The sequence below is a fragment of the Zonotrichia leucophrys genome, chromosome 12 (genome assembly GCF_028769735.1).
Source record: "Zonotrichia leucophrys gambelii isolate GWCS_2022_RI chromosome 12, RI_Zleu_2.0, whole genome shotgun sequence".
Lineage (NCBI taxonomy): Eukaryota > Metazoa > Chordata > Aves > Passeriformes > Passerellidae > Zonotrichia > Zonotrichia leucophrys.
The window spans coordinates 15357141-15425030 of NC_088182.1; the positions used below are offsets into that span (position 1 = coordinate 15357141).

A 67890-nucleotide genomic window follows, 5' to 3' on the forward strand; every position below is an offset into this window, starting at 1 on the left:
CCAATTTAGTTACAAAAGATAAAGCAATAAATTAGTTCATGATGTATAGAGACTGCAGATACATTTGCTGTGTGCACAAGAGCTAGCCTTGTCTGTGACAGAACCAGGTTCCTGTCTGAAGTAGGATAAGGAGATTGTTCCTGGTGCTCAGATCACGGAGCTGGGTCCCTGCACCCTTCTGACCCTGTGACTTTGCAATTGAGCCTTACCAGATTCTCGCAGGTAGGAGAAGGTTTTAGCAATGCAGAGAAGGTCTTCTTCGGGGTCCCGTGTCTGAGGTGGGTTGCTGTCTGGAACTGGAGCTGCCAGGGCAGGCGCAGACTCCTCCTGGAAGGCCATAACTGGGAGAGGCTGCATGATGGGCTCTGACAATTCCTCAATGCCCCTGAGTGACACTCTCCTGATCTTTTCCTCCGCCAGCAAAGGATGAGGTCTGAAATGAAAGGCAAACTGTGCTATTTCTCCTTGCCTTGAGATCAGTTGCAGGGTCTGTTGAGTGCATGCTACATTATACAACGTGTTATGTTTTACAAACAGATCCTCACCATTGTTTCTGAGAGAGGCAAGGGAGGAGGAAGGAACACAGCTTTTAAAGATGAGCCCTTAGAAACAGGAACAGTGAGTTTGCCTCTTTGGTCTTATGGAAGGTGGTCAGTCTTGCAATTTACAATGATTTTGAATCTGAAATTTTTAGATGTTGCCTTTTAATATGTAGTTTCAGGGGCAGTAAGGTTTATGACAGCATTACGGCTTCAGTTACATGATTACAATGTTGGAGCATTTCTGTTTCTGCCAGTGGGATTGTCATTTACTGCAATATAATTAGAAGCAGAATTGGGAATAGCTTAGGTTGTGTCCTACCCACTTGCTGCTCAAGGATGACCTGATCCTAAATGAATGTCAGAAGTCAGAGTGAGCACTGTTCTCACATAGAGAACAGTGAGAATTCTGATTTTAGCCAAGTCTGTGCACTACACCCACCCCAGTATTCAGCAGCTTGATGAGGAGTCAGTGTGGCTGTAATCCCTGCAGGACTGCAGGAGGAGGCTCTGCCATGGCCAGGCTGCTAGAACACGTATTCCCCACGGCCTAAGTGGTGAAGCTATTCAGCATCTAAATGCATTTTCACAGAGCTGGAGCTCTCATGGGTCATGGGTGCTCCTCCTCAGCAGCACAGGGATTCCTAAAGGAGAGCAGAGCTCTAGGGAGGATGGATGTCAGAGGCCAGGAAAGTCTTCATTCCCAGGCAAGCTCCTGAGCAAAAATTCATTTCTGTCCCAGTGTGTGTAAGCTCTTTGCCTGTGTGTCCCCTGTCCTGCTGCATGCCCTGTGTTACATCCCCCCAACATACTTTAAAGAGAAGATGCCTGAGAGAAATACACTCAGTCCTCAGTGTGACACTGCCACAGCACCACTGGAGCTGACAGTGATGGCACAGGGTACAGCCACCTCCCCACATCGCTGAAGAGAAGCAGAAGGAGACTCTGAAGTCCCAAGTGCTTCCCTTCAGATCATCCTCCTTCCCTGTGCTCTGTGTGAACAGGGACACAAGTAAATGTGCTATAAACTGATCTGCACCTGATCATAGCTGCACTCCACCACCTCAAACTGCAGAGACTCAAGTATGGGACAGAGAATGGGAAGAAAGTAGATTAGGGAGGACCTGAAAGAACTTTCACACCTTGTAAGTGAGAGACATGATCAGTTCCACATCTCTGCATTTCTAAGCAAACCATGGAGGTTTGGAGTAAGGTAAATTTAAATCTACAGAGAGATACTCTGGCCCTTGCAATACATAACAAACCCCCTGCTATTCTGTTGGTATTTAGGAAGGAACATTCTTTTTTTTTTTCCATGTGTGAAATCACATTTCACAAGAAGGATACCTGTTTGGCTTTCATGGTATCTATGTTTCTTAATTTCTATTAATGGGTAAGAAGCCAGGCTGAATAAAAGTGATTGCTGGTCCTTGTCTTCACCAGGGACCCTTGGTTGCAAGACCTGCATTTTCAGGGGCTTTTGTACATCTGGATATATTTTTATACCTGGAGACTATTGTTGGAAAAGCTCTGAGTTATCTGTTAAATCCTCCTGGAGATACATTTATAGATGTTGAGTGCTCCATTTTTCAAGATATTTGGATGTCTCCCTCTTACTGTCATAGTCTTTACAAATGCCTAGCTACCTGTCTCTTTGGGGAGAGTCCCAGTTCTGCATTACCTCCCTTTTTGCACAAGGAGGACCATAAACTAGATCAGCTGCTTGGAGCATGGTGCAACTAACACCAAGGTCGTGGACTTGATCCCCATATGGGTCATTCAGAGTTGGACTCGATCATCCTTGTGAGTCCCTTTCAACTCAGAATGTTCTGTGGCACTGATCCTTGCCTGTGCTGATCCTAACTACAACTTGTGCTGTGCAGGGAGGGTGTCCTGGGCCTGCTGGCACAGCAGAGTCTCTCACACCAACTGCTCCCTAAGCTGAAAATGACTGTGACTGATACTAAGGACAATCAGTCCTGCACCATTCACTCGCCAGAATTCGAATACTGCAGTCCACGTGCCAGATCTCTCTGAACTTATTATCTCCTGGAAAATTTTTCTGGCCTACCCTTCCAGGAAGGTTTGGAACATAAAAAGAACTTTTTATAGCATGGAACTTTTTTTCTTTTTATATATCAACTTCAGAGAGGAAATCAGGAATTGGCTGAGAGGCGGGGAAGGAAGGGAGAGATAGCGAAGCTACGCAGGGAAATGTCTGCCATGAATCAGGAGGAAAGTTGTTTCTTTCAAGGGCTGTACCAGTTCACAGTTTGGTTCTCCAGAAACCACATCAACTGTGAATTTGTCAGTCGATTTCTTTTACAGAGCCCATGTGCTTCAGAAGAGTTTTCCCACTGGACTCATGCCCTGCTGCCTTACACTCCGTGCCACCGGAGGCTGGAGGAGCCTGGACCCCGACAAGCACTGTGGGGATCCTTCCACCACAGCCAGAGAAAGGCTGGCCTCACACATTTCCTATTTTCCTTCTATACCCTGGCCTTACTCCCCTACAAACCTCCCAGTGTGGCTGTAGGCTCAAAGGAACATGCTGGAAGAGAGGAGAAGGATTAGAAATTTCAACAGACTGAGTGGTGCTGGTCTCCTAAACAACTTTGTACATAGGCTGAAAAAATGAAAGCTGCTGCTGGGAGCAAACTGAGCAACTCCAAGCACAGGAATGGGAGAGCAGAGGATCAGCAAGTAACAGCTTTTAACACAAGAACATTTGCAAGAGGGTTAAGAAGAGTTTGCTGGGATAAGGGCAGGTTGAAAAAGGTTTGCTGACATGAAAAAGTCAGCCCTTTGGTAGGGCAAAGAAAGGATTTGCAAATAGTGCTTGTGAGAGAGAAAGCAGAGGAAAGACATGGAGAATCAGGACTGAATAGAGCAAAATGTTCATACAACAGCTGTGAGGAGGAAGCAAACAGCCACATGAAATTTGGCATGTCTAGCTCAGAGTCTGGGTGCACTCTCCAGAGAAATAGCAAATGAACTTCCCTGTGCTTTGGCAGTCAGTGTTTCAGAAAGCCTTGGAAGGGCAAGAAAATGCAGGAGAATCAGATATGTCTGATACCATTTAATGTTGGCTTTGTAGTTACTGTGCTGATAAGCTAAACTTGATAACACGGTATAAACAGTACAAGAAAAAATGTGGAGCTGCTCTCCCTTCCATCAGCTGCACCCCAACACTCCATTGGGAGCTTGGTCTGAATAGGATGGAGAGTATGGAGTCCAGGATATACAAAATCCTAGAGGATAATGAAAATGGAGCAATAAATGGCCTTCAAAATAGACATTAAAATGAAAACATCTACACATCTGGCTCCATAAGTTCTTGGCAGGTAAGGGAAGCAGTAGCTCTGCTGACCCTGGAGAAAAGCGTCAGATAAGGGTTTCCCAAAGGCCAAGCTGGAAACTGAATTCCCTTTGCCACGGCTATAGGAACTGCAGCTGCAGACTGAAAATAAGAGTGAAAGCAAACTGCTCACATAGTAGGAAAGTAGTGGTAAACACAAGCTCTGCTTGTCTGTGGGACAGATTTGGCAGGGGAAATGGCAGGAAAATCCCCATGCTTCGGTCATTGCAGGCAGACAAGGAAGATTTTACTCTGAGGAAGATCCACCATACACTGGAGTGATAGGAAAATCTGACATGATGACTCAGACTGAAACAAATGCTCACAATTTCCAAGTAATGCAGCATGTGTAAAAATACCAGGTGATTCCTGCACACCAGGTATTGCTCAGCTGATAAACGAAGCTGCTCAAAGGGACACTGAAGTGGACACATCAGTACTGATACTAGAGAAGGCATCTGGATGTCACCTGTTCTCCTGAAGGCAGATGTGGAACTATCTGTGTGTCCCCTGTGGCTCTCACTCTACAGAAAGCTGGGTTTAGGTACATACACCTAAACTTACACAAAACTGACATTAATTTAGCATAAATACCTCCTTAGAAATAGACCAAAGCACCTAAACTGCAGGGAAGTTTTTCCCTGTAAGCAGTTTGATTCCAAAAGGGCTTTAGAGAGCACCTATGGTGTTGGGTTGGTGTCCGCGCTGCTGCTGCGTCCACCGCACTGAACAACACACCCCAAGTAATTCTTACTCTCCCAAAGACTTTGAATACCCTGTATTCAGTTTTTCAGCAGTAGAAAGCATGGGAATCAGGAATACCTTATGGTTCCATGATTTTGGCCTTGGCATCTAAAACACGGGCACACAGTACAGACACATAAACTCAGCACTCGGCCGGCCAAAGTCATTCCCATTCCATTACAGTCACACATGGCAACACACGGGAGCTGAAAAACTGTCACAGAGAACCTTCCTAATTGCAATTATCAAAGCACAGCTTTTCACAGAAGGCTGCAAAGTATCTTACCCCTGAACGCAGAGGATCATGTCACTCCCGGACCAAGGGAAAAGCATTAAGTCTTCAAGAAGGTGAGAAATTATTTCTTCTCTTCTTGCCTTCTTTGCTTCCCCAAAGCAGCGAGTTCAGCCTCTAGTTGGGGTTCACGGTGAGAGAAGGCTGGCGAGTGTCAGCAAAGCCCTTGTGCAGGTTGTTTCAGACACAGCAGAAGACGAGCTGTCCGACAGACTTCAGCAACTTTGGCCAAGAAAATGCGTGCGCTCTCAGTGCTTTAGAAAAAATAATGTATTCTTGTTCTGCTTTTCAGAAAACAGCAGCAAAAAAAAGTTTAAAAAATAACCAGAGAAAAAGGAAATTACATATATTTAAAGAGGAACTGATCTTCCTTCAGAGCACTCTGAAATAATAATAAATAGGTACTAATAAATAAGATCTCCCCGAGTGCTGCGGGAAGAGCCGGAGCAGCGACCTGTCTCAGCGCTGGCTCCGGAGAAATGAAGCTCCGTGGAAGGAGGGGGGGGAGGAAAAAAAAAAAAAAGGGCAAACCTCCTTAGTAATCTTTTGTGTGTCCCTTTTAATCTGTTCCAGGAAGTGAGGAATTCCTGGAATCGTATTGTGTTCGCATCACTCTTCCTATATCAGCCACGAGGGGAGGAGTAAAAAACAAAAAAGGCGAAGGTATAAATAGCTGTGTCCAGCAGGGCCGCGTCCATGCTGCCATGGCCGGGGGAGGGAGGGGAGGGAGCCCTCCCGGCGGTGGGGTGGGCAGGCAGGGCTGGGGGAGGGAGGGAGGGAGGGGAGCCGTGCGGAGCCGCCGCCGCGCGTGTTCGCGGAAACGCCTTTGATCCATTTCCAAGAACTTTCCAGGAACGCGGGGCCGGCGCTGCCAATGGGCGCCGCCGCCGCATGCGCGGGGCCCGCCCGGGGCGGGGCAGGCAGCGCCCACCGCCTCCTGCCCGGCCTTAGAGCTCGGCTCCCTTTGATTTTCCCGCAGCTGTGTGTCGTTTTCATGCCTCCTCTCCCCGGCGGTTCGGCATCCTCTCCAAGCTGCTGGCGCCTCGCCGGCTCGCTGGAGCACCGGGGCAGGGCAAGGCCGTGGGGCTGGAGGGGTAAACAGGGACTGACGGGGGCAATTTCCAGTGAAACCTGGGGAGTAAGAGGAGGATGTGCTGCAGGGTCTGCTACTCTGGGCAGCCATTGTGTGGTTGTCACGCTGCATAGGTTGTTTTATAAAGGTTGTCTTGGTCACCTGGGAGTCTCGTGTGAATCAGGTATCAGCTCAGCAAAGTCTCCTGGAGAAGGCTACACCACCACGGTTTTGTCCTGCATTTATAGAACATTGTCGAGTTAAAATCTGGCAACCCACAAGGAAATATTTCGGTTTCTTTTAGGGTTATTGAACCTTTTATTTTTGAACACTTTATAACAAAAGCTTGATTGCTTTTGTCTTTTCCTGCCACGAGTTTCCACCTCTTCTCTTATTAGAGATAAGAGAGAATGAGAATGGTCTGCCTGCCTACCGCCTCCATTGGAGTAGGTCGAATACTTAAAAATATTAGTCATCATTGTGCCATTCAGAACATTCAGGAGTGGATGGGGCCGGGAGCAGAGGGGAAGGCAGGATGCTGATAAGGGTAGGATTAGAAGGGTGGTTCCCTTCATGGGAATGAGCCTGAGAGGAGGCAGGCTGTGTTCGGCTCCTGACTCAGGCTTTCACTCCCTACAGTTTCATTTGGCAGCTCCTCAGCTTCCTGCACGCTTCATCCGTTTTCTGTCCTGAATCAGGGGCCGTGCAGTAATGAGTGCTGCTAATAATACCCAGCTATGTGAAGAGAGGTGCTGAGGGCCATCCAAGTATCCCGAGTCAGTCCATCCATCTAAGTACTCTAAGGGCCATCTCAAAGGGGTGGCAATGTCAGCCTGCAGGCACTCCTTGACCAGTTTGCTTCTGAGCCTGACAGACTTCAGCTCACACTTCCTCTGAATGTGTGTAAATTCACAGGGGAGGCGAGGGCCTGGCAGAGGAATTTCAGTCCTCACCTTTCCTGTGCACAGCAAGCACAACATTCAGACAATCGTTCGGAGGGCCCTTTGTAGCCCTGGCTCAGGGTTGCAGAGGACACCTGCGTGCCTGTGCCCCTTCAACATCTAAATCCGAGCTTGTTTATACCTTCTATCAGTGGTGCAGCAGCACGATGGATTTGAACAGATCTAGACTACAGAGGTGGGAGCAGCTCTCGTCTCCGGCAAACCGCAGTGAACCTGCACATTCAGAAGGTATTTAATTCATCGTCAGCCTCGGGGGGGACGCTGAGATCCCAGCTTGGTGTGCCGGCAGGAGCGCTGCAGCCCGGCTCCGGCATTGAGGCTCTGTCTGCATCTTTTTTTCACTTGGAATTGGGCTCCATCTAGCGATCCTCGCCTGGAGGAGGCGTTTAATGCGGGCTCTGTGCTGGGGGCTGAGCAGCCGTGTGGATCTCGGGCGCAGGGAAGGCACGCTCAGCACTGTGCAGGGGAACAGCCCCGCAGAAGCGGGGGCTGCGCTGCCCAGTGCTCCCAGTACCCGTCCCGCTCTCCCGCGCTGGTTTTCCAGCCGCAGTCACTGCCCCGAGCCGCTCTGCTCGCGGTGCTGCCGGACCCGGAGAGACGGGCATTGTCTCCAAGTATCCGATGGGTGTGCGCATCAATGAAAGGAGATTACACTTGTACTGGAAACCTCTTTAGGGGACCACCTCAAAAAAATATTCAGGCCAATGCTTGGGCTGTTTTATCTAAGAAATCTGTGATCGGTTTGAAGTCAGGAGCACTCAGCAGTGCTTCATCACTCGACATGAACGTTGTGCTCATTGGCACTTCTCGGGCACAGGGCAATGCCCCAAGAGGGGAACAGCACAATGTGCCCGATGTGCCAGTGTCCCAGGCCCTGCACAGTCAATATCAAGTGCTGCCGTTCACACAAATTAGTTGTTTAAAGCCAGTTTATATTCATACAAATGGTTTTCCAGAGTACTGCCTTGAATAATAAGGACATTATAGAGAAGGTAGCAAGAAATCTTGTTGAGTGATATCATTGAATGCTAGGCTTTAGTTATGAAAAGCGTCAAAGAAAGCTCAAAGCTCCCAATAAAGGCAGGGTCTTCTGTAAATCCAGAAATAGTGAGGCAGTAAGTCCCTCAGGAAAGTTCACTGACACAACAGCACCATCTGCTGCTAAATGTGTGCTTGGGAAAACCGGTGGCCAGAGCCCCTTCCCACTGTGGGTGTTACACGACTTCTTCTGGGCATTTGGACATTGCTGTGATCTTGTAGAGTTGGTCTAAATGAAAAGTGACATCCAGAATCGTAACTCTTGAGAGGGGTCTGTGTGCCTGGGGACTTGGTTTACCTTCACCAGAGCTTGAAAGACTGAAAGTCATCCCTTTGGTTACTGCCTGGCCCTTACCCTGAGCTCTAGTGTAACAAACCCCAGTGAGTGACCCAACGTTACCAATAACAAGCAGCTGTTCCTTGTTTAGAGGGGCCAGCTCGTTATTCGAGCAGGACACACCAATTCCTGTAATCGACAACAGGTGGTGCATTTAATGGTGTGGTTTTGATTTCCCAACCTGGTGAGTAACAATGGAGGAGTCTCCAGGGTGTGGGTGAGCTGTGCCATGGATACAGGGACATCTGAGCTGGCTCCATGAGAAGTAGGATGTGCAGAAAGGAATGGGTTTTATTTCAAGCGGTGGAAGAATACCCTGGGTTATTAGAAGGAGCTCAGCATATTTGTGGTCCTGAGGCTTGTGGCACATGGTGACCTAGAAGGTGATGGCACTGTGGCATCAGCTAGGAGTTTTGCTGCTTGATTCGAATGCTGCAAAAATTGTATTGCTGAGTGATCTGGAAGGCCACCCCAGGACTACCGGGTAATGCTGTCATACCCATTAGTTGCAGGATGTTTCAGTGAAAGAGATTAATTTCTTCTGCTCCACTGCAGCATAAAATGAAGCACCATCTCCTGTAGACAGATTAGAAGGTTTTTTATACTTTTGATTTATGATTCTTCTGTGAAAAAATGTATCTTTTTTTCATATCTGCTGAAAGGGAAACGTTCGGCTGGTATCTCTCTGACTCCCCCATCAATAAACTGTGGAGGAACATAGATGGAGCCTCCCAAAACCTTCTCAATGACCAAGACAAGGTACCTGTAATAGGGTGTCTGAAGCCAGGCATGAAAAAGCAGCTTTTCTATCCTCGTCTGTGTTTCTATAGGAAAATACCTGCTATGTGCTAACATGGAGGAATTAATCTTGAGGAACAAAGTCAGGTACCAGGACAGGCTCTCCACATGGTGAGAGTGATGTTCTTAAGACTTCTGTTTCCTTAACTAGAAGCTGCTTCATAGCAGAATTTTAATTCCTCCTGGAAACCATGTTATAATCCCATGGACAGAAGGACAGAGGGTGTTGAGAGTAAAAGAGAAGTTGTTCTAGCAACAAAGCATCAGTAAAGATCATTGCCTATGAAAGCTTTATAAACCTGGTTTTGTGTCAGCCAGGAGAGAAAAGAGCCAGGCTGTTTGCTGATGAGCTTTTTGAGTTTGGTTTTTTTTCATGCCTTTTTGATAAGTCTGAGACAGACACCTCCAGAGCAGAGCCAAAAGACAGGCGAAAAAACATGCATATAGTTTGTGTTTCAGACCACTGTGTACATGACAGTCTAAACTGAAGATCCTACAAGAGACTGCTTTTGTTCTCCTTATCAAAATGTTACTCTGTAGAGCTGCCCTTTCTTTCTTTTAATATCACAGCTGCAGTTTCTGAAGAACTTCCTGGGGGATTTAATAAGGTTGTTGCAACCGCCCAACCAGACAAAGCCGTGTCCTCACTTCAACCTGACAGTACAGAGGATTTTCTCTTTGGTGACATCTGTATAATGCATCCCGTGAGTGTGGATTTCTCATAACAGCAGAAAAAAATAGAGAGCTGTTACTCAGACAAAGCAAAGTTTCAGAAAAACAAGTCACTATTTTTCAGCTGATAATTTCTGTATCACAGCTATTTCCATGAAACATTGCTATCAAAGGGCTGACCACCAAGCAAAGCACTTTTGTATATAAGGAAACTGAGATCCCTGTATCATTCAGGTATCACTCCTCAAGATCTGCCACCCCTCAGAGAACGTTTGATGACATCAGCTTTCCTAGCTCTCCAGATGACAGCAAATTCAGTTCCTTTCATTTTTATTGGGAAATGAGACATTTGAAAGTCTGAAATGTCTTTGATCCCAGCTATTGAATCGCTACCGCCCAATAAAAAGGCAGTGAAAATACCCAGTGAAACAGCCAAAATTAACCTTCTCTGTTAAAACAGAGTGGTGCTGTCTGTCTGTAAAGTAAGTATCTGTGATATTGAAGACATGATAAAATCAGGGAGAACATATCCAAACTGTGTGCTGGCTAAAATAAAAAGCTTCACCAGGTTAAGACACTGGTTAGAGGAAAGGGGTTGCTGCCTCTAAGCTCATTGAAAGAAGAGGACCTCGATATTTTCTCCTATAAGCTGTGTTTTATTTTGAGACAAAGCAGGCATAACTGAGCTACACCAAATTCTCTTTTGAAATTTAAGTTGTTCTATGTTGTTGCAGTTGGGGACTTCTGGTAAAAGTAGGATTAATGTTTAATTTACAGTGTTGAGGATTTTTGTGAAGATGAAAGAACTTTTGCTGTAGTGGGCTCTTAGCCTGTAATAGTACTGTTATAGGGTTTTTTTAACTTCAAAAGGCAAACATCAATAAATAAATAAAAACATCTGTTTGAGTGAAAAACATCCCCTGGCTCCAGGAGCTGCAGTGGGCCTGTCAGTGTATTCTCCATCAGCATCTCCAGAGGATGCTCATGGAGCTCCACCTGCCACGAGCACCAAGAGAGGCTTCAGGAGCTGCTTTTTATTTTGGGATCATCCTTGTGTAGAGTGAGGCTGTCTGATACTTGGGCTGATGCTAGAAAGGCTTTTTAGGAGTTTGTGGTGGTTGAAATGAGCAGAGGGTTGAAGTAAGGCCTTATTAACCATGATTCACATGGGGTTTTAGGTATTTTTCCCTGTTTAAACTTACTACTGGTTGCTGGTAAAATGATGAGCTTTGCCAAGAGCATATCCAGGCAACATCAGGTGGTGAACCCAAACAAGCTTTTCATCCAGTGAGATACTCCTCTGACTTCAAAAAAGTGGTTTTTATTGTCCCTGTTTCTATTGTCCCCATAACTCTTCTCATCAGGAGACGGCTCATAACTGAAACATGCAGAACCAACTAATTTCACACATCCTGTTTCATTCCCTCATCTTTCTTCCTTGCTTTCCATGCACAGCTTATTTTTTTAGAAAACTCATTCTTGTAATAGTTAGAGTCATAGTTTCTTAATGAAATTCCTTACTTCTGACACACTATAGAAAATAGCAACCCCTTCAGTAGACATCTGCTTGGAATTTTTACAACATTTAATATTTCTTAGAATAGAGCCATAAATCGCCTTCTACCAGCTTCAATGTGCTAGTCAGTGTAACTCCTGCCTGCTTTGGGCAGCCGTGGGCTTTTGGGTGAGAGTTACATGGAAAGATCCAAAGATTCCAAAGGAATGGGAGCTACAGATAGGTGTGAGCAAGTATGGTTTTCAAAATAAAAAATGCAGAAGAGAGTGGAGAGATTTAGGAGTTTTCTGAAGGGTCTGGCCCCAGTGACTGAGTGCAGAGAAGAGAACTAATAGTTACTTGTTGCAAAGAGAAGGAAGTTACCATCCAGGACAAACAGAAAAGCAGTGACAGGGAGAAGGCATGGGAAGGAAAATCAGAGCAAGCTGGTGGCCACAGAACGATATTATTGAAGGTTTGCAACCTGGGAGCTCACAGTTACAGATACATTTCTCTGAGACTACCACAGTGGGAGGTGATGCAGACTAAGACAGCTGACAGCTAAACCTGAAAAGATTGGAAATAGCTGTTTTCCTCAGGGATTTGATTAGCCCAGAATAAGTGAACTGAATCAGAGGGCCAGGCCCTCCAGCAGCTGAAGTGCTGAAAGCCTGGAAGGGAAACCTGAGGCAGAATAGCTGTAGCATCACATCACATGGTGATGTACTGCAGATCTGCATCCTGCTAAGTTGAACTACTTTTTATTCCTTGGGGAAAGGGCTCATTAGTCCTTTTAATTATTTTCCTATCTGCTAGAACTCCAGATGCTATTATGTTACGTAAAATGACAAATGTATTTTTAACTTGTAAAGCATGTGAACTTTAAGCTCCTTCCAGTGATACGAATACAGCTCCATTTCGATGCATGACTCATCTTCACATGTAGGGAAAAAAGCTCAGCATTTCACATCCCTGGAACCACACTCTGTGCACCACTGATGAGCGACAGTTGCTGTGGGAACCATCTCTTTTAGTGCATCCTGACTGTGCATCCGAAAGTGCCGAGAAACACTGACCGCATCTTTGGTCGCGTTCAGTGACTGCATTAAGTGAGAGCAGCCTTCCGGTAGCCAAGCGCCTGAAGGATCACTGCCCGCTATCTCATCTCCCTGTAACAGCCCGTTTAACACAGGGTTCGGAGCGAGCGTGGCGATTCTCCCTTCCCCGAGGAGCCTTCGGGGGAAGGGCCGGCGGTGCCACCGCGCGGGCGCGCTGCGGTACCAGCCCGGAGCCGCCGCCGCTGCAGCCTCATTTCCCCCCTCTAGCAGGGCCGTTTACCCCAATAAATTAATATCGTGCCTTAAATCGCCGCCCTAGATCACCTTAAAACCACCGCGGGGGTTGTTCCCCACCAGGGTTGTCCAGGGGAGCCCGAGCAGTGGAAGCTGAACACGAGGCAGCTCCCGCTCCCGTCTCGGGCCCGGCCCAGTCCGGGCCGCTTGTCGGGGCTCGGGCCGGTCCCGCCGCCGGCAGCCCGGCGCGGCTCGGGGCGGGAAGGCGGCGCGCACCTGCCCGGGGCGGCGGGGCGGACCCAGGCAGAGCCCGCCTTCCCCGAGCCGCTCCGGGAAGCCTCGGCTGGGGCCGCGCCGCCACAGGCAGGTAATGGAGCTCCGGCGTGGAGCTGCCCCCGCCCGGCTCCCGCCGCCGCCGCCCCCCCGCTCTCCCGGCTTCGCCTCAGGGCTTTCCCGCCCTCCGCCGCCGCCTCAGCGCGGGGGCCTGAGCGAGCGGCCCCTCCACTCCTGGTAACGGCGCTGCTGGCACCGGCACCCGGCCCGGGGATCCCCCTCAGGTCCCCAGCGGGACCCTCCCGGCTTTGGGAGCCACGCCATGGCATCTCCACGGACTGCAGTTTCTGGGAGGTTTGGAGGTCCCTGCCCCTAGCATGGGGACCCGGGCAATTAAAGCACAGTCCCAGGGTTCGGTGCCTCCTCAGGCAGTGCCGCTCTGGGGTTCAGTCCAGGTATTCGTGGTTCTCTTGCGCAATTTGGGAGTGTCGGGATGAGGCAGGGGACCCTTGTGAGGATTTCTATATGAAACGTTGATGCAACAAGTGGTTGATGAGGGTTGTTGAGCTCGAAGCCTTGTTCTCTTGTACAGACCTTAGCTGTGGTGTTAGTCCAAGACCCAGCAGTTACTCAGTAACTTTTTGTTGCAGTAGAAACGTGATTTATTCCTGCAGCCTGTGAGCTGTGTGTACTGAACTGGGGTGACAGGTCTGTAAGGCTCAAGTGTGCTTTCCTGAGGTGACCCTTCACTTGTGTTCTCTCTGGCACCTGGTCATCTTGTTAAGAGAAAAGCGGTCAGGTGGGACAACAGTTAGTTGATATCAATTACTAACATGTGTTTACATTTTTACTCAGGACTAAATGGCGAGCAAATGGACTGCCTGAAGCACTGGGTTTGATTGCTTTAGAGAACGGGCTCTGCTGAAGGTACCCGACAGATTCCTGTGGGGTATCTCTGTCCTCCCAGACTCTTCCCTGATATGGAACAAAGTGAAGGTGAACAGGAATCCCAGGCAGAGAGTCTCGTGGAGAGCAAGAGCAGTGTGGAGAGCAAGAGCAGCGTGAAATCCTTGCCTGGGGGAACAGCCCATGTCAAACTAGAGATAAAAAAACATGCAGTTACAGACGACTACAAACTCTCCAAACGTGTGCTAGGGTTAGGAATCAATGGCAAGGTACTGGAGTGTTTCAACAAGCAGACAGGCCAGAAATGTGCTTTGAAGGTATGTGTGTTTTGTCTTTTTTTCCTTATTTATGGTTTGGAGGCCAAAGTTCATTCCCTGTAAAAACTACTTGTTCTGTGCTTACCTTTCCCAAAGAGTGATGCGTGAAGAATCTGAATATGTGGAAACATTTGCTATCACAACACTGGAGTCCCAGCTTGAGTCTTTTCCAGAATATTCTGTGTAGTTTCCAGAATAATATTATCAGCTGTGAAATTCTCATGTTCATATTTAAAAGACAAGAAAGTAGGGGAGAGAACCGTGTCTTGGTGTGTTCTGGGAGAAAACTTGTTAGATTTTGAATGAACATATTATGCAATACTCACAAAGGAAACTATTTTGGATCTTGTGCAGTGAATAGGCCTAAGCTGTGAAATACTTAAATGTTCATTGATCTTCAGTCTTTCCTCTGTATGAAGATTTTTCTTAAGGAGCATTTCTAGTTGTTAATTTATATTCCTCCTTTATTTTTGTGATCAATTTACCAAAGGCTATTTCCTGGGAAAGCACTGATTACACCAGTATGGCAAGTGAGTTTAGTAGATATTTATGGTGGTAAGTACCACTTAAATAAATGGAGCAATAACCATTCATTAGAGAGCATAAAGCTTACTTGCCTTTTGTTCTGCAGCTTTTAAACTTGAAAATTTCCTTGGTGCTCTTAAACCACATTATTGGGAAAAAAGCAGCCTGGATGAGAACCAGGATGGTTCAGTACCAGAAGACTAAAAGCAGCTGAAGCATAATTGTCATGAGAATTACTTATGGGTGTTACAGATTCCTTGCTGGTGTTAATCTGGTGGGTCCAGGAGGCTCTCAGGTATCCTTCCTGTCCCTATTCATACTCCATGTGTGCTGGGAGCAGAGTGGATCTGCCAGGGCTCAGCTGGAGGCTCTGCCAAGGCCTCAGGATGGTCTCTGGCAAACAGAACTTTGCATTGTGGTAGAGAAGCCTGGAAATACCTGGCAGCTTTGGGTACTGGAAAAAATTTAATAGAGGAACTAGAAAAGCTTATGATACAATAATTTGCTGATTAATTCACGTGTTTCCAACACTCTGATGTAGTTTATCACACTCTTTTGTATTAGCTTCAGATAGCTGACTGACAGAAGTTTATCATAGGGAAACTGGAGGTTTTGACAACAGACTGCAGGTGCTGGGGTTTGCACCTGCCATGGGGAGTGTCACATCTTTGCAGCTCTGAGATGAGCCATTATTCAGGTCCTTCTGCAGTGCTAGCAACATTAATTTCTAAAGTTAGCATACTGTGATGAAGGATCATAGTTAATGCTGAAGCTGATCTGCTGTTTCTGAAGAGTTCAGTGGCTTTGTTGCTGGTTAGAGATCATTCACACTTCAAAGGGTTTGCAGTCATAAGGGCTGGAAGCATTTTAAAACAGAAGTTGCCTTTCCAGAAGGCAATCCAGTAGCAACAATTATGTTCCAGAGCAAATTTTGTACCTCTGGAATGAAGTAGAAAACATATTCCAATGTATATTAGCATCTGGAAACTATTTTTTTATTTTAGCCCTCAGAGTTGGGGAGGGGGAGAAGAGAATGGAAATTGCTGTGCCCTGATAGAATGTCTTCTGCTTGATGGGTTGGAGGAACCTATTGGTGGAGTCTCTAATACCTGTTTGTGTTTAGCACTGATTGAGTGGGCTGATTTTTCAGAACTTTTAATATACATTAAGGAGCAAAGTTCCACTTCTCCAGTCATTTCAGGTCAGCAATAGCTGATGGATCACTGACCTTACCCTGTAAATGTGTTTGTCATCGTGTTTCCCATCCAGCTGTGCAATGTGTGCACTTTTCTTCTGAACAGGACAGAAGCATGGCAGCAATATTAAGATGTTTATAAGTTCTCTATGGAGTTTGAATGGCAGATAATAGTTTGCTGCTTGCATGTGTGCATTTCTCATCATTATGGGTTTAAGTGCTGAATAAAAAGTTAAACATGCAATTAAGTAAAACTGCCAGCAGCCCAGAGAGAATCCTCTGCTCTCTGCAAAGATGGTCTAGTGAGGAGATTATCCAGCAAGGAGGGATAAAAACTCTGCTTGGTTAATTTGCAAGAATAGAAACATCTTTTCCCAGCCCTGAAGATATTTGCAAGGATGAAAATATTCATAGGAAGTTTTTCCTTTGTTTCTTGTGAAACCTGAACTGGGCCACACAAGTCCCAAACCTGCTCCAGATGACAGTTCAGAGCAAATCATCCAGTCAAAGCAGTTATGTAAAAGGGACAAGAAGCTTAGGAAAAAAATATTCAGAAACAGCTTCACAGCAGAATTCTCTGTGTAGGGACAACAGGGCCTTGCCACTGCTCGTTCTTCTCAGGTGTGATGGCAGGGTTATCATTCACTTACAGGAATAGAAAGTGAGACTGATGAAGCTGTTACAGAGCAAACCCAACTGGTATGACAGGTAAGGAGAAATGGAGAGACTGAGCTGCAAGTTGAACATGAAAAAAAGGGATGCTGGATGGATTTTTTTCTGGAGGTTGCTTGCACATACCCATTGAGATTTATGTATATTTGTGGACAAATACTTCAGGCATGATAGTGCTTGCTGTAACCTGCTCCTGGGAAAGGAAGAACATCACTCCTGCTGCTGAAGATAAAGTGTAATAGGCTGTTCCCCTTCTCATCAAACTTGCCCATTAAAGCAGCTCCTGACTGGGCAGATCACACTGCTTTCTGCCTGCAGGTTTTCTTTTAAATGGGAACAGAGCCAGCACAGCCAGGGTCTGGATAGAAATTACTCAATGGAAGGAATTTTAGCAGGGGTACTCAAGAGGAAAGGGCTTGAACAGGCAAAAATATTCATTCCCAGAGCCATACATCAGTCAAGCACTCCATGCTGTAATTGGGAGGTCCCTGTTGTTGTTGTTAGTCCATATCTATAATTGGAACAGGTTAGAATTTCATTAATCATTTTGGAGTGGGAGAACACAAGACATCCTTTTGGAGATACTGCAGGGTTTTGGTTATTTTCCTAAAATACTGTGTGGCTTAGTTTACTCTGCTTGGCATTGTGATTTGCTGCCCAGTTTACAATGTGCTGTCAGCTTTGTTTCTGTTAAATTGAAATGCCACAGGCATTGCTGTCCTGCTCCAGAAAATCTCATCTGGTTTCTCACTTAGACACATAATGACATTTTGGCTGAGGAGCACTGTTTCCAAATAGTGAGAACACGAGGATTTAGAAAAGCAGAAGCATAAACAAAACTGCTGTGCAGGACTGTGGCCTTCTAGAAGGCAGCTATGCTTTGGTCTCTGCCTCCCTTACAAATAGAAAAGCTTCTCAGATCTCTTTCCATAGTTGATCCAGAAATAGCTGTCAAGTGAAGTCTAGTCACTCTTCTATTTTTATCTCCTCTCTGCCAGCCTGCCCCCTTCTGTTCACTTTACCTTTTGGGGCTTTAGGGCAAGTTTAACCTCCACTCCTTTAACACTGACATCTGCCCCAGTGTTCTCTGCTGGTGTTTGCACTCCTCACTGTTTTTAGGCAGAGGAGGAAACCAAAATAGCTGCTTACCTGTGAGGATAAATGTGAACGCCTGGGACTTGCCTTCCATGAAAAAAAACCCCAACCTAAAGCTCCTTGTTCTTTCTTTCCTTTTCCCTCATTTCTTTTTTGGCACAAATTCCTGCTAAGTGGTGTCAAAATAATACTTCCATGTATTTGATGATCTTCTTTATTTTTGTGGAAGATGGTAGGAAGGGCTCAGAGCTGGAATTAAGAAATAATAAGAATAGAGAGAACAGAGAGGTAGAGAGCCTCCTGCAGGGTATTGGGGCTTCTCTGCATCTGCAGCTTCAGGATTTTGGTGGATGTTTCAGGATATAAAAACAGTGTTAGACATCATTGCCATACTATTTATCTTCAGTAAAGAGGTGGTGCTTCTCTCCTGAAGAAATGGAAAGAAAATTCAGGCATAGCCACAAAACAAAGACCCTTGGAACTTCAGAAAAGCTGAGTACCTTGGTTATGGGTGCATTGACACTTTGGGGATGGGTAACTCCTGAGCAGCAGTGGTAAAATGCTTCCCCCCAAGCACTGGGCACTTGCCCTGTGTGCTGCAGATCCTCCAGCCACCCAGCACTTCCAGGCTCAGGTGGAGGGTGTATCAATGGACCTGCTACTTCATGGAATTGCTTAGGTTGGGAAAAAGCCTTAAAGATCAAGTGCAACCATTAACCCAGCACTTCCAAGCCCACCACTGAACCATGTCCCCAGGTACCACATCTACACACAGACCTCATCCTCTGGAATACATAGGGAGTTGAGCCATCCCCTGCCTCATGGAAAATGTCTTGTGCTGCTCTGTGCCAGCAGAAAAGTGACTGTAACTTGCTGATTTGAAGACAAATAGGCATAGCCCAAATGTTAAATAAAGCAAAAAGCAAACACAAAATTGAACACCCTCCTTGCCTTTTAGGTTTGAAGAATATTTAGTGAACGATAGAAATAATTGTAGAGTAGGAGTCTCTGCTGCTATGCATAAGAGTGTTAGCACAACTTTCTTCTCAGAAGAAAATAAAACAGGTAATGGAGGTAAAAATTTTGCAAAATAAGTCCTTCCCAAAATTATTTTTGGGACCTGCACATAGGACTATCTAGAGAATGTTGTTCTGCTTTCCATAGGTGAGTTGCTGTGGACAGAGACAGGCATTCTGCCTCAGTTTCATTTAGTCTTGAGCTATGTTTCTGTCTCCCACTCAGTTTTAATGTTTCTGATTACATTAAATAGTTCTGCAAAAGCTATTATTGGGATAGTCTGTTTCCAGTTAGTTTACCCTGGAGCTAGGTCATGATTGCTCACAAACAAGAGCCTGTACAGTCCAAAGTATTTGTTTTGCAAATTATCTAAATAGCTGGTGCTTGTAAAATACCCTGCTTGCTGCCCGAAGTAAGATAATGACCAAGGAAAATAATGCAGCAGTGGAGAAAGCACTGCACACAGTGAAAGTGAAGGTTATTTTAGGCTGATGATTGCTTGTAGAATAGGAAATGTTACCAATCTTCTGAGATGCTGCAGATTGCATTTTTAGAAGAGAATTATGCCAGATTAGGAATGAAACATTTCAACATTTTTGGCATAAGGAAGAATAATGGTGTGCTAAGCTTAGAACTGTGATGCCAGTTTGGGGAAGCAAGTGTAACAGGCTTTATCCAGGGTGAAGCAGCTCTTCTGGAATGATTGTGTGTTTCTGGAGGCAATCAGCACTTCCTAGTGAAGTGTTCTGTAGTTCTCTCTTACCTACCGTGTTCCCTGCAGAGGGTTTATGCTGCTTTAGCTCATGCTACAGTGAATTCAGTGTCAGTAGCACAGCTTGGTCCGAGTAACAAAGTCTGGGGGCTGTGCTGTAGATCAAAGCTGGATACAGCACAGAATGAACAGGAGTTCAGAAGAGTTCCAGTGAAATGGCAGCCCTGTCTACACAGAGTGCCTAAAATATGGATAGCATCAGACTGGTCCTTGAATTTTATCCTTCAGTGCCAATCTTGGTGACTATTATGTAAATATGCATAAAATACCTAAAATAACTTCCAGTCGATTAAAAAGTGGGTCGTTTCTACTGCTACAAGAATTGTTTTTAAACCAGTGAGTCATTCAAGACCAGAGTCTTTGAGCACTTTGTACTTATTGGGGCCAGACTGGCACCTTTCAAAGTGTCAGTTGGACTAGTTAATTTTTAAAAAACGAGGACTTATCCATTTACTTTGAAGATTTGACATTCTTGACTGGTCTGCTCTTTATTTGAAATATAGCAAATAATAAAAAAAAATAAAAATATGGGCTCAGTCTGAAATAATGGAACCATATGTAATAAATTTATTTTATTAAATGGCAATTAATTAAGCCTAAGAAGCAGAAACAGAAAGCCAAATGCTATAAACCATTAAGTCAGCTTGAAAAAGCAGAACTATGTTGATGCTACTTTGCACCTCTCTGTTCTCCCCGGTCTCTCAGCAAGCCGGCACACGTTCCAGCCTGACTTGCACGGCAACAAAGCTGGGGAAGATCAAGGCGTGTTCCCGCCTTGCCAGGTTCAAAGCCCCGATAAAGCTCCCGATAAGTGCGTGACTCAGCTGCGGGCAGGGTGCTGAGAGCAGAGCACGCGTGTGCCTCGGTCAGACACCGCTGATCGCCACTCCCTCCTCGGACTACAGAGCTCCTCTCCATCTCCCCCTCCTCGCTTTACAGTACAAATCCTCTGTGCCATTTAAGCAATGGAAACCTCGCTGATTTGTGCTAGTGGGAATCTCGTTGCAGGTAACTGGATTTTGCAAATCAGCTTAAGTGTAAAGGAGCAAGATGCAAGAATTTTAAACTTAATTTACAACACAAGTGTATTTCAGGTGTATTTACTTGTGTTCATATCATGTAGAGAGATTCCCAGATTGGAAAAACCTGATAACATTTGGGAAGAATCAGCTCCACACCTGGATGTCAAGGCTCACACACATCCCGTTTTCCTTAGTGTATTTTCCTCTGTGGTAGCACCCTGTGTTAAGAGTGGCCTGGCCTGAGAATGAATGGCTTCCTGTTGTCTTTTGTGCCAGTTCAGTTTCAGCAGAAAGCAGAGATTCTGTTCCTGCTGTGATAAATTCATGGGAAGCACAGAGAAAGAAGGTGTCACTGTTATTGGGGGCAAGAGGCAATGCAAATTTGAGGAAGTGAGTGGATTAATATCTTGTCTATGAAGTGTTCTGTTTTAATGCCTTCCCTGTATACAGTGATTTATTTTTTCTTTTAAAAAATGATACAGTCTTCGATTTATTTACACCATCATGCAGCATTTTGCATCCCTAAATATTTTTGCAGTTGATCTTTGCTTAACCCTGAAGAATTTCCCATTTCTCATATGACCTGAATCTGTTCCCCTGTTTTGGTTTTCCATGATAGATGTGTCTTTAGAACAGCAGACTTTAGGATGGTGTGTAATATTCTATTACCAACAGTACAGTTGTCTGCAGAGCTTTGTGTTTTATGTCTTTTGGCCCTGCAGAGTTGTGTGGCTCTTGCACTCTCTGAAGACACAGCGACACCGATGGGAAGGGAAGGGAAGGGGCAGGGATGTGGCCAGTGCTGGAGCTGGGCAGGAGCTGCCCTGCTTAACTAATGGGAACCGTGAGAACTCCTTTCCATCAGCAGCAGTGAAAGCTGGTGGTGTGGTCTGTGTGGATTAGGGTGTATGAACTGCAGGGATTGTGGTATTTTACACAGACTTCCTAAGCACTTAAGATGATTCAAAGCTCCGTAAATGAGATTAAGCTGTAACGCTGCAGCATTTTAATACCTCGGCAGTGAACGGGAGAGGATTCTTGCTCAGCATGTAAATCATGAGTGGCCTCCCAGTTCCTGAATCTTTGTGATACCTGGCACTTTGCACTGGAGTTTCCATGGCCTGTATTAAGAAAAACCCCAAATATTAGATTTGTATAAAAGTTAACTTTTCTTCCAGAGAAGTTTGCCTGCTGAATTTGTTTTAAAAACCCCCCAAACCCAAACAAATCACTCTGAGTGTGCCATCTTTATGCGTAATTTCAGATGATCTGGATAAGGAGCCAGTCTTATTAAAGTTGCACTGTGCACAGATCTTAAGTCTTGCCAGTTCAAACTCTGGCTCTTGTCCATGGGCTTTTTCCCAGGATTTTTTTTTCTTGAATACTCTCTTAAGGATGCTGGCATTCCAAGTGACAGGCCCTAAAGCAGCTCCTGGGATCTGAGTCAACAAAGGCTGAGGACAGATTTATTGAGACTGTTGTAAGGAGAGAAATCAGAAAAAAATTGGATTGTTTATGGGATTTTTGGATGGCATTTCTGAGATATATAAATGGTTTGGGAATGGCAGGGCGTGGAGCACTCGTGATCTCTGGCCAGGCCTGGCTTGTGCTGAGGTTTTGGCTGGGTGTTTTGCCCAGGTGTGAGTCAGCCTGGGCCTTGTGAAAGCCCTCAGTGCTGCTTTGTGCCAGCCTTGCCTTCTGTTGTACTGCGGGGTGGGGCTGGGTGGAGTTTTGTTTTCAAAGGAGAGCAGTTTCAAACTGGACAGGGAGCAGCTGCCTCACACACCTGTGTTCTGTGTTGGACTCCTGTGTACTCCTTAGCCCTGAATCTAACATATATTCAGGGATGAAATGTCCTTAAAATCCCTTTCCAGTGCCACAAGGCCTGACATTTGCCAGTGTCATCCTTGCCTGTTGTTCTGACTCTGAGAAATACTCCCCTTTACTTGCTTAATTCTTAACCAAAATTGTATTTATTTTTCGTGTAAAGGATTAATTTCTCTCAGGGCCTTATTGCATTTTCCCACATGTTGCTTTGAGTCAATGTGGCTTTGTCAGAGGCAGTCTGGTTTCCACAGCAACGAGTTGTTAGCACCAAAGATGTCAGAGATCCGAGGTAGGGAGGGGAGGGCGCTGCATTTTCTGGCTCAGCTGCTGTGCCACCGTACCGGCCTTGCTGCAGCCACGCTACAGCACAACGTCCCCATTGTCTTGGTGAAGAGTAAAAGCCTTTCATTTTGTTCTACTCTTCCCTTTCCAATCAATTTACAGTCAAAATTTGACATTTGGGAGGTAGATGGGGCTTGGTGGTTCCTTGATGCTTTGAAGCTTCCTGTTCTTTCAAGCCTCTGTTGTAAGGGCGCTGCTGTGTCCTCTGCTTTTTAAGGAGTTTTTCTGTGAACAAATAGGGCTTTTGCATACATCCAAACCCTGCAGCAGTAAGTTTGTGATAAAGGGGAGCAAAGCACTATTCTTTCTGACCCATGTTCAATGTCTGTGTGTGAATGATAACATGAAAAATTGTCAATCCTTTCACCTTGCCCAGTAATGTGAAACCTGCTCCAATTAAACCTGCTTGGTTGGGTTTTCCAAGGCACCCATTTCCTTAGGGTGGGAACTGAGCCTTGCTGCTATTGACCTGGGAATATTGCATTATTTAAAAGGAATTTCTAAAACACAGTTAACCTGTGAAATTCATTGCCCCAGGAGCTGAGAGGTTGTGATGCTGTGGAGATCTTGAAAGAAAACAGAGCTTCTCTGAGCATTTCAAATGTGAAGAAACCCCCTGTAGTTTTAATAGACTGTACAAATTTAGCTGTGATCTTCCAGATCCTGTTGTTGCAACAGATAAACACAAAACTGTCAGGATAAATAATGAAACTTTGAGCTTCAGAAGGCATATTATTGTTTCTCTTGTGTTGAATGTGCTGCTGCTTCAGGGGTACAATATCCTCCTGTCTAAGGAGAGGGAAATGGAGCTGTGGCCTCAGCTCTGCTGGTGCCTGTGCCTCTGGGTATTGTCCATCCCTTGCACAATAATTTCATGTTAATGGTGTGTCTTCCTGGGCAACTTGTACTTGTCCAAACTTGGGTGTAAACATAAAGTGAAATAGGTTTTTTGCAACAGCTATTCATATTTAGATCCTTTTTTCCCCCCTTCTTCTGAAGGGCAGGAAGGAAGGGGCTTTATGAGACTTGGCCTGTGGAAATAAAAAGTGTGATGTTATTGAAAGTTCCTTTCAGGCACATTCTGCTTCTTATTTGCACATTTAATATGAATTAGGGTAAAACCTAACTGCTAAAGACAGTTCAAACCAGAAGCTGAAACTTCAGACATGGGTAGTTAATACTTTAAACTGGCTTAAATATATGATGAAATGATGCACCCCAATGCAGGTTTTAATTCAATTTTTGCATGTCTGCTATTGACTTTTAAAGGCTAAACTTTGTATCTGGAACTTGGAATAGAATTGCAAACTACTTTGGGAGCTGGTTGTATTCTTACTCTTTATTTCAGTTTCTTAGCAAGTATCTGGCTTTGCATCAGAGTTCATGGGTGTAAGTCATGCTTACAAAGGGCAAAATGTCTGCACAGCTGTCTTGTGTACTGGAATTAGGTGGTTTTCCAGGTTTATCATGTTTAGTTGGAAGGGTTTAAAGTTGATTTTTTTTTTTTATGTTTGAAAACCTACAAAGTAGCATCTCCAAAGAGTGCAGGGAAGCAGATTGCCAAGGTGGGAGTGGCACGTGGGCAAAGGTCAATTAATTTGGAAGTAGTTCCAGTTCTGGTGGGTTGGTATCAAGCAGAATTTCTCTCCAGTCTCTTAGGCCTGTAGTAACTTTTTGCTGGTGCTGAGATGCTGTTGTTAAAGACCTTGTGAAGGTGAAGGGAGTGTGAGGGTGACTTTCCTTTCCAGCTGGATTTCAGAATCCCTGCTTGCCAGGGTGTCTCTGCTGTGACAGCTGTGACTGCCTGGCTTGGGCAGGCAAGTGTCTAACTCTGTGTCTGTTACTGTTGAGAAACGGGACAAGACACTCAAGATCTGCCAAACTGACCTCTTGCTGCACTCAGAGGAGCAGAAAACAGCAGTATACATTATTGATAAAACACTTCATACAAGAGCAATTAGTTCTGAGTCTTTCCCACCTCTCTGCTGTCTGAATCACTCGTGGAGGTGTGAGGGAGGGTGAATGCTGTGCTGTGTGCACAAAAGCCAAGTTTCCCAGGGAAAATAAGGAAAAAGTTCTCACACGTGTTGGTTCAATGAAACATCCAACACAGCAGTAGTAATTTGTTGTTAAATGCTTCTTGCTGTTTGTGGCAGTCTTGGCAATGTGAGGTAAATACTGGGTAGGACTGCTTGGGTCTAAAACCAAACCAGGATTGTTCCTCTGTCCTGCCAGAAGGGAGCAGCTTTGACAGGAGGGCAGCTCTGGAAGAAGAGAATGGCCCAAGCTGGAGCCTGGGCAGTCAGTGTGAGACAGAAATCTCTGAGGGGAGTGTGGGAAAGCATCCATGATCCTGCTCAGTGTGGGGCATCTCCCATGTCCTCTGTGCCATCTATCCCAAGCATCAAAGCTCATGAGGAGATTGGTGTTCTGGTTTTGGTTATGTAAACCCTAAACTCAACCACCTGAGGCCACTCAGGGTGCTGTGACTGTATTGAGTGCTCAACAACTGCTTTCTAACTCAGTCATGCAAGTTCCAGATATTTATTTCTGCTTCTTGAGGATGCTGTGACTGGGCAGACCAAAAAGGAAATTTCTGTCTTTTAAACTTGATCTTCCATCTGCATTTGGGCAAGTTAAAATAGGAATGGCTTGGTAGGGGGAGGTGTTGTTATTGTCACCGCTGGACACCACCTTCCCGTGTGCACAACACAGCACCTTCATCACCAAGGAGCATTGCTCTGTTTTACATTAAAAATTAATAACATGAATGTGTCCCATCATCCCTTGGTTTCCTGCTGTGCAGGGGATTACCAGGAGACTGCTGCTTGTCATTCCCCCTTCATGTGCACAAGAGCATTAAATGCTCTTTGCCTGAGATTAACACTGTTAATATATTATTAGTATAAATGTTCTGGGTTGTGTTGCTTCTTATTACCAAGGGCTCCTCTCCTTCTCTGAAGACCAGGATCCTTTAAAGCTCCCAAGTCTACCAGGTTTGAGTGTTTTTGCAAAAGAGCTCACCAGGATAGAACTCCCTCCGTTTCACCTTTTTAACTTGAAACCATTCATAGGAGGAACTTTTCTAATGCAGTGACCCTACTGAGAAATTAGGCTGCATTAAGGTGTCTGTTCAAGGCTTCAAATGATACTTAAACTTTAATTAAAAAATAAATTAACTGTAATAAGATAATTTACACTTTCATACCACGTTTAAATCTGCAAGTTACCCATTGGAATACCTTCTACCTGTGGACTGTAGCAATCTTTAGATTCCTGTGCATGATAACACAGAATCCTTGACTGGTGCTTTGTATCTGCACAGAGCAGTTGTGTCCCTGCTTCAAAACTTATGGGGGTCTTCTAATTTTCTGTTTGCTTTTAGAAAATGGGTTCATTAGATTTATGAAGCACCTCCCTCACCACACAAATGGATCCCTGTCAGGGTGTGTTGGTCACTGAGACACCAGGAGCAGTGATCTCTCCCACCTTGGTGGGACTGCTGGCCAGTAATGGTCGGGAGCTGACTGCCTGTTTGCCAGGGAGCCCAAAATCAGAATTCCTGGCAACTCTGACATCCCCCCCTTGTTTGGGAGAGCTTCATCTGCAAATACTCCTGGGTTTGTGCTTTCATTCAGTTTATTCCATGCTTTTTAACTTTTTCTTCTGTGTAATCAGAGCAGAAGTTGATTCCCTTCTCTTCCACCCCCACCTTTTTCTGCTATTCATTCTCTGGAAGGATTACAGTTTAACTACTAAATGTCAGTAAATGTCAACTTTGCTTCCACCCCAAAACTTCAGAATTTTTATTAAAAATTATATGAGGGGAAAGTAATCTGTGAGACATCACTCTATACATTTTTCCCTTTTTCCAGAGTTCATTTAGCAGTCAATAAATAGAAATTGTAGTTTTCAAATATAATTATATTTGCTGTTGATTTTTTTTCCAAGCTACTAAATTTGGTGTTTTCAATACATAACTTTTTTAAATAATGCACCAAAAAAGAGAAAAAGTAAAATTGCTTTAAAAATAAAACCAGAATTTGCACTTGAACTTTTTCTGAGGCAAGATAGAACTGTATTATCTCTACCTTTTCTTTGCAGTTGATATGTTCCCCATTCAGTGAGGCTTTTCTCTCTAATTTTATTTTATTTTTACTGGTTATATAGAAACATAAGCTCTGGTATATTATTTGCATGTTTCTTATTTTCTGAAATCATGGACCTTGTTAGCTCAAAATAAAATACAGTGGTTTGCCCTTTTTTCCTTGTTGTATATATCTTTGTGTAAGAACATGAGAGCCAAAATTTGTATTATTTAGAGAAAATGGAACAAATAATCACTAATTACTGGGAACTCTAGCCCACTGGAGGCTTGTTAGTAACTGCAAATATACAACAAACCCTAACTTGTAGGATGAGTAACTAAACCAGAAATGTTATGTTGAAGTGAGGGAGCGACCACCTTTGTTGATTTTTCGCATCTGACTCCGATTTATTAAACAACTAGGCACTTTTTATAACAGTGTTAATTCACTTCATGCATATTGCAAAATCTGAGCTCCTGATAGGCTGTAGAGAAAACTTCAGCTCCTCCTTTTGTTTACAATACCTGAAGTTAGTTTACTGAAACCAAGATCAGTGTTCCCACCATGATATGAAAGGTTCTCAAAATCTTCATATGTATTCCCAGAGTGGCCGTCTGTTCCCAGTAGCAGCCAAGGACAGAAAGGTCTGAGAATCTTGTTGTTTATATAAAAGGTGGCTGAGAACCTAATTATTTACAGGATCAAGCCTGGGAAAGGCTGCTTTTACAGCAGGCTTCTATATTTCCCTCAGCTGAATACCTTCATGGCCTCTTTCTTTAAGCCATGCTTAAACCAGGCTCTCCACAATGTTAGATGCCTTTCTGCCTTTTTCCTGAAAAGCCTATTGGAGTTTGCCTTGGATTGGGAGTTCAGTTTTGAGGCTCTCTTTGTTTGCTCACTGCCTGTGAAAGTGGAAGTCAGGAAGCATTTTGGGGAATACTCAGGCTCCTGTACATTGTGTAAATCAAGGCTGTAGGAGAGGGGAGTCCCAGAGCAGATGTTGCTGCTGCCATTCCCTGGAACTCTGCTGTCTTTGTGCCTCTGACCCTCCAAGGTTCTTCCATTGAACTCTGTCCCCATGAGATCTCTGTTCCAACCTCAACATTTACATCTTCCTGTCTTTCCACACAGGATTCTATTTTTACATCTCGGAATTCGCCAGAAATGAGGTTAGAAAAATTTGGATACATGAGGCTCTTATTCAGCAGAATATGCCAAAGTTTACCTGGTTATTTTGTTCAAGTGCTCCCATGGAAGACTTGCAGGAGCTATGAGGCATGTTTAATATTTCTGCTGGTTGGCCAGAGGACATTTTCCATGCAGTTGTTGCTTTTTTTTTTCCCTGGGCTGTTTCCCTCCAGGCTGGGCTGTGGGTTGTGCTGCTCTGCACAGTGGCTGCAGAATTGGTCAAACTGTCTGACTTCTTTAGTTTGATTGCATTTTTGTAAAATTCTCTTCTTAAAATATAATGTGTTATTCATTGCCCCACAAGTCAGGAAATATGAAATAAGTATCTTCTAATTTCACCTGTTTTAATGATAGCTTGAAATGGGAGAAAAAGAGGCAGCAAATTATTTACCCATAGACTTTGTAAGATAAAAAGAGTAAGGTACAGAAAGGATCTGGTATAGCCCAGTAGAATTGAGGAAAATAAAACCAACTAATAAGTATAGTGGGGTTGAAAGACATGAGATAATAACCCTTACTGAGAGAAACGAACAATCAGATAAATGAGTTTAAGAATTATTGATTTTATTATTTCAGTTAAAACAAAATCAGAGTGGTAGAAAATTACCTATTTTTAAAGGCAGTGTAGTGGCACAATTTTGTGTAATATAATGCTGAAATGAAGATAATTCCTAGTTTTGATTATTGGATCAATCAGGCTTTAATAAAGGTATCAAGTCTTTTATACAAGTCTTTGATTCTTTACTATACCAGAAAAATTAGGCTGTATTTGAGCAAAGCAAATGAAGAAGTTGCAGTAAAAGATGCTGAGAGTTGTGTTAAGCAATTGATTCCTCTGCTTTTGTAAATGATTTTCAAGCAGAAGTATGAGGTACAGATTAATAACAATAAAGTCATCAATACAATGTTACAAAATCAAAACAAAGTGGAAGACATGTTCTTCTCCAGAAGATGTGAGAAATAGGCAGAAGTAAAATATTAAGCCTAATGCATGCAGATACTTGAGTTTATCCCTTCTGGGGATTAATTAATCACAGCACAGCAGCATTAAAGAAGTTAAAGAACTTTCTATGGCGACCCTAGGTTATATTTGGTGCATCAGGGTTGATCTGATTCCCTATAATAGTGCTGGAACCACTTAATGTGTGGATGGAGCTGCCTTTGCAGCCAAATCTCTGCATCAAGTGACAGATACTGCCTGTCAAGGAAACATCAACCATCTGAATTGTTCCAAAGCAGATCCTTGTGGATAAGGGCTGTTTGAAGGGAGAGCAGTGATGAAAGCTGAATAGATGTGGTTTGAAGACAGCATCAGGAAAAGGCATCTCAAAATGCTGATTACTTTCCTGATGTAATTAGCCTCTAGGGCAGTATCAGAGTTCATTGTGGAAAGAAACAAAAATAACCACCAAAGTCATTGTCCTTGCTCAGGCAAAATATCTGTAACTTGAGAGAGTGGTTTATCTTGGTGAAGACATCAGATCTGTGACTAATGTGAAAAATCTCGTGTAAAAAGAAAAGAAAAAAGAGATGTCAGGGAAAATGATGCTGTGGTGAGGTCAGTGCTCTGAGTTCTCCTTGCAGGGAACTCCACTGTGCCTCTGCACAGAGGCTGAATTGGGCTGGAGCAAGAACTTGGTGGGATTGCCTTGCTCTGCGTGGCCTCACACACCTTGGAGTTGTTTGGGGCAGAATTTTTTCAACCTTTTCCAGTAATAAGACTAGAGGAAAAAGTTGTTTTGACTACATAAAATACAAATTTAGTGTTAGTAATTTGCCAGTTACTTGGATTTGAGGTTTATTGAGGGGTGAATTTTGTTCTGGGCGTGTCTTGCCCTGTCACCCTTAAAATCATCCCAAGTTCAGCCAAGTTCCAAATCTGTAATGATCAGTCTGCTCTCACATACACAAAGCTCCCTCATAAATAGCATTTTTGTGTTGGTAAATGGAGCATTCAGATGTAGGAGATGTCAGGATCTATGCTGTGTTTGTACTTCTGACTATCCTGCACTCTGTATTTTCTATCCCACTTAAGGGTTTTTCAGTGCACAGACAAAAATATTGGAGTGGTAAATGATTGATTTCAATAGCTGGTTTCATTGTCCTTGTTCAGTGTATGGATTTCTCCATTTCAGGTTAGCTGAGGCCTGCTCTGAAAACAGGGTTTGGGTTTTTGTTCACTTCCTCCTGGTTGTGCTTTGAGTTGTTTTCACTCTAATGCCTATTCACTCTAATGGATCCCTGTTATTTTCACAATGTGGCTTTAAGATGAGTTTGCATTGTCTCTACTTTGTGTGTGTGGAGCAGGTGAAAAGGTTAAACTTGTCAAATTCCCCCAAGTTTTGTGAGCTGCCTATGAAATATCTCAGATGAGGGTGGCTTGGTTTGGGTTCCCCCACAGCTACAGATTGCTCTTGGACTCAGTGGAGCTTTTCAGACCCAAGCTGTGCCCAGGCCCTGGGAAATGAGGAGCAGGCAATTACAGAGTACCTGTGGGGCTCAGCTGACTTCCTGAGCATTGCAGGAGACTTCAGCAAGAGGAGAATCCTCAGAGTAGCATTCAGCTGTGGTTAAACCACAAGATTTCTTTCTTATGCTGCACTTTGCAGTGTCTGTGTGGAATGCAGAGGAGATGGGAGGGGCATCCTGTCCCTGCATCCCTGCCTGCATCCAGCCTGGCTTCAGGCTGTGCTCTGGTGTAAGGATGAAGTTAAAGGGGGGGAATAGTGTGTAATAATATTGTGTTTAACACATACAAAAGCAGCAATGTTCAGGTTACTCACCTGAATTAAGTACCTTAAGATTAAGCACCTTAATAATAAAGTTCACTGATGTTATAAAGGCCATTTTAATCATATTATAAAATATGTATTTTGCTTTTGGTAATTATCACAAAGACCTGTTCTTAGCAAGCAGAAGATAGACAAATGGTTCTTTTTTCTTTCTGCAACATTTTATTTATTATGTATTTATTGAAAGGGTATTAAATGGTTCAGAGAAAACAATTTAGAGAAACAGCAGAACTGATGGAATTGCTCAGTTCTGCTGTGTGCACAGAATTTATATTATTAGGATTTATTACAGTTTCTGTCATCTCTGTTGAAGATTGCCAAATAATTTATGCCAAAGCACCCCACTGCAGTAAAACGTGAGAAAGTGACATCCAAAGACAGGTTTTGTCCCAAAAGAAGTCTGTGACCCAGAAAAGGATCTGAGATTCCTGGCTCCAGTCTCTTCATGGCAAGAGCTTGGGCTCTTGACCAAGCCAGAGCAGTCCATGGGTTGCCTGTATGTAAATCCATTATAGAAAATCCCTGGTGAAATCTTCCAGGCAGTTCCAGGCCATGAGCTGCAGGACCCTTGGGGTCAGTGGCACATGGAGAGAGGATCACACCACAGCTTCAAGGAATACTGCTCAGGAGGCCAGTGGTGCTCAGGTTATTGCTGATGCTGCCATCAGTCCCTTCCAGTAAAGCCTCCCTGCTCTTCCTGTGTTCCTCTGAAGCCTTTCCAGTGAAAGCTGCACCCTGGGCCTCATCTGCTTTACTGCTAATTATTTATTTTTTAGTCAGGAACATGCAGAGATGATGACTCGGTTTTTACTTCTTCATTTCTCTTTACAAAAGTTACCTCATTTGCCTAAACTGGATCAGAACTTCAGGGTTTTGAGTTGCCAAAGCTGCTTTTACAGGTGCCTCTGTGTGTGCAGTGGTCACAGGACACACTGCAAATGGCTCTGGTGGGAAAGCACACTGGGTTTTCCTTTCCAGTTTTTATAGGCCTGCCATTAACAGCTCAGCTGTGTAAAAGAATATCAATGGATCTGAAAAGTTTAAATATTTCTCGAATTTTGGAACTGGCAGCCCTGTGTGCCCTGAGCAATGCAAAGGATCCTTTTTGGGGTATTGCAGGAGAGAGGGAAGAACAGAAGGAGGGAAGATGTGGATTGGGGGTGTGATGCCTGCTCTCTTCCATGTCTTGAAGTGAATTCTGTTCACTGTGAATTCTACACTAACTTTACCCAAATAATAAGACTGGGAAACAAGATGTCTGAGCTAAAGGCACAATAAATAATAAATCCCCGCTGAACACAAGAGATTATTGATAATAAGAAAATCTATGGTGACAGCATTAACAGGAGATGGGAAAGATAAGGTGAGGAATGTGACTATTGACTGTGTGCCCTGGATTTTAGGACAGGCAAGAACAAATGTGTTTTGGAAGGTTTGCATAGTCAAAGGAGATAATGTTATCATATGTGGCCTCGATGAAATCTGCACTGAGAAATATTGCAAGAATGTGCAACACTATAGACTATTTATAAATCTGTAATATTTACATTTGATGGTATCTCTGCAGAATGCAACCTTTAAATTTCACCTTTCAAGTGCCTGAGAGCACTGGGATTTAAATATATTTCTGGCTTTTTCTTCTGCCAGATATCTGTTTGGCTTTGTACCTCTTGCAAGGTATGTAAGACAACTGTATGGTTGTATCCAGGAGAGCAAAGTTATTGCACACATTGCAAAACAGCCAGGAACTCAAGGCCAAGGCCTGCAGAGTTGAACAGAGCTCAAAGGTGGGGAGAATTTATTTACAAGCTTCCAAAGATATGGGCACAGTGCAGCTTTAAAAGTTACAGCCAGACTTCTTTTGGGCAGAGCAAGAGGTGGGGTTGTGGTAAATCTAAAATTTCAAGTTTCTAGACATGTCTAAAGGAGCATGGCAGGCTCTGTGGCTCACTTCACTTGATTCACATTCTAGGATTGGTTTCTGTTCCATTTTTAGTTCCTCTAAATAATTGCTTAATTAGAATATGAAACTTTGTTTTTTTATAACATTATTTTTTGGTTTCTGGGTTTGGTGCTATTCTGGGGTAGCCAGAATTTGGGTTGTGAAAAAGAAGCACTTAGTCATTTGAGTTAAGCATCCAGACTTCAGTCCTGCTCCTGCAGCCAAACCTTATTCCATCTTTCTCAACAGGCAAGATAATTTTTCTTTCTGATTCAGAGGCTGAATCACCCTTTATTAGAAATTGCCTGGGTAAGCATGTTACAGAGTTATGAAGAGGCTTCACTTTCACATTCCAAATCCCAAGTTCTTGTGGTCTTTTCACAGAAGGTTCCCTGGGATATGTGAGTGAAGCAGATATTTCTGTAAGAGTCCTTTGGGAAATAGCAGCAGTGTTTTCCCAGCACTTCTTGCTGTGGCAGTGTGTAATCTAGAAAATAACTGCAGCTCTGGCCTGGCATCCCCTGAGAGCCCTGGCTGCAGCTCTGTGCTGCTGCCACTCTGGTGAAACTTGCCTTGGGGGTGTCTTCCTTCTGAATCCCCCTCCCCTGTAATGAATCCATGTATCCCTGAGGAGGTTTTCTTGTTTTCTTGCTAAGCTCACCTTTTCTTTTGTTCTGTGACAATTGCTTTTGGTAACACCTCCCTTCAAACTGAGCAGAAAATGGTACTGTGATTGCATGAAAACTTGATCAAATACAACAATTTGTATCCTCTGCACTAAGAAACACACAGGAACTTGTAAAACTCCTCACAAGAAGTGAGAATAGCCTTAGCCTTCCCAAAACAGGCATTGGGTCCCCCTCAGCTGGGCTCTGAGGAATTCAGGGCTATGTCCCTTTTTTGCCAGCTTGTGTTTCAGGTGTGGGGACTGGGAGGCACTGCACACTGTGGGCATGCAAAGAGTTCTCTGGAAGAGATGGAAGGACTCAGGTACTGAAGTGGAACACCCTCATCTAATTCAGGCAGAGCAAGGGTATGGAAGGAGATTTCTGCAGCCAGACTTTATAGGAATTTGTGCATTATCTGATCTGGAAATCCAGGGTCTCTTGGTGGTTTTCCATGGTGGTTCTGTTCAGGACCTATGAATGCTTTTCTACCAATCTGCTGAATATTTTCATGTAGAAACTTCTAGTTTTGACTAAAATAGTTCTAATCTTGCAGTTAGAAATACAGATAGTGGTAATTATGAATTCTGGCAGAGTACCCCCCCATGTTCAAAATATCACAGCCTCAGTTTGGAATAGTCATTTCTAAGAAGAAACTGAGACTTCAGAACTTGAGTTTTAATGCAGTAAGGTTTGAAAAATGTCTGCAGCTCCTGCAATAGTTGATATCATCATTTAGTATTAAGAAGTGTTTGAAAGGGATCGGGTTTGGTGACCTGGCTGGGCTCGCCCTGCAGAGCTGTGTGATGAGAACAATGTATCACTGTCCTCAGGTTCTCTCCCCAGACCTTCAGGGGTTCTCCCTCAGCCAGAGCAGAGCACTGAGGTGGAGGAGCCTGTGGGGGCAGGGACACTGGGATGCTCTTTGGGGGTGGCCTCCTGCTGGTTGTGAGCAGCCCTTGTCACTGCCATTGGAGACCAATGGGGGCAGGAGGGTCAAACATGTGTCAGAATTTACAAACAAATGACCCTTCCTTGGTTATGAAATTATGAAGATGGATCAAGAGATGGTTTCTAAAGGTTTTCAAAGTAGCCCCTTCTTGGGAAAGTGTTATATGGCCATAAATAAATAAGCAAAAAGCATTTTAGGTGACAGGAGAAGGATTAGCCCATGGAAGTTGAAATTACCACCACCTGACAGGTCTTGGACAAAATCCTGCATATTAAGCAGGTGTCATCCAGATCTTCTGGGGTGTGGCATGATGTTCAAAATCTGCAAATTCCCCTTACCCCTGCAGTCTCCACCTGGGGATCTGTCTTCCCAACAGAGGGAAGAGCATCATGGCTGAGTGCCTCCTCCCCTTGCCACTGCCTGCTGTGCAGGGTTGGAGCAGCTCAGAGGAGGGAGCAGCAGCTGCATGCTTGGACAGTCTGTTCCCTGTTAGCATGGCTTCAGTGCAGGGATGTTTTCCTGTTCCCCTGGTGGGTCACATCCAGGAGAATGAGGCTGGATGAACACACATTGCCTCTGTGAAAGCATCACCTCAGGGGTCAGGAACACTTCCATGGGGCAGCTGTTCCCAGGGCATTGATGTTAGCTGGGAGCAGGCAGGTGGCTCCTGAGTCCCTTTTCTGTTGCCCCAGCTCTGTCACTCCCTCCTCCCCCTGCCTCCACCAGAGTCTCTCAGACATGCTGACTTGTGGAAGTGAGCCAACATTGCAGTGTACCACAGGCAGCTCCTGCTGCAGGGAGAGGAGGGGAAGGACAGTGCCTTAAGAAAGGGAGATGGATATGCTTCAGCCTGGAAGGATGAAAAGGATCTAATTCCTAGAATGATTCTTGTTTTTCATCAGTGCTTTTGCTACATCTCATTTTTCTGACCCCTGTGCATTCCTCTCAGCATGGTGCTGCTTTAGACAAGACATCAAAACATCAGACTTCCAAATATTCCTGAGATCCTCCTCCTCTTCCTTTTTCATGTACAGTCATGAGGCAGGCAACACAAGGCAGGAGGAGAGAGGAAATTATTCAGGAATGGGAAGGAAATGCTCTTGATTTTGGCAAAATAACACCCTTCCATTTAAGCTGCTCCTGCTCTTCTCTACCTTTGTGGTGTCTGACTCCTTCCTGTCAGCTGGCTGCAGGGAACATGGAGCATTCCTCCCTAACCTCTGTCAAAGAAATGGAACATGGATGTTGGGGAAGGAGCCCTCTGCTCACACCTCTCACTCCACAGCATATCCTGGTACAGGGAAAATCTTTAGAGTAGACAAGGTGGCTAAAAACTGAAATAAAGTGGGCAGCGAAATGGAAATCCCCTTCCCTTGGGATGACTGGGAAAGCAAAGTCTGCTTGCCTGGAGTAGCTGGAGCTGTGGCTCACCAGGATCAGGAGTTCTCAGCCATTGCAGGAGAGTCTGCAGGGCTTGGGTTCTCAGCCAGGCAGGGTGGGAGCCTGGCTGGGCTGGGCAGGTGCCAGGATTGGATGGAGAAGGGAGCTGTGGATTAGGAGGATGGGGCATTTACCTGGTGAGGGATCTTAATTAACGGAGGCTGGCAGGGTGTTTAAGGTTTCTGAAGGGAAGTGTGAGGGAGTGTAGGGCTTTGTATGAGCTGGCAGATCCCAGCTGCGTTCCAAGTGTTTTCCAGCGCTGTGGATATTAAAGAGTGCTTCATCAAGTAATGAGTTCTGTAAGGCATTAGCTGCACCAGGAGTGTGCTGTGGGGCTTGAAAGGAAAGTCATGCTGGGCTCTGCTGCCATTGTGACAAAGCAGAGCTGTAACCAGGGGTGGCTGAGACTGTGCACCCAGAAAAAGCCATCAATGAGAATTGTAACATAAATTACAGTTCTACTGCAGTGTCACTTGCCTGTGTTGATTCCATCTGTTGAATTCCCCCTCCCCCTGGAGTATTTTTCTTTCCTTGCCTTTCCTGTGTACTGGTTTACTTAGCTTTAGAACATATATTCAGACAAAATAAGGAGAAGAACTCTTGGGAGAACAATCTACTTTTTCTCTTAATGGCTTCCTTTGCATTTCTAGCTCTGCTGAGTGCCGCAGAGTTTTGTTTCTGTTCACAGGCACACTATTCTCTGTCATGTTGTGGCTGTACACAATCAGAGTTCCAGGGATCTTTTTGCCTGGAGGACCATTAAGCTTCCATCCACAGAGCTATGGACTGAGTTGTGCCTTAGAAACAGGTTCACATCTTTGCTTGAAAATGCCAACAGCAGAGCTTGCACAGACACGAGTGTGAAAACATACAGCAGTGATTTGAAGCAACAAAGAAATCTTACAGATGTCCTTGCTGAAGGCTTTAGGGCTTTGTTTTATTTTTGCAGAGGAGTTAAGTTGCCACAGGTGACAGCTTTTAAGATGGAGTGTTTGATGTTGTGCTGGCCAGAGTCACTCCAGTGAGATTCCCATAACTGGGTCAAATCTCAGTGTCTGCTGTGAGAGACGTGGAGCTGCTGTCAGTGCCACTGATGTCAGGGACTTAGCAAGTCTTCCCTTAAACAAAGTAGATGAGCCCCATGGAATGGGAGGAGGAAGATTTGAGAGTTTTTTGTTTATTTCTGGGTCCTTTGCATGATTTAGGAGTACTGGAGACAGACGATGCAGCAGGAGAGAGACACTGCTTGGCCATGCGACAGAATGCACAAATGTGGGTGTGTAGAGGAGGATGATGTCGAGGAGGAACAGCTCTGTCTGAGAAAGAGCTGGCCTGGGGTGGCACATTGCCAAGCTTTGCATGCATGGATGGCAGCCTGAAATTCATGTGGAAGGGGATGGGAAGTCAGCTAAAAGGGAGTTTAGGTGTGTGGGCAGGGGTATGACAGGACTATCTTTGTTCTGAGTTTCTCTGCCAAATGATGGGGCCATGGAGGAGAGCAGGGCTGCAGGCGTGGGGGGAAGCTCATTAAGGTGTCAGCTGTCCCAAAATGGGGCTGGTGTTCAGAGAAGGATGGAAAGACAGACACATGGCAAATGGCCACAGCAGGAATCCAGCAGGCAACCCAAAGAGCCTCTGTCAAGGCCTTCCTGGGAGTTCCTGAGTGATTTATCTTCATGACTGCAGTCACACATGCAAAAAAATACAGAGAAAGGTTGGGGGACAGCTCACGTTTCTCTCAGAGCTACTGTTATCTGTGCTTAATGAGATTAAACATGTTCCTCATTTCTGCCTTGTTAGTGTTATCTTTTACCTTGCTTAGTATTATCACATCTCTGTTAATTTTCATACTGCTGATTAGAGCAAAGGCTAGGAAAGAGAACATCAGACTTAGATGTTCTCAGTGCCTTCTGCCACATCCTGCTCCAGCAAAGCTGTGTCGTGGCTTACTGATGCTGGTATCATGGCCCTGCTGTCCCACACAGGCAGTACAGGTGATTTTCATGGCAGTTAGAACTGAAATTAGAGCACTTAGAATAATATCTATATTTGCTCTTTCCCCTTCTTTCTGTGGAAAACGTGTGCAGAATGTCACTACTATCAGGTATGCTGTAAAGGAGTTTTGGTTTTATTAAAGAATAACAGAGGTTTAAGACAAAAATATAGCAAAATATAACAGAAATGGCATGGGATAACATATTATTGTGAGGAGGGTTGATTAGGGATGGTTTAAATGGAGCTTAGGAGCTGTGACTGTCAGTACAGCATAGACAAGCTTGTGAGAGAGAGGGTCAGGCACATTCCAGCCCATTTCATGGCCACAAAAAGTGCTGGTGTATTCTGGAGGTGTTGCTGCATCAGTCATTGCACAGAAGAACATCAAAGGTAAGGAAATACAACTGGCACTTCAGAAAACAGAGGTTTTTTTGATGGCCATAGTTCTTGTGGAAATCTGTGTCTCAGACTGGCCCCAAGACCACTGTGAGTCCTGGCCAGGCAGGATGTGTCCTCACTGTGGGAGATTTCACTATGGCAGGTGTCAAAAGTGTTTGCTATAGGGTACATCTCAAAGTTTTAAGTGATCCTTTATTTGCTTTGATTCAAGACATAAAGCTCTTAGACATCTGGAAGATCAAAACTGTAGTCTTGAATTTACTTTAGTGTTCTATGAATAGCTGAAGTCACAGCAGAGGGAAAGTTTGATTGGCTGAAGATGTGAGGAAGTGCCACAGTGTTTTGTACTGCTGCAGTTTTCTTACACAGCAAAGTTTCACAAGCAAGGTTCATTCATTTTGCTCAGCCAAGGATTGAGTTGTATAAATTACTGAAGCCAAGTCAGCTGACTCCTTGTTATCAGAATTTATGAACTCGTGGCTGGCAGGAGTGAAGTTTGTGTTGAGGGGTGGGTTTGGTTTTTTCTTCTTTTCCTCTTTTTTCCTTTCCCTTTTCAAAGACAAGCCTCATATCAGACACTTGAGTAAAATTACAAGGTAAGAAAGGTCATAATTTTCAGCTGGGATTTTAGATTTCCTTTTCCTCAATTTGGAAATTTAGGAAGAGTGAAAATAGTGGCAGAGCTAGAGATTATTTTATTTTAATCACAGATTAGCATGCCTGGGTTTTGGAAAGGGCTTTGCAGCAGGTCTCCCCAGCTGCTGGATATTGACTGCAGGTGTTGAATGCAGTTGTCAGTGCTGGCTAAACAGCATTTTGTGGTAGAAATTGCCATCAGGAGAAGGTAGAGAGAGGAGCTGATTTTTAGGCATTCTTGTATAAACAAGTGTTGTAGGATGTTCCTGTCTGGTAGCAGCATGTTAGTAGCTGTTGGTAATTTATTTTTCTTCTAAAGTCCATTTGCAGTGTTTTGAATACAACAGAAGCCACATGCAGCTGGTTTGTAGCCTGTCACAACTGAGAATAGCTGGAGTCTTACAGTGCCAGTAGGAATATTTTTCCATCCACACAGAACAACCACAGCATTAAAATACAAAGTAATATTATGGTTCTAGCAAAATACACAGCATGCTTTTTATTTCAATCTCTATATACCCCACGGTATTGAGTGTACAGTTGCACGTGTTTGGCACTGCAGTTCAAATACGTTCATGTAAGATTATCAGTGTATCAGCAAAGTCACTTTTCTTTGTGGGCATTTTGGCTCATTTTTGTGCTTCCTTTTATGTCAACCTCACATGTGCAAGGGGACACCTTTGAAATGTATCCTGGCCCCCAGCCTTGCCATTTCAGCTTCATTCCCTGCATCTCCACTAACGTTTATGAGCAAAGACAGCTGACCTTTGCAGAGTGAATGGCTAGTTGCATGTGTAATTAGAGCATTAATAGAGCTGTGTCTCATTTATTTACCTCAGGTTGTAGAGTCATAGCGAGGGCCTGGTGGTGACTCCAGTACTGCTACAATAAATAAAATTCAGAAACCACACCAAAGTTATTTTTGAGAGACCTGGTTGATTCACTGCAGGAGAGAGGCTTGGAGCAAAATAATATTTATGTGGTGTGTGCTCTCTGGGGATGGAGAAACAAGAGTGAGCAAAGTTCTTCAGCAGACTTGCTGTACATCCAGTGCTCAAACTCTTAGAAAAAAAAAGAAAAATCTCTCTGTTAAACTGTTCTTTTTCTCTTTGTCCATTCCACTCTTTTCTCCTGTTTTCCCTTTACAACATGTGTGTAAGGAATTTGAAGTGGGGTGTGTCAGCAGGGAGCTGATTTCAGCGTGGCTCTCACTCCACGTGCAGAGAATCCTCCCCGAGTCCTTTGCACTTTGGCTTGTGCTGGCAAGGCCCCAAAGTTCTGCTGCACATTTCCAGGAGCAGCTGAGCAGAGACTGGAGGAGTGGAGGGAGGAGGTGGGTAGGGAAAGGCCCTTCAGGGCAGGCAGTACAGCCCTGACATCTGTAGGTGAGGGAAAGGATTCAATACCACAGGCAGGAGTGATAGAAAATTGTGCTGCTCACTGTTGGTCCTATTATTAGCTTGTAGAATTCCACCTTTGGGATTGACTGTCTGTCTGAGCCCCATGGAGAGGCCAGGGAATGCCAGCTTGGCCAGCTCTGCAGGAATTGGGATGACAGTTTTGTTTCAATAAAGCCTCCAAGCAGGTTTAATTTCCAACAGCCTAAGCTGGATTTGAAATAACAGCAGAAAAGTGAAAGGTTTACAGATGACCCTCCACCTGTGCCTGCCCTGGTTTTAGCCCTTAGACTGATGCTTCAGTGCTAAATAATTCCAGCAGAAGAGTGTTGTGTTGCTTCCATTTTAAAGAATAGAATGGGAGCTTCCTTGGAGGTTTGCAGGAGTGGATTCCCATTGCTGCCATTGCAGGCACACTCATGGCTCGTGCTGCAGCTCCACTGATGATGTGTGAGGAAGGAAACCTTCAATCATCTCAATTCCTTGAGTGCTCTAACACAAAGAATGGCTTTATCCCTTCTGAACAGACCTGGAAACAGGTAAAGATTACTAACATTGAATTAGAAGATATATTGGAAATAATCAGGTTGTAATAAAAAACAAAACATCCAAAGCCATACTGATAGCTCTTTTTTCTTTCCTTTTTTCTTTTTTCCTCTCTTTTCTTTTAGTTGCATAGGGGAGGGAGGGGATAAAAGAAACATTATCCAACCTCTTTTTGCCATCTACCCCTCTTGAATAAAGAACGACTGGAAGAACTGCTCTGCTGCAAATGGTGTCAGGTTCTGTGCATCAGTGTGAATTCAGTTCCCAAGGCTCATTTGTAGGACTCAGCATTTTTGTAACAGCCACACACACAAAGAGGAAAGCAAGCAAAAAACCCCTACATTGAGCCCCTTAGACCTTTTATTTCCCAGCTAGAGACATAAATAAGCTAGATATAAGTTCCTATATGTCAGTATTGCATGCTGAGGAGCCTTAGGACTGAAAATTTCTGCAGGTTCCATTTCTGTTTTAAGCATGGGAAGCCTTCCTGTGAGGAAGATAGCAGAGAGATTATAAAACTGATTGTCTTGTGAAGGGGAGCTCAGATTCTGAAACTGGTGCATATAAGAAAGGCACGGTTGCAGTGTCAGATGCTGCTTTGTTGTAGCACATGGAGTAGATGAGAACTGAGCCTGTAACACTTCTAATCCAAGCACAGAGCCTCTTTGGAACGAGGAAGAACTGCTGAAATTTAAAATAAATTAAAAAACATAGTGGAGCTCTTAATCTCCTATGTAGGGAGCAGACAGCAGGTCTGACAGGAACCTGTGTAATCTGGCCGTGCATATTAAAGTCACTAAGAAGTGGTTGTTTCCTGTCCTCAGCCTGTTCCCTACCCCTGCCCATGGATATCTTCCCTCTCAGTTGTTACAGTTTCAGAGTCCAGAAGATCACTTGGCACTCCCTGGAGCCCTGGGATTATTTCCTGTATAGATCAGACCATTAAGGTATGAGGACTCCTGCTGTCCCTCCTTGTGTATACCACACTGAATCAATGGAAAAGCTATTAGAAGATACTGTGTCACTTCTTTTTGTTTCTTTTTTGTTGTTGTTGTTTCTTTTCTTTTTGTTTCTTTTTTTTTTTTTGTTCTTTTTCTTTCTGTCAAGAAATTCTGCAGTTCAGAATTTGTTTGGCAGGTGCTCCCCAGCCCCAGCCAGGCCAATGCCCCAGAATAAGAGTTCAGGCCTCCCTGCACTGCCCTGGCCCTGAGCTGGCAGCACATCCTGGAGTGTGTGCTGGCATCTGCCCTCTTGTTCCTCAGGAACAGCCTGAGCACTCCCACTGTGCTGCTCTTTTCCCTCTTCAGCTTTTTCAGATATTGAGGACAGTTGTGTGGATCACATCCTGTACTTTCTTGCCTTCCATCCATCACCCCATTTTTTGTGACCTCCCTGCTTCATCTGCTGCTTTTAGGCACTGCTTTGGTGATGCTGAGCTCCAGCAAAGCTCCAGTTTTGTACTGAGCAGCTCCTGGTGCAAACTCTTATTTGACCACACACTCATGGAGTTGTGCAAAGGCTGCTGTGCTTTGTGTCTCATGAGAAACTGGGAGATGGAACATTTCTCTTGGGGTTGGTGTGCTTTTGAAATTGGGCTGCCCACAGCCTATCGTGACATGCAGTGACTCAGGTGAACCCAGAGGGAGCTTTAGGGCAGCACTGGGGGCTCCTGTGGACAAAGCTGCTCTTCCCTCAAACCAGCAGCACTGGAAAACTGATCTGAAGTTCTGGGTTTGTTCACAACTGCCTCTGCACTTTTGTACAGTGTCAGGGCACCTGGCTGAAGCCTTATCAAAGCTATTGCAGTAATGGAAGTACAGTTGCTCTTTGGACTCAGGAAGATGGCAAAATATCCATTTAAGTTCTTTACAAGTTTGTGATATTTAATCACAAGTCTAAAATTTTAGACTGTGTTCCTAAATCATCACCTAAATTTTGCAGAAATTGGTGCTTTCAACCCTACACAGCTTTCATTTTACAAGTGTCTGTGTCTCTAAAATGTCTTAAAAGGTACAGTTCTGCCTTCCAGTTTTAGACATAAAGAGAAGATTTAATTTATTTTTGAAGTTCAGAAAGAGAAATCCAAAGGTTAACAGTTGGTTGGTATATCAGATGCTGCTTGGTATGTGTATGTGCTCTTTATTTTTGAATTTCCCTTTCTCTGCTCCTGCAGGTGTCATCTTGACACGAGTACATTCAATCTTGGCACAAAAAAGTGTACAAAACTTACTTGAAGTGTGGAGAAAAGAAACTGCAGCATCCTTGTGTGCATCCAAATGGTTGTAAAAGCTTTTCAGAGAGGGAGAATTGAATTCTTTGAAACACTTTTCATAAGCACTTGGTAGAAATCTGAAAAATAGCATCTCTGTGCGCTGTGCAAGCACAGCAGACACAGATGATAGTGCAGTTACATTAGTATAGAGAATGGGAATGTCTGATCAGTAGCACAGGATAGAGCAGAAGCTTTTGGAAGCATCCTGCTCCAAAGTGGCTTTAGTCCAGTAATATCCAAACAATGAACACTGTAAGGCCTGGTTAGTCCTGAGGGTGTTTGGGCTTTACTGTGGCACATGTAATTTAATGAACTTTTGAAGAGACCTCCAGGCAACAGCCCAAACTCAGAAGGGCAGAGGGGAAAATTCTGCTGGACAGTTCTAGTGAGCTAGAGCCCAGTGGCTGTGAAGGAAAGGCTGCTGAATGGGCTGGTGGCTGAAAGAAGCAAAGCAAGCACACTTGGACTCACTAGCAGGCTCTTTGTCCAAATTGGAGCCATCTCTCTCTTTAGGAAGTGATTTCTGTTGGAAATGAGGCCAGAGCCGGGCTGGAGCAGGAAGGAAGGGGCAGACAGTGATCCCCAAGGGCGTGCTCTGGGTGCACAATGAGAGCCCTGCAGGGGGAGCTTGGCTGCCAGGGCAGTGCCCTTGGCCAGAGAGCTCCTGCAGCCCCTGCTCTGCTGGAAACCTGGAGCTGTGCAGGAGCTCTGGGGCCAGCGTGGGCTCAGTGCAGCTGCACACTCAGCTGCAGGGCCAGCTGCCCTCCTGAGCCCACTTGTGCCCTCTGCAGCCTTCCTGTGCTTCACAGAAAAACAAAGATGTGCCCTCAGCAGAGGAGCACTTGTCACCCTTTTCCTGCTCCAGGAACACAAGCATTTACCCTCCTTCCAGTCATTCCCAAGCACTTCCCCAGCATTGTATGAAGGGCTACACACCTTTCCTGCCATGTTCCTTTGTGTGCTCTGCTGAAAGGGATGCTGAAGCACCAAACAAATGTAAGATTTTTTTCCCCCAGTGATGTAAATTGTCTTTATTGAAATGAATAAAGAAAACAAAATTTGCATCTTCCTTCCTGTGACCTTTCAAAAACGTGTTTGCCTGTATTGAAGGTGCCTGTGACACCATTTGTGGCTTAACTTGGCTATTGGATGGGAGCAGTTTCTTGCTCTGATTCATAGGTCCCTAATGACAGGTTACATGTTAATTCTTGTTTTCAGCAATTATCATGCACTTGTGTTTTCACTGGAACCTAATAGCAAATGTGAGTGGAAAGAGCTTCGGGCTAAGGCCTAATAGTCATCAATGATACTTTTTATTTGCCTGTCTGAAAACAGTTGTTGTGAGCCTTTTCTAACATAAATATATCAGAGGTGTTTGTTCTTTGCTTGTTTTTTATTCTCTTTCACTACATTTAACAATGCTTTATATAGCATCAGTTTTGTTGCTGCTCCATCATCAGCATGATTATTACCATAGGGCATTCCATCTCCAGCTCAGATCACAGCTGCATTGTGCAGGAGCAGTACAAATGTGCAGTAAAGGGAGGGTCTGTCACAAAGTGTTAGTGCTGTCTGGAGAGCTGAGGCAGAGAGGAGCAGGCACGATTCAGCAATGTGCCCCTACTGCACAAAGCTCAGTTGTGGTGTTGGGTACAGAGCAGGGCTCCAGACAGCAGGGGACACACTTCTTGTGCAGAGCTTGCAGGAAGGATGAGCTCTTGGTGCCTTTCTAGAGACCAGTGCCTTCAAAATAAACTGGGCTTGCATGTGACAAAAAAAGTTCAAGCATCTAGATAGCCAAAGGTCCCTTTCTTACCTTGGTGGGGTCAGAAGTGTGTGTAATATTTAAGAAGCACATTCAGAGTCACTGTAAAAGTCCTCATTGTTTCAAATCTCACTTAACTTATAGGATTTGCACTGCACCCACCTGGAGGTCTCTTCACCCGACAGCTGGGGGCAGGTGGGAGAGTTATTGTCCTTAGCAGGGGGATTCTCTGTTTAAAAGTTTTGCAAACACATAAGAAAAATTTGCTGTTTCCCATCCAGAAGTGGGTAAGATAGACCTGTCTCCATCTTAGGTTCAAAATCCCTCCTTGTGGTGGTGTTTGCAGGGTCTCAGGATGAGGGAAGAGACGAGGATCTGACTCCATGTTTCAGAAGGCTGATTTGTTATTTTGTGATATATATCATATAAAACTATACTAAAAGAACAGAAGAAAGGATTTCATCAGAAGGCTGGCTAAGAATAGAAAAGAATGCTAACAAAGGCTTGTGACTGTCTGAGACAGTCCGGACAGCAGGACTGGGATTGGCCATTAATTAGAAACAACCACGAGACCAATCCCAGATGCACCTGTTGCATTCCACAGCAGCAGATAACCATTGTTGACATCTTGTTCCTGAGGCCTCTCAGCTTCTGAGGAGAAAAAATCCCAAGGAAAGGATTTTTCAGAAAATATCGTGGCTACACCTCCTCACTGTCATTCAAGGCCCTTCCAGCTCTAAGGGACCAATTGTTTCTGTATTCCTCAGTCTGGCAAGTTGGACAGCCCAGAGAAGGTGAAAATGTCATGATGGATTCTCATCCTTTGTCTGGAGAAGGTTTCCTCATGTGGAGCTCATCTCTGGGGTTGGTGCCAGTTGCAGCAGGACCCTGGTGCCTCACTGACTTTGCTCTGCCCTTTCTCCACAGCTCCTGTACGACAACCCCAAGGCACGTCAGGAGGTCGAGTATCACTGGAGAGCCTCGGGGTGCCCTCACATTGTCCATGTCCTGGATGTGTATGAGAACATCCACAATGGCAAGAGATGCCTGCTCATTGTCATGGAATGGTAGGGACCAGCAGCAGCCCCTCACCAGGCACTGCCTTGGGAGGGATGGAGGGAGGAGGAGAATGTGTTGGCTCAGGTGGCAGCTGGGAGATTTCTCAGCAGCACAATTTTGGTTTGCACAGGAAATCCCTTGTTCCCTTTATGGAACTGATAAGGAAATTAGTGCAGCTGCTCCAGCCATCCTGTGTGCTGGAAGAATGGGGAGCCTTTACCAGAAAATAAATTTTCATTGTGCTCCATAGCAATTGTCATCATTAAAGCTGTCTGATTAATATACCTTTGAAAGATGTCTCTATCAACACATTCTGCTTTGGTTGTGATCAGCTTCCAAGTTCAGATGTAAATCCAGTGATCCAGTGTGATCTGTCTTGTCATAACTACTTTGACTCTAACTTTCCCTCTTCTCTCCCTAGCCTCCAATAGTACAGTTATTGTCCTTTTCACTGAGGACAAATTAATAATTATTTTAGATGTCTTTGCTTCTTTCTTTTTCTTCCTCTCCACCCTTTACATGAAATAAGATTTTTGTCAGCCTCCCAGTGCCTGCATATTTGACTTCCCATCTTTGTGTGTCATGTTCCCTCTGACAGGGTCTATTAAACTGAAGGAATCAAAATTCCCTGGTCTTGTTTTCTATTTATGCCATATCAGAATGGCTTTCTGCATTGATGTGAGTGAGTGTGATGTTTAGGAAGCACTGGCATAGGAGGCAGCCTGTAATCTTTATCTGTTCCTGCTGTGGTTCCATGAGATTATATGGATGCACAGTCAGGTGTTAATTTTGTCCTTTCTGCTAATATAAGGTGGGGGGTTTTGTGTTCTTTGTTTCAGCATGGAAGGAGGAGAGCTGTTCAGCAGGATCCAGGAGAGAGGAGACCAAGCTTTCACTGAGAGAGGTAAAACATTGCAAGTTTAAAATTAAAGTTTGTGGAAGATTTTTTTTATTTCTTCTCTATTTCTCTGTCCCCTGTTTCCTTTTAGGAATTTTTCTTTGATTTTATCTATAGTGTGTTTGTTGTTGTTATTATTGTTATTTATCCCACTGTGTGTTAAGAGTGATTTTGAAAAGTTCCCAAGAACCAGGAATTATGAGAATTGGCCAAGTTCAGGCAAAATGTGGAAGGTTTAGAGAAAAATCTTTCTACAAATCTGCTCAGCTTTTTCCTTTCTGTACCCTGGGAGAGTCTGTTCCTCTGATCCCTGGTCCTGTGCCAGAGCACCTCTGCCATGATCAGTGCAGCTCCTGCTGGGATCTCTCTCTGGCTGTCCCTCAAGGAGCAGCACTGGGTCATGAGTGTAATGAGCAAATCACATCTGATGAAACATCTCCTGTTCAAGGGTTTTAAAGCACTGCTTGAAAGGAAGTGTTATTAACCACACTGTAAACAAACCTGCCTGTCTCTAGGAGGGAACAAGCAAAGCCCTGCCATGAGGCAGGGACAGAGCTTGCACTAGACTAGTCTTGCCATTTTTATTGTCTTTGCTGTTTATTATTGACAAAGAACCACAGATCCCATTGACCATGGTTCTCCTTGCCCCCTCACAGAGACCAGAGCTCATTTCTGCTCAGAGTGAAACCATTAATGTTTGTAAGGTGAAAGTGTTTGTAACTATTGGCCTGACAAAATGATTGGAAGCAGAAAAATACACACCCAAGCTTGTAAATTGCTGTGACTTATTTTGCAGGTCTGGTGTAGAGGCCAGTCTGTTTTCTTCTTGTGTGTTTCCTAGCCTGGGATGAATCCTTTCTAGTCCTGTTAGAGACTTGTGCAGGGAAAATAAGCATTTTTAGAAACTTTATTTGTTCTTCCCTAAAGTCCAAATTCCAGGTAGAAAACTGATTCCGTGAATTTTAGCAACTGCACTCTACTAAAAACGTTACTTTTCTACATTACAGAGCATTGTATACCATAAATACCTACTCAGAAATCGCCTGGTTAAACAAAAAACCACCTTCATTCTTTCCTGAGGTGAATGAGCCCTGTGCCACTGGATTCCCCAGGTTCACTGCCTGTTTATATAGCCACAGCTTCCCATTAGGACCAGGAGGGAGGAGGCTGTGCAAGGTTTTCCCCAAAGAACAGGAGTGTTTCTGCATTCTGATTGTCCTTGTCTGAGATTGTAGTTTCACTCTCAGGCCATGTGAAAAAGGATTCCAGGTTGCAGTACAAGTTCTGCCTATGCAGAGCCCAGAGGGTCAGGTTGAAGTTTCTGTTGTTTCCCTATCAATGGAGATGTGATATAATGCTCACATGGGAATGTCATTCCTGCTCTGAAACCCCTCCCTGTGTAACTGAACCCTTCCAGACTCCCAGAGCATTGCTGTTGCAAGGTAATTCCACCACTAGAATTTCCCACTGGGGCTATGTTAAATACTTGAAACATTATTTCAAAGGTGACAGTTTGGCCTTTGCTGAATAGAGCTGTTGATTTTGTTCCTCCTGATGAAAAACTTCTAAAGACAGTGAGGAATTAAGAGGTGACCTCTCCTAAAATTACTATATTGTTATGTTGCTCTATTTTTAGAATCTGATAGATCATCCCCCTGAACTAGAAGCTGAAAGTTAAATTTCTGTCTCAAACAACCAAGGACATGTCCTGGACAATCAGAGATAGGTTCTTGCTGGGGCTCCTTTTCTTAACAGTTGCTGCTTGTGTACCTGCTCTGCTCTTGCTGCTTTTTTTGGTGAGCAAATTAAAGCACGAATTTCCAAGTTCCTGAGGAGTCTGAGCTGTTGGGCTGCAGTTCCTGCTCAGGAGGAGGCTGAGCAGCCAGGCAGTGGGGGCTTGGTGCTTGCAAACCCAAAACACAGCTGTTAGGGCTAATTTTAGGGTTTCTCCAGTCCTGACGCTTGCCCCATGTTCCAGCAAGCTGTTTGTAAGCCATGAGCATTCCCAAGCATGTCCCTGAATTCCAGTGGGAATGTTAATGTGACCTTTCTCTAAAATTGTATTTACAGAGGCCTCTGAAATAATGAGAGACATTGGGACAGCCATCCAGTACCTGCACTCCATGAACATTGCACACAGAGATGTCAAGGTGAGCCCCAAGGGGTGTGGGCTGGGGAATAGAGCTTATGGCAGGAGGAAACCTGGGCAGCAGTGATTTCAGCAGAGCTGGGAGTGCAGTCAGGTGGTCCAAGTATCCCTGTTCCTCTGCCAGTGTGAGAAAGGATTTGCTCACTAGTTTGCAACTAGTCCAAGGTTGGAATATTCATGTGTGCTAATGCCTTCCAGTTGTGTACAGAATGCAGAAAAATCTCATGATAGTCAGATGCTTAGTTAAAGAGGTACTGCTCATTGCAATCCATTAATTAGCAAGAAAATAGCACTCCTTCAAGTGAACCTGTAACTTATAGATGCCTCTATGTACAGTCTTTGCCAGTTATTAGTTGCTTTTAGCATCATACTTGTATTAAAAAAACAAAACAAAACAAAAAGTCCACAAAAACCCCAAACAACAAAACCCCCTTCAGAAAAAGGGGAAGCTTCTGGGAGGAACAATATCAATTTCATGCATTTAACCCACTTCAATCAGTGTGTGAATATCTGGGACAATAGGGAGATCTCAGTTACTGCCAGTGTTTAATGAGGTAAAATTTGAACCCCAATCTCATTGTAGGGGTTTGCCAGAGTTTGTAGGGCTGTGTATTTTGTGTTCAGGCTCTGAAGTGCTCAGCAGAAGCAAAGCCAAGCTCGCTGCACTCTGGCATTTCCAGTGCAGGGACACAGCAGGGGATGGAATGTGCAGGAGAGCAGTGCTTGTAATGATAGACTGAGACATCAGATCAATTCCACAGCTCTGAGCTGGTGGATTTTCTACAGATGTTTGTGTGTTTAGCTGGAGGGAGAGCTGACACATCATGGTGTCACCAGGGGGTAAACTGGGAAATGAGTTGAACTAATTGGAGATAATGGAAATACCCTGTTGTCCCTGTTCTGGAGCACAGGAGCTTGTATTTCCCTCTGTGCCACTTCTGCCTGTGTGGAGTGTGGAGCAAGAGTGGAATTACCTCAGGTTTCAGGAGACAGAGGAGGGGGGCAGCAAAGGGCCTGTGTCTGTATCAGTTAATTCTGATGGAGCTGTGTCAGTTGCCCGTGGGGGCTTTGGCTGAGGATTTCCCTTGCCCTGCCCCTGGGGTGCTTGAGGCTCAGTGTGATGTCAGATCAGCTGCTGTCACCACACAGATCAGTCCCAGGAAGTGCAGGGAACTGGGAGAGGTTCAAGAAGCCAGACTGGAGGCCCATTGGACAGGGTTTTGTGGGTTTCTCTCCCAAATAACCTTGCTAAGAAGGATGTTGATGCTTAGCCTGAGGAGAAGTGCTGCCTGTGGGAGGGAACTTGCTGTATGTTTGGTGGGGTTGTGACAGAAGTAAGAAGACCTAAATGGTGGTGGTGGGTTTGACCTGTCAGCTCCTTAGAGACATCTCATCATTGTCCTGTTTGTTCTCTTTTGGTGGCCTTCCAGCCTGAAAACCTGCTTTACACATCTAAAGACAAAAATCCTGTGCTCAAACTCACAGACTTCGGCTTTGCCAAAGAAACCACTGTAAATGCACTGCAGACCCCCTGTTACACTCCTTATTATGTGGGTGAGTTATCCAAGGCACATTTCTTCTGTGTTTCTGTCATTCCTTCCCTTGCAGTGGGTGGGAAATCTTCTATTCTGGGTGTAATGTGAAGTGTTAGCCTCCAGGATTTAAGCTGGGATCCAATCCAAACCTAAAGTCTGGTTCCAGTACAGTTCAGTGCTCCTGCTTTGTGCCTTGGTGACAGAGGAAAAAGCCTTCACAAGAGATACAAATGGAGATCCACAAGGAGAGAGAGGGAATTCCTTCTGATAACACATGAAGTAATCCTGATGTTTCCTCTGAATGATGCAATAAAAGCCATAATTTGAATTGAGCTTTGTGATATTTGGGTATTTCTGTGCTGAACTTCCCATAGCTTAAATTAAAGCAATAAGAGAGAAGAGTATTGCTTCAGCTGTAAAACTTCTTTAAGCTGACAAATTGAGGAATTACTAATGAAGAACCAACATGAGTTAATCACAGCAGAATTTTTCCTTCATTTTGTCCAAAGTTGAAGCACTGTGTAATGAATGCCACAGCAGACTGTCCTTCATGCACTCCTTTTAGTCTTGAGTTAATAGTCATTCATCACATGGTTTGACTGGGGCAGTCCATGCTTGGAAATTCTTTGCTGGAAAAAGGACTTAATTTGTTTGAAAAATTACTTCTCTGATATAAGTTTGTATAGTTTTATGTATTGAAAGAGACTTATTCACCGGGAGCAGATAATCAAATTAGCAATACTCTTTTTCTGATGCTTTCTTCTGTATTTTTGGGAGCTGGGTTTAGTGATAAAATGTTAGGGAGTTTACACACGTATGTTTTTATGCCTTTATATTTGTGTATAAACAAGCTGACATTTCCCTTCTCAACACCTTTTTATAAACCAGCATGATTGCTCATATGTTTAAAGAATAATTTTCCTTACAAAATCAAGCTCCCTGGCAGTTTACCTGCCCCAGGGGACAAAAAAATCCCCTCTAAATGTATCTCTGTCTAATTTTGTTACTTAGTGGAAAAAATATAATGCTCTGGAGGCCAAAGAAAAATACAGTGCCCTGTAGCTGCTGGAGCTAAACACACCACCCAGGTATCATTCAAAATTTTATCACAGCTCCAGTAGGGCCTTTCTATTCTGATTGCTGGAACATATGCTCCTGCCTCTTTCAGTGCAGTGTCTCCCTGCACACATTTAGCTGTAGCTCCTTCTGCTTTTTGGTAATCTTAGTACTCCCTTGAGCAGAGAGACACCAAGGTGAGGAGTAGGGCATTTTTCCAGCTCTGTTCCTCCTTTTTAAAGTTACTTTAAATGCCTTTAGGAACTTGTCAGTCGAAAGTGCTACCCAGTTCCTGCAGTGAGTTGTGGTTTTTAATGCCTCTGATACCTGTTGCTGAAGTGCTGCTACTTACAAAATAATGGAGATGAAGAGAAATACCTGGTACTCTGTTTACCTGTGATTTTAATCTTCTTCAGCCCCAGAAGTCCTTGGTCCTGAGAAGTATGACAAATCATGTGACATGTGGTCATTGGGTGTCATCACATATATTCTGTAAGTATTTGGGAAGGAACTTGTTAAATCTGCACTCACAAGTAATTGTTCACTGGGATCCTGCAGCCTGCAGTAGAATATAAGCTTGAATAAAACATTTTTAGAGGTGAAAGGACTCCCTTAGTTATGAAAATTCTTTTGTCCACTCTTACAGCCTGTGTGGGTTCCCTCCATTCTACTCCAACACGGGTCAAGCCATTTCTCCAGGGATGAAGAGAAGAATTCGGATGGGGCAATATGGATTTCCCAATCCAGAGTGGGCTGAAGTGTCAGAGGAAGGTAGAAATCCTCCCTGGTGCTGATGAGTGTGAGCATGGTGGTGTGCAGTGCTGCAGTGCTTACAAAGGGACTATTTCTAAAAATCTGTCTGAGCTTTTGTTTCCCTTTCCTCTACTATTTAAATCCATTTTTTGTAAGGTGCTACAGAGAACGACTGGGAACTCAGATACCAGCCAGCAACCTCTGTGCTACAAAAAGCAAATGACTACTGAAAACCTTCTTTCAAAATCCAGCTAGTGCTAGTGAATGCTGATATTAAACCCTCTTGAAACAGAAGACTCTAATCCTGAGAAAGGAGGCAGCCTGGACAGCTCCAATGCAAGCTGAGCTGGAAGAAAGGCAAACTCTCTTAAGAATTTATTCAGTCTTTGCCCTCCTTGGTGATCCAGCCAGCAAGGATGGCAAGTTTTCATGCTAGCTTTTTGGGATGTGGGAATTTGCCAACTGCCACTTAAATCAAGGTCAACAATTTATTTTGTATAAGTCATTGATCAAAAGCTGCTGGGCTCAAATCAGTGTCCTGAAAGTGGGTATTTTTGATTCCCTCTTATCCTGCCAGTCTCATAAGCTGGAAGTCTCACCTTCCTGTCATATTAAAGAGAAGGGTCAGCAATATCTGGGCTTATCTGTTTTTCTTACAAGCCCTTTATATTGCTGGGATCCTGGTTTGTCTGCTGTTCAGCAGTAACAAATCATCCTTGGACCCTGCTCTGCTCTGTGGCATCTTCACCCCTCACTGCATCTCATGGCTGTGTGCAGCACAGCCTGCTGAACATTGTTGAGGGAGATGCTTTAGTCATGGGTTCCTGGCTAAATATTTTCTCTGCTTTGGGTCTTGTTCATATTCCAGCAGTAAAAAACAGGCTAGAGGAGCTCAGTGAGAGAACATGCACTTGCACTGTGCGTGGGTTTCTGTGTGCTTGTGTGGATGGACACAGGGGCCCTCTGCCTTCCATCCTATAAGATCACCTCATCTGTGGGTGTTCATTAGGCTGATGAGGCACCTGCAGCAGGATGCTGGTTTTTTCCCCTGTGTTGTGCTGTCCTTGTCCTTTGCAGCCTCTCTCAACAAATTAAACTTGTACCTCTGGCAACTTCTTACAAGCATTTAGTCATCTTGCATGTGATGTTCCTAAAAGAGAGAACTCCTTTTTAGAAGTTCTTACAGGTTTCCTAAGGAAATTTTGTATAAGTCCTAAATAACTTCCTTTGGCTGCAGTGTTTCCAGTCTGTCCACCCACGTTAATGGAACTCTTGTCTAGCCTCTCACCATCTCATATCCCAGTTATTAGTGCTCTTGCTTTGGCAAATCCCATGTTCACAGAAAGCTGCTGCAAAGCCAGTTTGTGCAATCCATTTATTTGACTTTTTTGTCTTTATAGTGGCCTCTCAGTTGGCAAAGTTCATTGTTCCTTTTTTCCACAGCCTGTGCTAGTTGCTGTCCTCCATCATTTCTCAAAACATCAGCTTGTGTATTCATTCAGCCCATAATGCCCAGCTTGTTGCCATCTTTGAGGCAGGCAGCTTAGCAGCTTTCTGTCCCTGTGTTTCTCTTTCCCTCCAGCTGTTGCTTTCAAAGCAGTTGGTTTGGTGATGTAGAGAGCAGAGCTGGAATTCCCAGTCTTTTCTTTCCTTCTTGCCTCTGGTTTTGGATGTTTTCCTGTTTTGCCCCTTTAAACACAGTAACCTGCCCCACTGTACATGACTTCTTAACACAGTCACAGCAACTGGGAGGTGTTTTCAGTCCTGCAGAATGGTGTTTCTTCATTCAGCAGGTGCTTGTGTTCCCAAGGTTATTTGGGAATGCAGTCCTGGACTACACCATGCCCTGTTGGTTCTGTTTTTCAGCCAAACAACTCATTCGCCATTTACTGAAGACTGACCCAACAGAGAGGATGACAGTCTCTCAGTTTATGAATCACCCTTGGATTAATGTGAGTCTTAGATCTCTTTTTACACCACAAATTGATTCTTACATGCAGAACTTGGGTATAGCTCCACACAGCACAGCAAGAGAAGGGCTGTTATTACTACTGGTCCCTTAATTAACCTCCTGTGCCCTCCTCAGAGGGTCACCTGCCTGTAAAACCACAATTCTTCTTGCTGTTAGCAGAGGACACACAAGGGGAGACACCCACAGTCGTGTCCTTGGAAGCAACAGCCAAAAATGTCTCTGTGTTCTGTGAGCAGGCAGTCTCTGTTGACTCTGCAGCATATGCATGTGTTACTCTCTTTAAAAATATAAAAATAAACTCTGTGTGCTTACTTCATCAGTGCAGGATTTAAAGAGCTATTATTAGTGGTCTCGGGCACCATTGTGCATAGCTGTGTTAGGGTGAACATGCTCCTGTGCTCAGTGGGAATTCTCATCCTTGGCAGAGTTTGGAAATGCATGGGGGAGGAGCAAGGGTCCCTTTTTCCATGTGAGAGATTGCCAGGTAGGGTGGTACACAGAGATATTTATAGTCCCAGGTCAGGTTTCATTCCATGACTTTGTTGCATTTACTTCTCTTTAAAAGATTTTTTTGGGGGGAGAAAAGAAAAAAATACTTTATTAATACAGTATGGTTTATTTCAAACAAGAGACACAAATCCCAGAAGTTACAAGACTGAGTTTCATGATACCATCTCTGCTCTGTAGGTGTCCCTCAAAATAGTAGGTTATACTTCTCACATTTGTGTCTAAAAAAATACCAGTCTTGTTCTGGCTGCCCAAAGAATCATCAGCCAGGAACAGAATGATTTCTGCTGTAGGATTCCCTTTGTTCCCATAGTGCTGCTGTGTCTGTGCTGATCCTCAAAGCATGGGCAGAAGCAGAGGTGTGGCTGATTGTCCCCGTTCCTACAATGCCTGGAAGCCCTTGGAATGAGGTGAAATGCAGCTGTAGGACATCCTGATGGAGTAGAAAGGTGTTGTCATTCAGAGCTGAGAAACTGAGGTTGCAAAGACCCTGTAGAACGGACCCCAGACAATATTTCTGAGTCTTTTTTAACCAAATAAAAATGTAATCACTGCTCAGAATAAATACCTCCAGCTCTGAGTGTCTGAAGCCCCAAGAAGGTGTTTCAGAAGTCAGCAGGTGAGGAATTTCATGGAGTAAGTGCCTAATAGCTGAGGAAGCTGCCACCCACAGTGGCACTTGTTATTGAGATATGCACAGAGCCAATTAATGAGGAGGAGATTAGAGACAAGGTGCAGACCCTGCTGCACCTGCTCCAACTGGAGCCCTGCTCCAACACCCTTCCTGGAGGGAAGCTGCAGCTTGGCTTTCTTTTCTGCTGAACCCATAGCTCACAGGGGCAGAGGGAGGGAGAGGGAAAGACCAATGCAGTGAATGTCTGTGTTCCCCCTTTTCCTAAATCCCAAAGTGGAAACATGTCTGGGGAGTTGCACAAGCAACGGGGGAGGGAGCTTGTGGCTCTTCTTTTTCTTTCCCCTCTTTTTTTTTTTTTCTTTGAGATGGATGACAGAAGTGTTTTACTGTGAAGTAGGCAAAAACTGTCAGTTTAGGTGGAGCAGAGACTCATTTAGTTCCTTGTCTATAAGATTTTTTTAACAAGCAGCAGAAAAGCACCTTCCACAGGGAAGCAGGGACAGGGACAGCACTGCAACCAGTCTGCTTGTTTTCCATTTCTCTTATCCCAGCTGTGTTTGATAAAACTGTACCCTGGCCAGCTGGGGTCCTTGTCCACAGGATTTCTGCTTCACTTCTGAGACTGCAGCCCTGCTGCTCTGAGCCTGGGGGAGCAAAAGCACTGGTTCCAGTGTGGGGTTTGTTTTACAGGCATCTCCTTAGACTCTGTTGACATGCAGCTGTAGGAAGCCACAGCAGAAAACAGCAAGTTTGGGTAGAAAGCATAAGGAAAATAGAGTATCCAAATGAAATTATAGTTTGGGTTAGGGGCTGGCAAGAATTGTCATGATTCTTTCTGAGTTCAGTCAGGAAACTGTGCTTCATGCTTTAGAAATTGTCCCTTGCTCTAATGTAAAGTATCTCCTGATCTTTCATGGCAGGTGAGCAGAGATCTCAGTTTCATGTGGATGCTCTGTCTTCTGAGCTGTGCCTTGCTCAGAACAATTGTGTCATTTCCTCTTTGGGGCTCACTTAGTCTGATGAAGTGGTGATCTCAGTTAATGCATATGTGCAAGAAAATGTCTCCTACAACAAATCCTAGGAGATAAAGGTCAAATTAACCACTTTAAGACATTGATTAATGAATAGTTAAAATATAAAACATACATAAAAATTTATCCAACACTGGTTAGATAAGTTGTTCGGACTGGAAGGGAGTAGAGTGAAAGAAGCTCAGCACTGATTTCTCTCTCTTTTTGTTCTTTAAATATTGTGTGGGGAATGTGATCCTTTTCTCCTGCACACGAGTTCATTTGTGGAGTGATTGGAAGCAGGAATAATGAGGGCCATTGGAATACATTAGATCAAATTTTATGCCCTTCAAACACAGAGAAGAGCAAGAAATCACTTCCCAAATGTTGTTTTTCAGAACTTCTTTTGGTGTTTTTCTTTGTTCTCAGAGATCAATGTCAGTGCCACCAACTCCTCTTCACACTGCACGGGTCCTGCAAGAGGATAAAGACCACTGGGATGAAGTTAAAGTGAGTCCATCCAAATTCAGATTTTTTTTAAGTCAAGAGTGCTAGGAGATGAAATGTGCTGCCTTGGATACTGTGGCTATTTTGAATTACAATCATGTCAAACCAGGGTGCCATAAGCAGCCTTGGTTAGAACAGCAGTGTATATGAGAACTGTTTTAAAAAAGAAGGAATGCTATTTGAGCTTCATTGGCAGCCTTACAGCTGCACCAGATATCAGCAAAGATGGTGTTTGTGATCAAAGGCATGAATGATGCTCCTGCTGAGCCTCTGCATGTGCCCAGGGAGGAGAAGGACAGTGCTGGGGCAGTTGGAACTGCATTACAGTGAAGAATGTGATGAAAATGTACTGGACAGGTGAGAGGGCTGAGCTGCATTCTTTTCTGTAGTGCTTTTGAATTGTGGAACAGCACTGAATAACCTTAGTCTTGTCTTGTTATGTCATTTGGTGGGGGGAAGAGCAGAGAAAAAAAAATTATCTTAATCTAAGCAGGTGCCCCACCTGCTGTGTGTACCAATGACTGCTGAATGCTTCCTGCAGTAGGGCACACTGAAAGTCTTAACTCTTTCCTGCTGGCCTTTAACAGGTTTACATGCTTTTACAATTAATTCTGAGTTTTCTGCACTTCAAGTTCCTAGAATTTTGACAATTGCAACATTCCTGTAGTGTATTTTATTCATTATTGATTTTATTTAAATCACTGATGTGTAGTCTCAGCTGTTGAGCTATGTAATGGTAAAATTTTTTTGAGACCTAGGCAACATTTACCTTTTGAGTCAGAGATCAAGCAGATATTTTCACTTAGCTGCCTTATTTTCCATGTTTCTGAGAATTTCTTATGCTTGTGCTTCTGTGTAGGTCCCAGAGGTATTCCCTCGAGCTACCAACATATTCATGATACTGAATTGTTTTTCCTTTCCTGAACCAAATGCTCAGACATTTGTTTACTTTAGCAGATCTTTCTTTACAACCTTATTAAAAAGTTTAGAATGTTCCTGTACTTAAGCATAATTCAGACTAAGGAGGTGTGTGAATTTGAAGCACATACTTTGTGTGGAGGCGCAGAGCCAGCCAGGGAGAGGTGCTGGGATAGGGACAGGTGGAATTTAGGCCAGCAGAGCATGGTCCTGTGTGCTCCCTGTGAATTGCTGTGAGAGCAGCTCCTGCTGAGCCCTGGTGGAAGGAGGCACCAGTGTTGGTTCCAGGTGCAGAGCACAGAGGGCTCAGCCCTGGCTGCCCAGGGGGGACAGAGGGCTCCTTGTGTCCCTCCTCTCCGGGCTCTAGGGTGGGGTGACCACGCACTCACTGCCTCAGGGGCTTCACTACATTGCTTGCTTGCTTTCAGGAGGAGATGACCAGTGCTCTGGCTACCATGAGGGTGGACTATGATCAGGTGAAAATCAAAGACTTGAAGACGTCCAACAACCGCCTGCTGAACAAGCGCCGCAAGAAGCAGAAGCAGGCGGGCGCCTCCTCCGCCGCCCCGGGCTGCAACAACCAGTGAGGGCAGGAGCCAGGAGGGACCTGGGGGTGCAGGGTGAAAGTTAAACAGAGCAAGTTAAAATCATGGGGTCACCTCAGCCCACACCACAAAGGCAGTGAGACCATGAAGATGCTGTCCTGCAAAGAGGGAACAGTGTGATAATGTTTTGATAATTTGAATCACTTTTGAAGACTTATGGATCTGACATGAATCTGTTGCATATTGCAAGGGAAGGTACAGTAATACCAGAAATGTTACAGGTTTTTGGTTTGGCTTTAGCTGTGTAGGACAAGAGGAGAGAACAGGAGACAGTCTCAGCACATTAATGCACTGAGGCTTTAACAGCCATCTACAAGAGTAACTTCTGCTGCTGTTTTCAGCTGGGGAATAGGAAAGTGCCAACTGTTCTGCTAAGAGTGTTTTAGTAGTTTGGTAGAATTGGTAATAGTCTGTATTTCCAAACTTACCTCCTATAGTTACAGAATATCACCTAAACTGTAAACAGATATTCTTGTTACAGGAAAAAGCATCCATTCATTTCCATTTCCATTAAGTCTTCTGTATAGTCTCATGTGAAGATCTGAGTTTGTCATGGATTCCCATTTGATAACATGTAAATTTTCTGAGCTGTTGCCACTATGTTGTATCTTTGCCACTGTCAGACCCCTCTCTTGTAATGTTTTCAATTTAACTGGTACTTTATGTGAAGAGTTTCAGTCAGGATTTAAGTAGTTGAAAGCATCCTGCAGAGAATATTGCTGTTCCCCTTGGATCCACAACCTCCAGGGCGTGCAGCTGGACGTGCAAGGGATTGCTTTAGAAGAAAGACTTCTGAAGTTTGGGGAAGAAGTGGCAAATGCATGTTCTCTGAATGGACCCTGTAATCTGCCAGCATCCCTTCTGGTAATTATCTCCAGATCCTGTGCCTGAGATGTGCTGATCACAGCAAATTGTGGGGTGTTGGGGTTGGTTTGTTTCCTGGGGTCAGGAGCAGGGATTATGGTACTTTATTTATGGTGATTTGGTGGTGTTTCAGGATCCAAAGATTTTAACTACTTAAGGAAGATTACTTTTAAGTACATCCACCCATTGTTTTTTTCCTATTTTAATTCTTCTTATTTCGTGGGAACCCGGCCTTGGTTTGCTGGTATGTTTTATTTTGTGATCAAAATATTTTCTCTCACTGTATTTTGGAGTTTGGCTTTATTTTTAGTTTAGGTGAAGCAAATATTTGTGAAAGTGTTATCAGAGTTTGGGATGAATATGATGTTCTTCCAGTGATGCAAGCAAGTACACCTTTGAGGTAGGAACACAGTACTGTGTTAATAAGCTTGCAAGAGTGCAGAAAGACAAAAAGAAAAACAGGGCTCCAGACTGGCTCTGAATTGTCAGAGCAGTGACACACAGCAAAGCTCAGCTCAAGGCTTTGGACCTTGTCTGGGGAGCCCAGTTCCCATCTTCAGAGTAGTGAATGAGACCTCACTTCTCCTTTGTGAACTTGTCCTAGGGTTTTGTAATATGATTTATTAAAATCAGTTTTTAACATTCCTTCTTCCTGTCATCCCTGGTTTTGTTGGGTTGTGGCAGAGTTTGCATTGCTTTGTGAGATACATTGTGTTGAAGGTGACAGGGAAGGGGAGAAGGAAATTTTTTCATGATGTCCACATTCAAAGGCTGCCCAACTTTGAACATTTTATAAGATCACATGGTTTTGGTTTTAAATATCAATTTCTGTAAAGTTGTGTTTATAAATTATTTCATATTTTGGGTATCTGTGATTATAACATGTCCTTTATGTTTTTGTTTTGCCGTATTACTCCAATGAATTATGCAAATATTATTTCACTACCTGCAAATGAAGAGTTGTGATGTGTTCAGGATGCAGCAGTTGGAATTAGAGCCAGGTCCAAGTTTCTGTCCCTTTATCTAATTTTTCTGAGGGAGGTATGTACATTATTGCTGCCATTCCATTTCTGTGCCCCAGCAGGGTGATGGATGTTCCCAGGGCAAGCAGTGTGTAGTGCACTGTCCTGTCTGCCTCAGGGACAGGGCCACTGAAACTGTTGCAAACCAACTTTTTTTCCTCTGCCTTGGCCAAGGTTTGAGCAGGAGTTCTCAGTTCCCACCTGGCCTGTCAGTTCTTTCTGGGGCTTAAAGGTGTGTCTGTTCCAGGGTGTACACACTGTTCCTGTAAAACACACCTGGGCCTGATTCTTTCCTGTGGGCTTCCAGAATTTACTGCAGATCAGAAGCTGGAACTGAGGCACCTGGCACAGCACCTTCAGCTTTCTGTCCCTGTGTAGCAGGACAATCCCATCTCATTAAACTCACACTAACAGTTCTTGCCTTCTACCCTGCAGCAGCAGCACCCAGGAATGCTGTAAAGCCCTGCAGAAACCAGAGGAGGCAGACATGGAAGTGTATGCAAGTATTGGACAGAAGGGTTTGTGTTTATTGCACAGAGGGAAGGAGGAGACTCCTTGGGAGCTGGGGAACAGCTGCCTCAAAATGCTGCCCTGCTCCAGGCACTGCTGCCTTCTGCAGCCCAGTGGAGCAGGACAGCTCGTGTTGTACCTGGCTCTGTGGCACCTGCAGCTGGGAGGGGCTGCCAGGGACCAGGTTTGGGGTGCAGGCATTTCCCAGCAGGGCCTGTGTGCCCCAGCAGGGCCTGTGTGCTCCGTGGAGGTGTAGGGATGGACAGAGCATCCAATGGGCTCGGCCCTGCCACACCACCTGTCCCCTGCCCCATGGCTCTGAGAGCTCCCCAAAGCCAGCCTGCCCTCAGCTCCCCAAATCTGAGCCTGCCCTCAGCTCCCCAAATCTGAGCCTGCCCTCAGCTCCCCAAAGCCACCCTGCCCTCAGCTCCCCAAAACTGAGCCTGCCCTCAGCTCCCCAAAACTGAGCCTGCCCTCAGCTCCCCAAATCTGAGCCTGCCCTCAGCTCCCAAAACTGAGCCTGCCCTCAGCTCCCCAAATCTGAGCCTGCCCTCAGCTCCCCAAAACTGAGCCTGCCCTCAGCTCCCCAAAACTGAGCCTGCCCTCAGCTCCCCAAATCTGAACATGCCCTCAGCTCCCCAAAACTGAATCAGCCTTCAGCTCCCCTGCAGTGTCTCAGGCCCTGCTCTGGTGCATGGCTCTGCAGAAGGTGTTGTCCCTCTGGCTGCCAGCAAGGCTCTGGGGAGGACCCTCCTCCTCCCTGCATTCACACAGGTTTTAAAGAGCTCTGGTGAGTTCTGCTGTTTGGTCTCTTCCCCCAGCCATGTCATATAATAGGCTTTTTAGAACCTGCTGCTCAGGATCCAAATTTATAGCCTGTTTTTAGAAAGGATAGGCTATTACAGAACTGATTATGCATTTGCATATTCATCAGCCATATAGAGGAGGTAAAGAGCTGGGAAGGGACAGAAGAAATGAATGGTCAATAGAGAAGGCTTCAAGGAGAGCACAGATTAAAAGGTCTATTTGTTTTTTCCAGCAGAAGCTAAAAAAAGGCCTGTGCACAATTCCCCACCCCCATCCCTTTTCTCAGGGATTGCTCATGGGCCGCTGCCTCCCCCTGTGTTTCTGTGCACTGTGCTGCTCACACGTGGGTCATGGGCTCTCAGCAGGGCCCTGCTCTGATCCACACACAAATGTGTGCCCGGGGACACAGGCAATTCCCTCCCTCCCTCTCCCAGCTTTTGCACTACACACTTTCCTACCTCTTTGACCACATGTGCCACATGGTGAACCTGGGTTTGACATGCTACAATTAAAAACTCACATTAAGGAGAAGCTCTTGGCCTAATTCTGTGTTTTTCTATTTGTCAAAACCCAGCATGCAGTCCTGGGATTGCTTTTTTGTCTTAACACTTCACTGCCTTGAGTCTGGAGGCCCAATTACATAAGTGCTTCTGACTTGTCTGACATGAGGGATAATGAGAATGCTACATACTCAGTTTGATCTAATTTCCCTGTCCTCTTTTCAATTCACACTTTATTTGGCCCATGTTTAGACTGAGGTGCTTTTGAGAAGAGGAAGGTTCAGTGAGGAGGAGAGAGCCAAAGGTTTTAATTACTTGCAGGGCATCATGAGCCCTTGTAGTGTTTTAGACCTGTGGTCCAGGTGGGGAGGAGGTGTTAATGTGTGCTCAGCTGCTCTCCTGTGTTCTCCTGCTTAGCCCAAGGATGGAGCCAGCTCAGCTAACAAACCTCAGGGACAAAGAGAAGGAAGCAAGCAGGGAATGACTTCACATGCAGGAGAGCTCTTTTTTTATTAAGATTAAATGTTTTGAGGGGTTTTATTGTGGAAATATCAGAATTTTCTTTTTTTTAGGCTTCAATATTTCCCCTCTTCACCCAACTATTCTCAGTAGTGGAGCTGGCAAAGCTGGGAATGGACATGGTTAATTCTCTTTTAGAGAGCCTAGAAAGGATGAAGGCAATGAAGCAAACCTGAAAGGCAGAGAACACACTCAAAACAAAAAAATCTTGTTAAAAAATCTTGCAAGCCAGCAGGCAAGTCCTCATATCCATACTGAAATGTAGCTCACCTGTGGAAAATAGAGGTTAGAGCAAATCTAGGTAATAACATTTGCTGAGGAAATGTTTCCCTGAAATCTTTGCACCAGGTAAGAAAATTCTTTTTGAGAATTAAGTCTGGCTTTAAAATAGGATTATTTATTTTCAGTTTGTGTGGTTAGAGGAATTTAATGGAGCAAAGGGAGCAGAAATGGGGGATGCTATGTCATGTTGAAGAATAAGATAAGAAATGTCTGCTGTTGTGTTCTATTCCGACGTACTTTTTTACTGCAAGTGCTACCTCTGTACAGACATAGCAAGAGAGATTCAACTCTTTATTAGTCTTTTTTAGCACTGGAGAAGGAGGATGTTGCTGCACTCTAGGGAAATGTGGAAGATAACCCTGTGACTGTAGATGAACATCTATTCTGGTAAATCTGTAAATGATGCCTAGCATTAAATTTATTTTTAAATTTCCTGCCTCATGAATCTGCCAGATGCCAAAGTCTCACAGGTCTGCTCTAACTGCATGAAGGCACAGAGACATCACTGTTAGTGGGTTTCTTCCTGCAATTTGGGACCACAGGAAGAAGCAGTTGCTGAAATGTACTGCAGTGCTTTGAGTTTCCAGGAGCCAAAAGAGGGAAAAGGTGTCTTTCAAATAGCTGGAGATGACAGAAGGGCCAGGCTGTCCTTTATCAGGGAGAGGTGTCCTAAAGGTGTCTTGGCCTTGATGTCAGCTCCCAGAGCTGCTGATAACAACAGCTCCTCGTGTTTTAGCTGTGTGGGGCTGCAGGTCCTGGTGGAATCTCTGCTGCTCCGACACCGTGCTGGGACCTTTCCCACTGTGAGCCAGGGAAATGCACTCACTGGGGCCAGGGCTGCAAACCATGGAGAATTCCTGCTCCTGGGGCTACACTGGAGCTGGATAATGCCAAACAGGAGGAGCTGCATTGTTTGCTTCCATGTTTGGCTTCTGGTGTGTCTGTTGAATTTTCCTGCCTCCAAGGTCCATCCCAGTAGTGCCAGTGGAGCAGCTGTTTCTTCATTTGTTAACAGGGAGCACAAATGCTTCTTTTGGGGACTGCATTTCTTTCTCTGAATTTCAGAGCTGGAATGAAACTCTTAAGCAGCATGGTTATTTTGTCTAATGTGTTCTCCCCAAATTTCCAGGCTAATCCATTTGGGAAACATGGAAGATGTTCCCAAGAGACTTCTTATTGCCTAGCTACTGAAGCACCTGCTAAAACTGAGCTCTTTTAAAAACTGAAAATTATTTAAATGTGAAAAAGAGTGGGTTGATCTGGAAAAAAACCTTCTCAAAAGACTAAAATTAGAATGGAATGTGTTAGAAGAGAAATGGGGAAACTGGTGGGGGAGGAGGACTAAGGTTTTCTTAAATAAAAATGCTACTGCTTGAGTAATGATCAAGGAAATTCTGGTTAGGATATTAGCTGCTGCTCCAACCCAGAGCAGTTCCTGGATTCAGAAATAATTATGTTTTCCTAAAGATAGATCTACAGTATAGACTCCAGGGTTTTTTCTGAGTTAGTCTAAAGCAAAGATAAGCTTGATGTTTATAAATGAAACTTTTGAGTAAATGCTGCTAGTGAACCAAATTAATAGAGTTTTTTTTTTTTTTTAGAGCAACTAATAACTGAATAAATAATCTTTGCAGATTAACTTCTGCTCTCCTAAAGTTGCCTGAGTAAGCTGCTTGCAGAAAGTTTGTAAGGTGAAGTTACCTTTCATTTTTGCTTTTGGAATTTTGCATTTCTATCTTGCACTTTACCACTACATGTTTGACTTTTGTCTTGAAAAAAATTCTAATTAGTTGTCCCAAGGCTACCATTCCATGATGCAAGGTTTTTTTCTCTTTTCTTGGATCAGTTGCAGTTGCACCACCACTTCTTTTATTTCTGAACTCCTTGTGGTGTGAAGGATTGGAAGAGTTTCAAGGAATCCCGTTACCTGGCAGGAAGCAAAAAACTTCATTGTCTGTAAAATGGTAAGGAGGAAAGTTCTAAGCAAGGGCTAATTGTAGGAAAAATCACCCTCTGAGGAAAACAGAAGGTCTCTACAAACAAATGCACCCAGCTAAAAAGAGTAAAATGAGGTGGTCTGGTTATTGCCCTTCAAAATCCTCTGATTTTCTTCTGCTCCTTGATTTCAATAGTTGGATGTATTTTATACTGCTGGAAGTCATGAATACTTTCTTTAGAGAGACCTGACTGCAGTATTTCAGTTTCTTCCCTAAACATAAAAAAATGATCCTACAGAAGTTTTATGCTGTAGGATATTTTAAATCTGAGGAGTAGGAAGGAATTGCATTTCCTGATTTCAAGTGACTCAGCTCGGTCTGCCTCCTTCTTTCATAATAGATTCTCTGCATCCCCTCCAACCTTGGCTGGCACTCGGGAGAGCTCTCAGATGTTTTCTCCAATGATTTGTCATTCCTGCACCAAGTCAGTTTTTAGGCTGTTCCTTGAGGATCCTGGCACAGCAAGCAGGGATTAGCTCAGGAGGTGCATGCCTGTGTCACAAGGAATGTGCTGCTGCTCCTTGGAGCTTCCAGCAGCTCCTGTTGGACACTGATGTGCCTGGCCAGCAGGAGCTCAGCCATCCTCAGTCAGCACTTCATTAATGTTTGGTTTATAGTATCTCATACTATACACATCAAACCTCATTTCCATAACCACAGTCCCACATGAATATTACTTTTTTTTTGTGCAGAACCTTCATGGTGGTCATGTTCTGTACTAAGTAAATTAATTTCAAAGCATTTTCTTTTAAGCCTGATACTTTTTTTTTGTAGGATTCCTGAGATTTTGTGTTTTTCTCTGTTCCCACCACCAGAAAATTATTTCCAGTGAAATTTGAAAGGAAAGTTCATATTTGTTTATAAGAAAGTTGATATTTGTATGCCATGTAGGGATGCATATGACAAAGTCATAATGTGGAAGAATCTAATTAATACTATCCAGGCAACGGAAGACCTTGAGCTTGCTTGATTAGAATTAACTGCTGCATACATGAAAGGAGAAATTTAATTCAAATTTCTATTAATCAGAAATACTATCCTGCCTAAATGATTAAAAAAAGCCATGCTAATTTTCTGTTTGGATGATGATGTCCATGTCAAGAGTGACTTTTGTGTTGCTTTGATCTTTGAAGTTATATACCCTAAAGTAATGTACAAACAGAAGTATTTCAAGTTTTGTGACCCGAATGCTTTCAATTCAGAAGCACAAATACATATTTGTGTACATAGGAGTAGGTACTCTGGCACAAAGCCTCTAAAAATGTTGTTGTCAAGTTCCCTTTGCCCTTTCCCACAGCATCACACAGGTAAGGTTCTCCCTGCCAGTGAATGCTGTGTGCTTCCATGTCTCAGTTTTCTCTTTCCCCTCTGCCATTGCTTTGTCCAACCAAGGAAGAGGAGGAGAGCAGCAGAGGGAAGAGCCCTGGCTGGAATTGCCTGTGTTGTTCTGCCCAGGCAGGTGAGGCCTGGCAGGATGGGAGTTGTGGGCCTGTAAATGATGCTCAGTCTCTGCCCCCAGCTCTGCAGGAAACTGCAGTGTTGTGGGAAGCTGCCTGATCGATCACGACCATTTCTATGTCATATTTGGGGTTTCTTCTGGGTTTTTTTTTTTCTGCTACAATTGGATTATAAGAAAATTATGTTCTGCTGAAATAGTCTTACATTAGGTAAAGGCTGTTTGATGTGCTGAATGCCAGCTTTGTGTTGGTTTGTGTGTTACAAGCCATCCAGGAGTGTGATGAAATAGTGACTTGATCTCAAATGCTGCCAGCCACAAGGACGTCCTGTCTCAGGTAGGTTTGGAGGCTCTGTCCATCTTTGTAAGTCTTGAGGAGTCCAGGTGACACAACTCACTGTGCTGTGCCAATATCACAGACAGGGATATATTTTAGGCAGATTCCTCTGTTTGTGTACAATTGGGTCAAAAACATCACGTGCGACCAATTGTCACAAAAATGGAAATATTGTACATGACTCACATGAGGATTCATGTACAAGCTGCTGTCCTGATATGCAATGGGAGCAGGAAAAGAAGTCATCAAATGTTGAATTTCATGTTCTGTTGGATTGTGTGTTTAGCTGAGGGGCTGAACATCACCCTCCGTGATATAAAAATTAATGGATTCTCTTTGAAATTGGATCAGAGCAGGGTATGTTCAACTGTGCATCAAAGTGCAGAAATATAAATGTTAATCTAAATTCCAAAATCTCAAGTACATGTAGCAACAAAGGGGAAGGAATATGTGAAGTGCACAAGCTTAGTTTAATGCCTTATTTTGAAAATAATTCATAGAAATCTGCATGTTACTTAGAGTGCCATCTCTGGGCATCAGATATTTCTTTTATGAAGGTAACATTCCTATCCTTATAAGTTGAAAGGGACTTACTAAACACCTTAGAGTGTTAGAAATTATGGTCCTAAGGTTTCGCTCTGTCTGTGCTTTTGAGGGAGGCTCATTGATTCTGTGAATCCCAAATGAGCTGGGATGGAGTGTGAGCTGCACTGCTCATCTGCACCTGCAGCTGCAGGGCTGCAAGGGCCAGTCACACCCAGGCTCCATGGTGGCAGATAGACCTTGAATTCCTGTAACTGGGGAGGCAAAACTGAGACTACATTAATTTGTTTCTCATTTAGTCCTTGATCTTCTGTCTTTATTCATGTCACTGGAGATAGGATGGCTCTGACAGCTCTGGAGGGGGAGCAGGACATTTCAGGTGGCTGCCAGCCAGATCCATGATAAATGGAGAGCCCTGGCCATGTGCACAAAGCCAACCCCAGGACTCAGAGCATGGGCTGAGTTCCAGCCTGGTTCACATGAGATTTGACCTTGTGCTGCTGCAGGCAGGCCCCTGTGTCTGGCATCACAGCTTTTTGTGTTTGGGGTTTTTTTGGGGTTTTTTGGGGTTTTTTTTTTGGTTTTTTTTTAAATAGGAAAGGTAAAAGATTCCTGTGCTCTTCTTTTTGACTTGCATGTATGTTCCTTTCCATTGTTTCTGGGATTAAGGTCCCTTCCAACCCAGACTGTTGTGTGACTGCTCTGTGATTTACAGTCATTGCACTCACTGTGTGAGAGTTATCAGGAGCATGCAGAGATCATCCTCTGATCCTGCAGTGCAGCCACTGGCTGGGCCAGGCACCAGCCATTG

General features: G+C 44.3%; 2 protein-coding genes across 4 annotated transcripts in view; one reads left to right on the plus strand and one right to left on the minus strand.

Annotated features, from left to right (window-relative positions):
* Nucleotides 1-5779, minus strand: part of CISH (cytokine inducible SH2 containing protein) — a 9007-nt gene extending 3228 nt beyond the window's left edge. Inside the window, exons 1-3 of one of the 2 annotated variants that reach the window (XM_064724239.1) lie at nucleotides 5465-5779; nucleotides 4928-5214; nucleotides 210-433 (exon numbers count right to left, since the gene is read on the minus strand). In XM_064724239.1, coding sequence (XP_064580309.1) covers nucleotides 210-433; nucleotides 4928-4974 — 271 coding nt within the window. In that variant the 5' untranslated portion in view covers nucleotides 4975-5214; nucleotides 5465-5779. The other variant, XM_064724240.1, reaches the window with a different exon arrangement.
* A 7053-nt stretch (nucleotides 5780-12832) lies between these two features.
* On the plus strand, nucleotides 12833-59751 carry MAPKAPK3 (MAPK activated protein kinase 3). Of its 2 annotated transcripts, none has more exons than XM_064724080.1 (11): nucleotides 12833-12966; nucleotides 13728-14095; nucleotides 45567-45706; nucleotides 46538-46602; nucleotides 48667-48746; nucleotides 50176-50299; nucleotides 51753-51828; nucleotides 51983-52107; nucleotides 53956-54041; nucleotides 56642-56722; nucleotides 58066-59751. In XM_064724080.1, exons 2-11 carry the CDS (start codon nucleotides 13853-13855, stop codon nucleotides 58222-58224), a joined length of 1179 nt encoding a protein of 392 aa, XP_064580150.1. In that variant the 5' UTR covers nucleotides 12833-12966; nucleotides 13728-13852; the 3' UTR covers nucleotides 58225-59751. The 2 variants fall into 2 exon arrangements, with proteins under 2 accessions (XP_064580150.1, XP_064580151.1); XM_064724081.1 differs by lacking the exon at nucleotides 12833-12966 and adding an exon at nucleotides 13109-13327.
* Nucleotides 59752-67890: the final 8139 nt, after the last annotated feature.

Excerpts from the sequence above, each read along its gene's own strand:
- MAPKAPK3 (XM_064724080.1), top strand. The coding sequence starts at position 13,853 with ATGGAACAAAGTGAAGGTGAACAGGAATCCCAGGCAGAGAGTCTCGTG. Across the intron at positions 45,707-46,537 it reads CTGCTCATTGTCATGGAATG|CATGGAAGGAGGAGAGCTGT; the intron begins GTAGGGACCAGC and ends TCTTTGTTTCAG. Across the intron at positions 56,723-58,065 it reads ACCACTGGGATGAAGTTAAA|GAGGAGATGACCAGTGCTCT; the intron begins GTGAGTCCATCC and ends GCTTGCTTTCAG.